The sequence below is a fragment of the Castor canadensis genome, chromosome 8 (assembly GCF_047511655.1).
Source record: "Castor canadensis chromosome 8, mCasCan1.hap1v2, whole genome shotgun sequence".
In the NCBI taxonomy this organism is placed as follows: Eukaryota; Metazoa; Chordata; class Mammalia; order Rodentia; family Castoridae; genus Castor; species Castor canadensis.
This window is the reverse complement of record NC_133393.1, coordinates 77948823-78020911: the sequence shown is the minus strand read 5'-3', so window position 1 is coordinate 78020911 and position 72089 is coordinate 77948823. Positions and strand designations below refer to the sequence as shown.

At 37.1% G+C, this 72089-nt stretch overlaps 1 protein-coding gene and 4 long non-coding RNA genes across 5 annotated transcripts; all 5 read right to left on the bottom strand.

The window, feature by feature from the left end:
• Nucleotides 1–15145: 15145 nt before the first annotated feature.
• LOC109680179 (apomucin-like) lies at nucleotides 15146–29742 on the bottom strand. Its single transcript, XM_074084848.1, has 19 exons — nucleotides 29733–29742; nucleotides 29427–29480; nucleotides 29029–29076; nucleotides 28505–28585; nucleotides 28177–28230; nucleotides 26425–26478; nucleotides 26182–26302; nucleotides 25979–26052; nucleotides 25506–25559; nucleotides 24873–24944; nucleotides 23685–23738; nucleotides 21247–21276; nucleotides 19405–19436; nucleotides 19155–19317; nucleotides 18786–18823; nucleotides 17436–17546; nucleotides 16854–16893; nucleotides 16137–16245; nucleotides 15146–15477 (listed from the first exon to the last, which is right to left on the bottom strand). Exons 1-19 carry the CDS (start codon nucleotides 29740–29742, stop codon nucleotides 15294–15296), a joined length of 1383 nt encoding a protein of 460 aa, XP_073940949.1. The 3' UTR covers nucleotides 15146–15293.
• A 564-nt stretch (nucleotides 29743–30306) lies between these two features.
• On the bottom strand, nucleotides 30307–32163 carry LOC141425495 (uncharacterized). The gene is made up of 4 exons (XR_012450499.1): nucleotides 32122–32163; nucleotides 31363–31416; nucleotides 30826–30873; nucleotides 30307–30569 (listed from the first exon to the last, which is right to left on the bottom strand). It is a non-coding gene; the product is annotated as an uncharacterized lncRNA (long non-coding RNA).
• Nucleotides 32164–34592: 2429 nt separating this feature from the next.
• Nucleotides 34593–36461, bottom strand: LOC141425496 (uncharacterized). The gene is made up of 4 exons (XR_012450500.1): nucleotides 36428–36461; nucleotides 35921–35974; nucleotides 35021–35074; nucleotides 34593–34625 (listed from the first exon to the last, which is right to left on the bottom strand). It is a non-coding gene; the product is annotated as an uncharacterized lncRNA (long non-coding RNA).
• A 1636-nt stretch (nucleotides 36462–38097) lies between these two features.
• Nucleotides 38098–38976, bottom strand: LOC141425497 (uncharacterized). Its single transcript, XR_012450501.1, has 3 exons — nucleotides 38842–38976; nucleotides 38657–38710; nucleotides 38098–38167 (listed from the first exon to the last, which is right to left on the bottom strand). It is a non-coding gene; the product is annotated as an uncharacterized lncRNA (long non-coding RNA).
• Nucleotides 38977–44118: 5142 nt separating this feature from the next.
• LOC141425498 (uncharacterized) lies at nucleotides 44119–47268 on the bottom strand. Its single transcript, XR_012450502.1, has 4 exons — nucleotides 47240–47268; nucleotides 45266–45319; nucleotides 44231–44284; nucleotides 44119–44137 (listed from the first exon to the last, which is right to left on the bottom strand). It is a non-coding gene; the product is annotated as an uncharacterized lncRNA (long non-coding RNA).
• Nucleotides 47269–72089: the final 24821 nt, after the last annotated feature.

Here is a 72089-nt window from a genome sequence, read left to right as displayed (position 1 = left end):
AAATTTTAAATACGAAGTCAACTTGAGATCCAGCAATTCCGCTCCTAGACATATACTGAAGAGAAATAGGCCCACATTTTTTAATAGCAGCATTCCTGATAACAATCAAAATTGGAAATAATCCAGATATAGACAAATCCATAAATAAATAAAATTAAATATATACAAATAGTGAAATTATTATTTAGCTGTAAAAAGAATGAAATGCTGAGACATACTACAGTATAAATGAAGCTAGGAAACATACTAAGTGAAAGAGGTTAGACACAAGAGGAATATTGTACTAAGACATTAATGTAAAATGTCTAGAATTGGCAAAGCCATACAAACAGAATGCGGATTGGTAGTTACCAGGGGACGGAGGAGGGAAGAGAGGAATGACTGATTTGAGCATGGGAGTTTTTGTGGAGTGATGAAAACGAAATCTGTAGAGGTGACAGTAGTACAACCTGTGAACATGCAGAAACCCATTGAACTCTACAACTTAAAGGGGTAAATTGTATGGCAGATGAGTAATGTCTCAACATATATTATATTTTTTAATGTGGCTAAATAATTCATGTAGGATTAGGTAGGGGTGAGTTAGTATTTGAACCAAGGAAGTGTCTCTCCAATAACTATATTTTAAACTTCTCTGTTATTTATCTCTAGTAAGAAAAAAAGCAGCAAGTACTATCAGCTTAAATTTCTTTGATTATTGAAGATACTTTGACACATAAAAACATAAAATTATATATTTATAGAGCACTATAAATATCAAAACATGTAATGTTTTGATACATGTATATCTTGTGTCATATTTATATTAACTTAAGCATATCTAATTCCTCAAACATTTATTTTTTTTTTCTACCTGGCTATTTTGTAAATTTGTTCTAACTAGTATATAAAAACATGAAAAATCCACATATTAATTGTGCACTATGTAATGTTTTGATACATATGTATATTAGGTAATTGTTACCTTTTAAATCTATTTCTTACCTGATACATAAAAACATATTAATGGGCTAAGGTATAGTGCTTTTGATATGTGTATGCATCATATAATATTTATATCAGGTTAAACATATTTCCTCAAATATTCATCATTTCTATAGGGTAAAAACATTCAAAATCCCCTCTTCTACCTTTTGGAAATGTACAGTTCATAATAATTACCTTACTGTACAGTAGTAACAGAACTTCTCACTCCAACCAAATCGTAACCTGGTGCCCCTAGATCATCTTTTCCCCAGCCCCTTATACACAACACGCTCCCTACGCTCTGGCAACCACCACCTTTAATATTCCACATATGAATGCGACCAAAGCAGTTATTTTCTTCTGCGTTGGCTTATTTCCCTTAAAGTAATGACCTCCAATCCCATCCATGTTGCAAATGTCATTTCCTTCTTTTTAATGCTTAATGGTGTACCATTGTGTACGCACACCACGTATTCTTTATCCATTCATCAGTTGAAGGACACTAGGTTGTTTCTATTTCTGGGCTACTATGAATAGTATTTCAATAAACGCAGGAGTGCAACATGTCTCTTTGACATACTGATTTCATTTTCTCTGAATGTATAACCAGTAGTTGGATGGCTGAGTTATATGATGGTTCTATTTTAAATTTTTTTGAGAAAGCTTCATACTGTTTTCCATGTGTCTGCACTAATTTACATGACTATGAACAGGGGACAAGAGTTTCTTTTTCTCCACATCCTTGCCAGGACTCCCATCTTTTTCTTGCGGAGCTGTTCTTACTGGGGGAGGTGATGATTTACTTAAAATTGTGGTTTTGATTGGCAATTTCTGATGATTAGTGACCCAGCACATCTTGTCCTATAGCTGTTGGCCATTTGCTTTTCTTCTTCTGAGAAAGTGTCCACTTTTTTTACTGGGCTATTTGATTTTTGTTGTTGAGTTTTTTGAATTCCTTATATATTCTGCAACTCAACCCCTTGTCAGATGTATGTTTTGCAGATATTTTTCTCTTCCATTCTGTAAGTTGTCTCTTCACTCTGTTGATTTTTTCCTTTGCTGTGAAGTGTTTAGTGGAATCTTTGAGGGTTTTTAGTCTGATATAATCTTATTTGTCTGTTTTTGCTTTTGTTTCCTGTGTTTTGAGGGTCTTGTCCAAAAATTCCTTGTCCATTCCAATACCCTGAATCATTCCCCTATTTTTTTCTAGTAACAGTACAGCTTCAAGTCTTAAATTTAAGTCTTTATTTTGAGTGGATTTTTATAAGCGGTGAGAGAGGTCCAAGTTCAATTTTCTACATATAGGTATCGGATTTTCTCAGCACCATTTATTGAAATGATTATCCTTTCTCCATTGGAAGTTCTTAAGACCTTTGTGGGAAACTAGTTGGTTCTGGATATATAGGTTTACCTCTAGGATCACTGTTCTGTTCCATTGGTTTATATGTGGATTTTTATGTCAATGCCATGCTGTTTCGCTTATTACACCTTCATAGTATATTTTAAAGTAAAGTAGTGAGATGGTTCCTGCTTTATTCGTTTGGCCCCAGAGTTATTTTTAGTTATTGTTGAGTTAAAATAACTCAAGTTATTTTGAGTTATTTTTGTGGATCCAGTAAATTTTAGGATTATTTTACTACTTCTTTGAGGAATCTCACTCATGTTTTGATAGGGATTATATTGAACCTGTTGATTGCTTTATATAATGTGGACTTTTTGGGGAGGGGCAGCACTGGGCTCTGAACTCAGAGCTCACACTTGCTAAGCAGGTGCTCTTACTGCTTGAGCCACTCTACCAGCCCTTCATTGTAACCTAATAGGTTTTTAAATAATTTTTTTTATTCATATGTGCATACAATGTTTGGGTCATTTCTCCCCCTTCCCCTCACCCCCTCTCTTACCACCCACTCTGCTCCCTCCCTCTCCCCCCAACCCCTTCGCTACCCCGCAGAAACTGTTTTGCCCTTATCTCTAATTTTGTTGAAGAGAGAGTATAAGCAATAACAGGAAGGAACAAGGGGTTTTGCTAGTTGAGATAAGGATAGCCATACAGGGAGTTGACACACATTGATTTCCTGTGCATGTGTGTTACCTTCTAGGTTAATTCTTCTTAATCTAACCTTTTCTCTAGTTCCTGGTCCCCTTCTCCTATTGAACTCAGCTGTTTTTAAGGTATCTGCTTTAGTATTTCTGCATTGAGAGCAACAAATGCTATCTAGGTTTTTAGGTATCTTACCTATCCTCATATCTCCCTTGCGTGCTCTTGCTTTTATCTTGTGATCAAAGTCCAATCACCTTGTTGTGTTTGCCCTTGATCTAATGTCAAGGCAATATGAGGGAGAATAATGTCATAATGCATATGAGGGAGAACATATGATTTTTGGTCTTTTAGACCAGGCTAACCTCACTCAGAATGATGTTCTCCAATTCCATCCAGTTACCAGCGAATGATAACATTTCATTCTTCTTCATGGCTGCAAAAAATTCCATTGTGTATAGATACCACATTTTCTTGATCCATTCGTCAGTAGTGGGGCATCTTGGCTGTTTCCATAGCTTGGCTATTGTGAATAGTGCTGCAATAAACATGGGTGTGCAGGTGCCTCTGGAGTAACCTGTGTCACAGCCTTTTGGGTATATCCCCAAGAGTGGTATTGCTGGATCATATGGTAGATCAATGTTTAGCTTTTTAAGTAGCCTCCAAATTTTTTTCCAGAGTGGTTGTACTAGTTTACATTCCCACCAACAGTGTAAGAGGGTTCCTTTTTCCCCACATCCTCGCCAACACCTGTTGTTGGTGGTGTTGCTAATGATGGCTATTCTAACAGGGGTGAGGTGGAATCTTAGTGTGATTTTAATTTGCATTTCCTTAATTGCTAGAGATGGTGAGCATTTTTTTCATGTGTTTTTTTGCCATTTGAATTTCTTATTTTGAGAAAGTTCTGTTTAGTTCACTTGCCCATTTCTTTACTGGTTCATTAATTTTGGGAGAATTTAGTTTTTTAAGTTCCCTGTATAGTCTGGTTGTCAGTCCTTTGATGTCTAGCTGGCAAATATTTTCTCCCACTCTGTGGGTGTTCTGTTCAGTTAGAGACCATTTCTTTTGTTGAGCAGAAGCTTTTTAGTTTTATGAGGTCCCATTTATCTATGCTATCTCTTAATTACTGTGTTGCTGGGGTTCCATTGAGAAAGTTCTTACCTATACCTACTAACTCCAGAGTATTTCCTACTCTTTCCTGTATCAACTTTAGAGTTTGGGGTCTGATATTAAGATCCTTGATCCATTTTGAGTTAATCTTGGTATAGGGTGATATACATGGATCTAGTTTCAGTTTTTTGCAGACTGCTAACCAGTTTTCCCAGCAGTTTTTGTTGAAGAGGCTGTCTTTTCTCCATCATATGTTTTTAGTGCCTTTGTCAAAGACAAGTTGGTTATAGTTGTGTGGTTTCATATCTGGGTCTTCTATTCTGTTCCACTGGTCTTCATGTCTGTTTTTGTGCCAGTACCATGCTATTTTTATTGTTATTGCTTTGTAATATAGTTTGAAGTTGGGTATCGTGATACCTCCAGCATTGTTCTTTTGACTTGAGTATTGCCTTGGTTATTTGTGGCCTCTTGTGTTTCCATATAAATTTAATGGTAGATTTTCAATCTCTTTAATGAATGTCATTGGAATTTTGATGGGAAGTGCATTAAACATGTAGATTACTTTTGGGAGTACAGACATTTTTACTATGTTGATTCTACCAATCCATGAGCATAGGCAATCCCTCAATTTTCTATACTCTTCCTCAATCTCTTTCTTCAGAAGTTTATAGTTTTCCTTGTAGCAGTTGTTCACATCCTTTTTTAGGTTTACACCTAGGTATTTGATTTTTTGGGGGCCATTGTAAATGGAATTGATTTCATATATTTCTCAGTTTGTTCATTATTAGTGTATAGAAATGCTAATGATTTTTCTATGTTGATTTTATATCCTGCTACCTTGCTATAGCTATTGATGGTGTCTAGGAGCTTTTGAGTAGAGTTTTTTAGGTCTTTAAGGTATAGGATCATGTCATCTACAAATAGGGATATTTTGACAGTTTCTTTACCTCTTTGTATTCCTTTTATTCCTTCTTCTTGCCTAGTTGCTCTGGCTAGGAATTCCAGTACTATGTTGAATAGGAGTGGAGATAGTGGGCATCCTTGTGTAGTTCCTGATTTTAAAGGGAATGTTTTCAGTTTTTCTTCATTAAGTATAATGCTGGCTGTAAGTTTGTCATATATGGTTTTTTAATGTTGAGGTACTTTCCTTCTATTCCTAGTTTTCTTAGATCTTTTATCATGAAATAGTGTTGGATCTTATCAAAGGCTTTTTCTGCATCTATTGAGATGATCAAGTGGTTTTTGTCTTTGCTTCTGTTAATGTGGTTTATTACGTTTATTGATTTTCATATGTTGAACCACCCCTATATTTCTGGGATGAAGCCTACTTGGTCGTGGTGAATAATCTTTTTGATGTGTTGTTGAATTCGGTTTGCGATTATTTTGTTGAGGATTTTTGCATCAATGTTCATTAAGGAGATTGGCCTATAGTTCTCCTTTTTCGAGGTGTCTTTGCCTGGTTTGGGGATAAGTATAATACTGGCTTCATAAAATGTGTTAGGCAGTTTTCCTTCCCTTTCTATTTCATGGAACAGTTTAAGGAGGGTTGGTCTCAGTTCTTCTTTAAAAGTCTGATAGAATTCAGCAGAGAATCCATGAGGTCCTGGACTTTTCTTTTTGGGGAGACTCTTGATTGCTGCTTCAATTTCATTTTGTGTTATAGATCTATTCAGGTGATTAATATCCTCTTGGTTCAGTTTTGGATGATCGTATTTATCTAGAAATTTGTCCATTTCTTTAAGAGTTTCAAATTTATTTGAATATAGGTTCTCAAAGTAGTCTCTGATGATTTCCTGAACTTCGATGGTGTTTGTTGTTATCTCCTCTTTTGCATTCCTGATTCTACTAATTTGGGTTTTTTCTCTCCTCATTTTAGTCAGGTTTGTCAGGGGTCTGTTGATCTTTTTTATTTTTTCAAAGAACTAACTTTTTGTTTCATTATTCTTTGTATGGTTTTTTTGGTTTCTATTTCATTGATTTCAGCTCTTATTTTTATTATTTCTCTCCTATTTGTTTTAGGATTTGCTTGTTCTTGTTTTTCTAGGAGTTTGTGATGTATCGTTAGGTCATTATTTGGGATCTTTCAGTCTTTTAAATATATGCACTCATGGCTATAAACTTTCCTCTCAGAACTGCCTTTGCTGTGTCCCATAGGTTCTGGTAGGTTATGTTTTCATTTTCATTGACTTCCAGGAACTTTTTAATTTCCTCTTTTATTTCATCAATGACCCGTTGTTCATTAAGTAATGAGTTATTCAGTTTCCAGCTGTTTGCATGTTTTTTGTCTTTACTTTTGTTGTTAAGTTCTCATTTTATTGCTTTGTGATCAGATAGTATGCATGGTATAATTTCTATTTTCTTATATTTGCTAAGGCTTTCTTTGTGCCCTAGGATATGATCTATTTTGGAGAAGGTTCCATGGGCTGCTGAGAAGAATGTATATTGTGTAGACGTTGGATGAAATGTTCTCTACACATCAACTAGGTCCATTTGATCTATGATATGTTTTAGATCTTGGATTTCTTTATTGATTTTTTGTTTGGATGACCTTATCTATTAATGATAATGGGGTGTTAAAGTCTCCCACAACCACTGTGTTGGAGTTAATATATGCTTTTAGGTCTTTTAGGGTATGTTTGATGAAATTGTGTGCATTGACATTGGGTGCATATAGGTTGATAATTAATATTTCCTTTTGGTCTATTTCCTCTTTTATTAGTATAGAATGTCCAACTTTATCTCATTTGATCAATGTAGGTTTGAAGTCTACTTTGTCAGAGATAAGTATTGCTATTCCTGCCTGTTTTCGGGGGCCATTGGCTTGGTAAATCTTCCTCCAGCCTTTCATCCTAAGCCTATGCTTATTTCTGTCAGTGAGATGGGTCTCCTGTAAGCAACAAATTGTTGGATCTTCCTTTTTATAAATGAATTTTTTATTAGGATATATTTTATAAAGATACATTTTTATTAGGCTATATGGGGGGAGATTCATTGTGACAATTCCAATTAGACTTATATTGTGCATTAGTTACATTGCCTCCATCATTTATCCCCCTAGCCCCTTCCCTGTCCTACTTAAAGCAATTGCAAGAGATTTCTTAGTTCTATTTCATATAGATATATGAAGTCCATCTACCGTATACCATCACCTTAATCTACTCATTCACCCACCCCTTCCCACAAGTATCCCCCTCACACACACATTGTACCTATTTTACAGTCCTGTTTTTTGTTATTAATATTTAAGTTGATGTTCAAAGGGGTTTCCCAATATATACCAACTGTGGGTATACTTTACTTTGGTCCATTCAACTCCTTCCGTGTAATGGGTTTTTTAAGATAGGGTCTTGTAAACTATTTGTCCCAGCCTGGCTTCAAATGGCAATTCTCCTGACTCTGTCTCCTGAGTAGCTAGGATTATAGGAGTAGGCCACTGGTGGCTGGTGCATAATATGGACATTTTGACAATATTGATTCTTCCAACCCATGGGCATGGGATGTCTTTCCATTTTTTGTGTCTTTTTAAATTTCTTTCATGAATGTTTTATAGTTTCCATTAGGGATATCTTTCATCTTGTGGCTAATTTATTTGTAGGATATTGTTGTTATTCTTGTTTTGTTTTGTTTTTGTTTTTCAGTGCTGGGGATTGAACTTGAGCCCATGATCATATATGCTAATCCAGTTCTCAACCACTAAGCTACATCTCTAGCATCCTGTGTATACTTTTTTTGTACCAACCACAATTAGAATTTCTTTCTTGGTTTCTATTTTATCTAACTGGCCCTTGTCATATAGCAGTGCTACTGATTTTTCTATGCTGATTTTATATCCTACAACTTTGCCCAACTTATTAATTATAATAGTGTTTTGAAGGTACCTTTTGGGCTTCCTATATCTAAGGTCATGTCATCTGGAAATTTGGCTCCCACTTTTCCAATGTAAATGCCCTTCATTTCTTTCTCTAGCCTGATCATTCTGGCTAGGACTTCCAGCACTATGTTGAACAGAAGTGGTAAAAGTAGGCATTCTGGTCTTTTTTCACATCTTAGAGAGTTTTTAGCTTTCCAATATTCAGTATAGTGTTAGCTATTGGCTTATTATAACCAATAGCCTTTATCATGTTGCAGTATATTCCTCTAAGTATTTTTATCATGAGGGGATGTTGACTTTTATCAAATGTCCTTTCTGCATCTGTTGGTATGCTCATATTATTCTATTAATATACTGTACCAAGTTCATTCATTTGCTTAGGTTGAATTATCCTTCAATCCCAGGGATAAGTCCCACTGACCATTGTGAATAATCTTTTTAATGTCTGTTATGGTTTGAATATGAAATATCTCTTATAGGGTTATGTCCCCAGCTGGTAGTGAACTCCTATTTCACGAGGTTCTGAAAGCTTCAGAAGGAGGGGCCTAGTTGAAGAAAGTAGTCACTGGGGGTATGCATTGAACATTATACCTAGTCCTAGTCCCCAATCACTTCCTTTCTCTCTGCTTCCTGTCTACCAGGAGGTTAACAGCTTCTTTTGCTATTCTTTCGCCACCATGATGCTCTGCCTCACCATGGGCCCTGAATCAAAGGAATCAAGGACTGTGGCCTAAAATGTGAAACTGTGAACCCAAATATATAATTCTCTCCTTTAAGTTATTCTCCCAGGGAGGTGTGGCTCAAGCCTGCTTTGTAAGTCTTGAGTTTAAACCTTTGTCCCGTAAGTTGTTCGCTCAGGTATCTGGACACAACTACAAAATGCTAACTAATACAGATAGCTGGAACCAGAGTAGTGAAGTTGTTGCTGTTATTAAATCTGACTATGTGGTTCTTAAGCCAGTGGAACTGTTTTGTGGGAAGAACATGGAAGACTTTGGAAGAGGGCTAGAGAAAGCCTAGGATGCTCTAAGCAGAGCTTAATGCATGATTCTGGTGGGAGCTCAGAAGCCCAGAATGCCAATAGGAATGTGATCAGTGAAGCCCTGGCTCATTAGGTTTTAGATGAGATCAAGTATGCCACTGGGAATTGGAGTACAGGACATTCATGTCACATTCTGGCAAAGAATTTGTCTACATTTTCTCTGTGTCATCCTAAGACTTTGAGTGAAGCTGAACTTAAAGGTGGTAGACTAACTAGCTTAGTGGAGGAAAGTTTGTAAATTGGCAGAACATTCAGGCTGTGGCACAGATATTACTGTCTGCTTTTAGCCACATGTACAGTAAGAATTGGTAGCAAAAAATCATAGCAAAGAGATTTGAAAATGTAGTTTGACCAGAAAAGTACTGCATGTAAAGTTGTGGACCAGGAGTGCACCATTGTTAAAGAGATGAGGGCTGTTAAAAAGCAATCTCCACCAAAACAATAGGAAAAATGCCTTGAGGACATCTCAGGAATTAACTGGACTCCACCCATCACGGTATCAAAGACATAAAAGTTTTAACTCATTTGAAAGATTTTGCTTTGAAAAGAGAGCTTCAAGGTGTTCTGTATGTACCTAGGGAAGGTAGTATTTCTCTCTGAGTTCAGCCATCCTGGCACCTAGAAACCACTGCAGCCATGGTCCATGGGGTCATGGAGGCTTCCACCCAGACATTAAAGGAAGGCCTGGGAAGCCAGCGAATTTGTGGTAGAATTGGATTGCCTGCAGGCAATCTCTGAGTGGAGGATGCATGAAACTGTGAGAGGGAAGCCTGAACTGCAGTGGAAAACCCAGGATGCAGGAGATGCCAAGAACATGGAATGTCTGCAGAGGAAAGCTGCAGGCAGTCAGTGGAGTCACCAAAAAGAGAAGCTATGTAGATGGCAAATGGCAATGTCATAGGAGTGGGGCTACCCAAGCCTTATGGAGTTCACATCATGCCACCACAAAACCTGTATGCCAGACATAGAGCTATGGGATTTAGTGTTTGCCATGCTGGTTTTGGTCTTGCTTTGGTCCAGTTCTTTCCTGTTATTCTCCTATTCCTCTCTTTGGGGATGGGAATGCTTACTCTCTACCATTGTATCTTGGAAGTTTATAACTTTCTTTGTGATTTTACAGAGGCTCACGATGAAGAGTTTGCCTTGTGTCTCAGAAGAGACTTTAAATTTGGACTTTGAGTAATGTTGAAACTGTTAAGTCTTTGGAGACTTGAGATGGGCCAAATGCATTTTACTTCATAGATAGACAGAAGCCTTCATGCGCCAGGAACAGAATGCTCTGCTCTGTTTGAAATGAATTGTCCTTCAAAGGCTCATGGTTGACTGTTTGGTCCTCAGCTGGTGGTGCTATTTTGGGAGGTTCTGAAAACTTTATGAGACAGGTCCTCATTGAGGGAAACAGTCACTGTTTCCTGGGTATGCCTCAGGTTATATCTAGTTCTGAGTCCCTTTCTTTCCCTCTGCTTCTTCTCTGTCATGAGGTGAACAACCTCCTCTTCTACATGCTCCCAACACTACGGTGTTTTGTCTCACCATAGGCCCAGAATCAGCAGAGCCAATAACACTGCATTAAAATCTCTGAAACTAAACTGAAATACATCTTTCAGCCCTTAAGTTGTTTCTGTCAGGTAATTGGTCACAGAAATGATAAAGTGAACACAGGTCATTGGATTAGATTTGGTAATATTTTGTTGAAGACTTTCACATCTGTGGGCATTGAGAATATTGGCCTATAACTCTCTTGTTGTTTTTGTTATTGTGCCCTTGCCTGATTTTGGTGTCAGGGTAATAGTCACAGCTTAGAATGAGTTTGAATGAATTCACTCCTCTTGATTATTTTTGAGATAATTTAAGAGGAATTCAAATTAATTCTTCTTTAAATGATGGTTAGAGCTCAGCAATGAAGCCATCTGGTCCAGTACTTCCTTTAATGAAAACTTTTTTTAAAACTGGTTCACAATCTTACTGTTTTTTAGTCTATCCAGGTTTTCTTCTTCTTTATGATTCAGTCATGGTAAGATATCAGTGTTTATGACTTTGACCATTGCTTCAAGATTATCAAATGTATTAGTATATAGTTATTCATGATAATTTCTAAGAATCTTTTGTATATTTCTGTGGTATCACTTCTAATATCTCCCTTTTCATCTCTGATTTTATTTTAGTATTCTCAAACAGTCATATTTGCTCTGAATCACCACCTTTGTGTTCTGTGCATGGAAAAGAAAGAAACTTTTATCTTTTTTGAGTCACTGTATTTAAGATATCCTGTAATTAGTTTAAATCTTAATAATTTGGAGATGATCATTCTGATAATGATTACAGGCATGGTATAATCCAAGCTACTCAGGAAGTGAAAGCAGGAGGATCATGAGTTCTAGGCCAACCTGAGTAAAGTTAACAAGATCAGATCTCAAAACCAAAACAAAATCTTCTTGAGGCATAATTCAAGCGGTAGAGCACTTGTCTAGCAAGTACCAGGTCCTGGGTTCAACCACCCATATACCAAAAAAAAAAAAAACCCAGAGATCATAAGCCATCACCTCCAACATAAAAAACAAGCTGTTGCACTTTGTTCACTTACACTAGGAAATAGACCAATTAGATTAGGGAAATATTAAGAAATATATATGGATATCTTTCATAGGTCCATTTGCTGGAAGACCTAAGTTGTTAATTCTAGAGAGACTTTGAACAAAGCAGCAGCTTTTCAGATTAAAAAATTTCTATAGACGCTCCTTTTACTTTTCCTTTATAATTTGTGCTTATCCAATGGTTCTAGAAGAATCTGCAGCAGAAAATAAAAGTAAATAGAGCCAATGACAAGTTATAATATGATCATAGCAATAGACTTTTTGGAGTTTCAGATCAAGACAATAGCACCTTCTGAAGTAGCTTGTTGTATTTTTAGCAAATACTAGCTTTCTGACAATACTGCAATAACAGATGACCATTTTTTTTTTCATTTTTCTTTTATTATTCATATGTGCATACAAGGCTTGGTTTATTTCTCCCCCCTGCCCCCACCCCCTCCCTTACCACCCACTCCACCCCCTCCCGCTCCCCCCCTCAATACCCAGCAGAAACTATTTTGCCCTTATCTCTAATTTTGTTGTAGAGAGAGTATAAGCAATAATAGGAAGGAACAAGGGGTTTTGCTGGTTGAGATAAGGATAGCTATACAGGGCATTGACTCACATTGATTTCCTGTGCGTGGGTGTTACCTTCTAGGTTAATTCTTTTTAATCTAACCTTTTCTCTAGTTCCTGGTCCCCTTTTCCTATTGGCCTCAGTTGCTTTAAGGTATCTGCTTTAGTTTCTCTGCATTAAGGGCAACAAATGCTAGCTAGTTTTTTAGGTGTCTTACCTATCCTCACCCCTCCCTTGTGTGCTCTCGCTTTTATCATGTGCTCATAGTCCAATCCCCTTGTTGTGTTTGCCCTTGATCTAATGTCCACATATGAGGGAGAACATACGATTTTTGGTCTTTTGAGTCAGGCTAACCTCACTCAGAATGATGTTCTCCAATTCCATCCATTTACCAGCGAATGATAACATTTCGTTCTTCTTCATGGCTGCATAAAATTCCAACAGATGACCATTAACCAAAGCAGCTCATCCTGGAATTAACTTTTTTATTTAGCTACGGAGTTTTACATGTAGAGTAACAGAGTATCACCAATCAGAAGTCATATATTCAGGATGGGACCCATTCAGGTTTCAAAAATACAAGTCAGGTCCATGAGATAGTTTCTTAACCTATGTGGCTTCTACCTTTCTCTGAATTTATGTTTTTTTTTTTTTCTTGGAGGGGGTGCTATGATTTAAATATAACTTTTCCCCACCAAAATTCATGTTAAGGTTTAATTCCTGATTGAAATTGGGTGTTGGAAGTGTTGGAAGGTAGAGTTTAATGGTATTCAGATCACGGGGCTGGAACTTTCATGAATGGATTATTTTTGACACAGGAACTGTGTTAATTACTATCCAAAGTAGATTGTTGGAATGCATCAAGCCCTTTATGGTGAGTCCATCATCTGATGCCATCTACCAAATGAGGATACAACACGAGGCCCTCACCAGACACAGCCTCTGATCTTGAACCTTCCCTATCTCCAGAACTGTAAGCTGAATAAACCTTGTTTCTTTGCCACCAATGTTGGTGAGGATGTGGAGAAAAAGGAACCATTATACACTGCTGGTGGGAATGTAAACTAGTACAACCACTCTGGAAAAAATATTGGAGGCTTCTTAAAAGTCTAAACATAGAACTGCCATTTGATCCAGCAATACCACTCTTGGGGATATACCCAAAGGAATGGGACGCAGATTACTCCAGAGGTACTTGTACACCATGTTTATTGCAGCACTATTCACAATAGCCAAGTTATGGAAGCAGCCAAGATGCCCTGCTAGTGACGAATGGATTAAGAAAATGTGGTATTTCTACACAATGGAATTTTACACAGCCATGAAGAAGGATGAAATCTTATCATTCACAAGCAAATGGATGGAACTGGAGAACATCATCCAGAGCGAGGTTAGCCAGGCCCAGAAGACCAAAAATCGTATGTTCTTCCTCATATGCAAACTTTAGATCAAGGGCAAACACAACAAGGGGATAGGACTTTGATTACATGTTAAGGCAAGTGCACATAAGGGAGGTATGATAGGTAGGTTAACCCCCCCGCTGCCCCCCCCCCAAAAAAGATAGCATTTGATGTCTTCAATGCAAAGGAGTAATGCAGAAATTTTAAAGCAACAGAGGCTAATAGGAGAAGGGGACTAGGAACTAGAGAAAAGGCTAGTAGGAGAAGAATCAATTTAGAAAGTAACACATATGTACATGGAAGCAAAACTAGGAATCTCCCTATACAGCTATCCTTAACTCAACTAGCAAAACCCCCTGGTCCTCCTTATTAATGTTTATACACTCTCTTCAACAAAATTAGAGATAAGGGCAAAACAGTATCTGCTTGGAAGCAAGGGGGTGGGGGCAAGAGAGAGAGGGTGGGGGGGAAAGGGAGGGTGGGGGAATGGGGGAGTAATGACCCAATCATTGTATGCACATATGAATAAAGGAAATTAAAAAAAAACCTTGTTTTTTTATTAATTACCTAATCTCAGGTATTCAATTATAGCAGCAGAAAGTGAACTAAGGTGGGGAATAATTACTTATCTCCATTTGGCATAGGATAAAAAAGACTTAAGGTTAGATTATCTACAGCCCCAGTGTCAGTGAAAAGTGAGGTGTGCAGCATGACAGCCAGTGTCAGAGATGGCCATGAAAAACAACTATTAAGGAAAATTCTTTTTGACTATTATGTAAGACAGAAGGTTGGCCTGAAGTTAGAATTTACATTGATACTGAGAAGTAGCAAATAATTTGCATAAATAGCCAAAGATTAAAAGGAAAAAAAATTGGAGGTGGATGCCAAGAAAGGTTAGGAAAATTGTATGGGTAGTCTATAATAGATCTTGTTCTGATGATTATCAGAGTTTCCCTACCAAGGATTTAGATGGGAGAAGTAGGAAACAAACATGTCACTTAACTGTTTATCACAGTTTGTATAAGAGGTATCATTGTGCCTGGAATTCTGAGAAGAGGTTGGGATTGGTGATAGTTTAGCAATACTCAGTGTATAAAAACATGTACTTGTGCAATGAAATCTGCCAAGGAGCCTGAATAAAATGAGAAGAGGAATAGAATGTAATTTGGAAAATAGAATGTAGGATTGGAAGAAGTAAAGCTGTCCACAAAAACAGAAGTGCTAATTTAAATGTCAGAGGAACAACTAGGAAAAAATGTTTCAAGTAATGTGAAGAAATGGTGTCATACTCTATAGAAAAAACTATAAAGGGGTCATAGCATCTACCAAGAGGGTGCCATGGTAGAGGGAAGGGGGAATGAAACTGGTATTCCAAGTGGAAAAACAGAAGGAAGACTACAGTTTCAATAAGCAGTAAGGGAAGAAATGAAACCACATAGTGGCCTAAGAGGCTGTGAGGCTGAAGTATATTGAAGAGTCTTAGTTTCTTAGGCCTTAGTTTCTGCTTGACTTGCATAATTCTTATTGCCATAAAACAAATACACATGCTAAGTATTTGCAAAGTTGTGTTTATTTTTCAGATCCAGTCAACAAGAGAACAAAATGCCTCATTATGAGTACTCACTTATTGAGAAAGATACAAGTGTTTAGCTGTTCTTACTGTATAATGAGTGCTTTTCTTCACTTATAAATACAACTGGAAAGGTAGCATTGGAATTAATGTGTCACTGAGGTTTGAGACTGTTCACACTGGTCCAAACAGGAGCAGGTCGTGGTGTGCCTGTATTTGTACGAGATCGTGGTGCCATCAGAGCAGTCAAGAGCAATGTCTCTGTACTCATAGTTATCTTCTCGGCAGCAAATACAAGAATTTTCCAACTGGAAGAGTTCATAATTGTACCTAAAAGAAAAATAATCAGTAATAAATATTTTTAGAATGTATTTGGACAGAAGTTTTGCATTGGTGTCGATTTAAAATTGTCTATCAGCCTTCCAAATAATGATTTCTTTAACTAGACCTCGCATTCTTCATTCCCCACTACAAACATCTGATATGGAGCCTTGATAATTACTATGGTAAACCAAAATAAGAAATCCAAAATAAAACTTATAATCTCATAATTAGAAAATTATAGTGCAGAAACATAAAGAGACTTTTAAACATCCTATTTAATACCAAATTATTATTTTCCACAAATTAATCTATATGTAAAACTACACATAAAGGAAAATATATAATATTATTTATTCTAAGTCAACTTTGAAAATAATTTAATAAACAATTTCTTGCTTAAGTACTCTTGCTAGTTATTTCAGGAAGAAGAATGCAATTGCCAAAAATGTGTTAGGCATGTTTACAAAAGTACTTCAGAATGACCCATCATTTTTTAAAATGTGTATTTTAATTCTCAGAGCTTAATATTTTAGAAAAATTTCCCATTGTGTCCTATCATCAAACAGTATTGCTCTCCCATAAAAACTTTTCCATGTAATGTTTTGAAAGCTTTATTTCTTCCACAAGGTTACAAAGTTAATGCACATCACACAAGGAAAACTCACTTGAGAGTCTTTTTGCATTCCCCTATGCATCTTGCCATCTCAATTCTCTTCTTGCAACCATTATACTTAACAGTCACATTCACAGGAGAAGGTCTGCAATCATTTTTACCTAAAACAACATGAAGAACAGAGACCGAAGTGAGATTTAACATTTTAGCAATTGCTCAGCACCCATTTCTTTAACCACAGGGAATAATAATCTTAACTATTTCCCAGTGTTATTAAGGGGATAAAGTATCTCAGCATCTAGTACAAAGATCCTGATTAATAATCAGATAAATAATATTATTGTTATTATCACTATCAGAAAGGAAGAAAGAGGTGGAGGTAAGGGAGTAGGAAGGGGAAGGAAGAGGAAGACAAAGGAAATGGATTATTTTTAACAACCTTTTCTCATTGTTGATCACCCAACTGTAATGCCCTAATATGCCAATTTACAACACAACTTGCTGATGTTAGGAAAGCAAGCTAATATTTTCCATGAAAATATTTTTTCTCTTATAAATGCACCTGGTTTTTATAGGTAAGAATGATGTAACCAACAAGAATAAGTACCAAGTATAATATGTATAAATATCAATTGGTAGTTTATACATATAGGATAGATTATTTTTTTAAAGACACTGGAAACTTTTAATTATTCTTCCATTTGTTTTAAGGAAATGCTAAATTTTTGTTGAGAGCTTACATGTTCCCTATATATGGAGGTTTACTTACATTTATAGCAACAATTTTTGGAATCGTAGATTCTATCTTCCTATAGAAGTAAGAAGAAAAAAATGGAAAACCTCTTCTAAATTTTTCCTATAAGAAGTATAACATTTTGTAATTTATTGAAATCGTATCAGAAAAGGGGAAATGGAATGAATGGATGTGCTCATGTCAGATCCAGAGGTGGGTAAGAACAAGGGAGGTGAGCATGGTAATAAAAATAAGGCTATCAAAAAAATAGATTAAGATTTCCTAACAATAGCTAGAAAGAGAAAACAATAACTTAACTATTTTGAAGACAGCATGCGAATATAAAAACATTTTAAAGGTTTAATGATACCAGACACTATAAGCTTAATAGAGAAAGAGACTTCCTTAATATGGAAAATATACTTAATAAAATGTAGACACTTCTAGAATCATCTGATTCTGTATACAATAACTTTGCTTAAAGATCTATGGAACTGACAAGAAATTTTTGTCTGTTGGCCACAGGCAAACCATTCCAAATGAGAAACAAAGGTGGGCTTGGTTTATGTTTAACATGAGAAGTGTTCTTGCTCTTTATGAGCTCAGAAGGAAGCTTACCTCTGCACACCAGGTCTGCTTCGGGCAGTCTTGCACTACTGCCACCAAGCCAGTGTTGTTGCAGAAGTAGGAGACGCATGGGTTGCTGGGGTCATCAAATGAAGCCCCAATCTGGAAAGTGAAGACAGAGAGAAAAACTATTACTATTTGCCTTGATTTCTTTTCAAAGTTGACATTTAATGCAGTTTTTAAAAAATCATTTGTGTTTAGTGACTGTCCAGAGGCATGTATGACATTAAGTTAATATTTAAGAAAAGATGGATTGAAAGTCTCCTATATCCTGAGAGCACAAAATGTGTCAGGACCTTCATCTTCAAGTTAAAATTCACCAACTGTTACTCTAGTATAGTTTGAACTTTTCAAGAAAGATACTTTATGGTCAGCAACAAGTTCACTGATTTTAGGCTCTCAGTTTGAGGGAAAAAAGGGCATACTCGAGGATGATCAGAAATGACAAGTCTCCCCAAATGTCTTCTATCTTGCTGTGTTCCTGTAAATTCAAACTTTCTTATATTCCACAGTTTGAGAAACTACTGATTCAGAGCCTCAGATTCTAAGACAAACTTTCTAGCAAGATGAAATACTACAATTTCAACTGTATGCAAACTTAACATGTGTATTGATATCATTATTGGAAATTTTTCTTTTGTTCTTTAAACATCATCATACTTTGTGTTGGAACTATCATAGGTTCTTAAGTTCCATAAACTTTGGAAACTAAAACTTGAGAAACCCATCAGAAATCTGATTGCAGCAAACAGTTTATAACAGTAAAACTCTTCTAGCACACCCCATATATTTTATTTTAGATTTTTAAGGCATGTAGTAGCACCAGGTCAAGTGCATTAATAATTTGGCCATCATCTGAGTTATACAGTTTCTTGAAACTTTTCCCAAAATGTGAACTCAATTGTCAAGACTCAGCCATGCATACACTGTGTTGCTAAATCCACATAGTGGGGTTCTAGTCCTTTGAGTTTTCTTATTAAACCTCTGACAGTTTGGCCATCTGATCTTTCTGGTTGCAATTACAGTTATCCCTGTTCATTGATTTGAATGCCATGCCTTCTCCATCTGTAAAGGCCCATGGGAAATTTTGTTCAGAAGCTCCACTGCTGGGCAGATGATGATCGAGTATATTTTCCCTCTTGGAAAAGAGCCTCAGTGAGTGTTATGTTTGACGTTCCTTTGGAAATAAATATGAGGGAAAAAAAGAACCTGTTCCCCTCAGTCATTACCAATGTTTTTTTTTCATATTCAACACTGAAAGATCCTTGGTGTAGCTTTGTACAGCATTTATTTATATAACTATAGAAATAATAGACTACTTCTGACAAGAAAAAATCTTACCTCATAGTCAGTATTATTAAATAAACATGTTCTTGGTTCTGAAAAATAAATACATTATTTTATTATAAAATAAGCAATATCATTCCCTTTTATTTATGAAAAAGAAATTATAGATGAGATTATAATTATCAAGCAGCTACGTTTCTTCTTGTAATACCATAATCTTCCTTCAATCTACTGATTATTTTCATAAATGTTAATTCTGAGTTTCCCATTCTAAAGATGGTAAATTTTAAGAAGAAAATACTAATTCTGTTTAATTTATCACGTCTATTATGTATGCACAGATTAGCTCAAAACATCTCTTGAATATGTTAATAAGTAAGCAATGACTAGGTTCAATTCAAATAATGTATTACAAATACACACCACAGTGTCCAATTTCACAGCAGGAATCATTTGATTTAAATGTTATAAGCTTCTCTTCAGTGTTGCATGTGGATGGAGAAGGGCACTCCTTAGGTTTGCATTCTACAGACTTTGCATCAGTACAGGTGCATTCGTGGCAATTGGATGTCCATATGTCTCCAGGCTACGATACAAACCATGTTTAGATTTCTGTTCACATACAAGAATGAAAGCAAATTTGAATTAAAGGAGAACAAAACCATGTACTTACAGATTTCTCTTCTCCAAGTGGACCATGACAAACTGTTCACATGAAATGATAAGTACTAATTAAATTTGGCAAAATATATCCATCTGTTATTTATAGATAACCAGCAGGTGGCCAATACTGTAATTGGCACTAGGATTTCAGAGTCACAGTATTATGGAGGATTATATGGTGCCTTAAGGTGGATAAATCAAATCTATTTCAATCAAACTATCCCAAAGAAATGTATATGTTTATATATAATATTATTTTTATAATCCCCAGAAAAGGATAAATCTGGGTTTCTCTAGGAAGTGGCGGTCAATAAATTTTAGGGCTAGTCTTTGACTTACTGATTTATAATCTGATTTTTGCTTCTATAATCCTTTAAAAGTCATCAAGACATTATAATTACCTGACCCAAAGACCCTTCTCAGTTTTTAAATTTCCCTGTCATACTTGACATTATTCACTCTCACTTTCAGGAATATGTTGTCCTTTCTTTTAATGTAACATGGGGGAGATCCTATCTTTACTAGAAGCTCTTTTTACTCTCTCCTTTTGACTCTATTCTTCCTCTAGGATTTTGTCTCCATAATGTCCACTGTAACATCAAGCGAAGGCCCTCAAACTTCTCTATCCAGGTCAGACCTATCTCCTGAGCTCTCCACCTGATAGACAGCATCCCAACAGATCGGAAGAATATCATACTCAAAGTGCAGAAAACAGACTGTGTCATCTTGTTCCTAAAGCCAGTTTTCTCTTCTAGAGAGGCCTTTTCTTATTAAGGACCAAATTATACTTTCATTTACTCAAACTTAAAACTTTGGGGCCGGTTTGATTCCTTAGTTTCTGTCACTTGTCAACCGTGTCTCTGCCAAATGCTGATCCTTGACACTCATTTTAATCCCTTCCTTTCCTTATTCTATTTGCTACAGCACTACTCCGTGACCTTAGTATTTTGACTTAGAAACTCAACTGGTTAAACTCTCTTCCTGATCCAATCAATTTTACTGACCATAATAAAGCAATTTTCTTAATGCCTAATTCTTAATATTTCTTTGATTAAAGACTTTTGAAGGGCCCCTTTAGTCTTGTAAAATAAATGCCTTTTTCTAGGTTCCAAGATCTCTCATGTTGTGACTCAAAGCTACCTTCTTAACTAGGCTTCACTTCTGTCATTTATAAGCTCTAGACTAATCTACATCTTGCTCTCAAATTCTAGTCCTATAATAAATTACCTGTGAATCCCTCAAAAATCACTATATATGACACACAGTGTGTATACACAATAGAATATGTATTTTGCTTTTTTACTGTGAATTTTCCTTTCTTTATGTGAAAATTACCTGTTATTCTTTGAAAATCCCCTTTTCTACTAAGCACCAAGGTCAGAGAATTTTTTTAGTGTTTTTTCCTACTGGCTGCAAAACACATCACATTATCTTGAGAATAGTGGGAACTCGGAAAATTCCCTTAAAATTATTGCACTTTCACAAACCTGGATTGTTCTTCCATGGTTCAATCCTAAAAGACCTTGGGATTATCTTGTTTGTTAAATGGGGATCACTATCAACTGAGCAGTGTCAACATTTTGATAAAAATACATTATTACATGAAAGAACTAGCAGGTAATCCTTTTTTTAAAAAAGAATCTAAGTAACGAGGTGTGTTTTCTTTGACTGCATCTGTTTGTGAGCAAGAAAGTAGCCTATTATGTATTTGGTGAATAAAAGGTAAATTCACGCACTTTAAGTATGTTGTTAACATTTTCATGGATAATGACTTTGAAAGGTATGACTCCTGATATTTCATTACAAGAAGAATCATTACTACAGAATGATTCTGCAATGGAGGTTATCTTACCTGGAGCTGGTGGAAGTGTTGCTGGACACCCTGTGTAAAAATAGAAAACTCATTGGTCTCTGATGTTACTGGTATAGTGTTGGGGAAAGTACAGTGGCCTAATTCATTATTGTATTGCTGACAACTCTTGCTACATAGCCAGACTGCAGACATGTTCCCATTAATCTCTGGTTTCTGCTCCTTATGGTGCTTGAGATCCCACCATTACAAAGGGTTTTCTTGAGACTCAAGTTTTAATAGAGAGAAATATGCTTCACTTTAAAATTTTTCCCAGAAAACAATTTTGATAATTAGGTTTACAAAATGCAGCTACCCTCATCCTACTCTCTATCTTCTCAAAATATTTCCATTTTGTTCTATCTCAACTCACACCAAATGCTTTAAACTGGTCATATGTATATATCATTTTGAGCATTTGCACATTACAGATTTTGATCAGCCCAATTTGTGTATAGGCTTATGCCTATAATCCCAGCTTCTCAGGACCGCAATTAGAGGACTGCCTGGGCAAAAAGTTAGCAAGATTCCATCTCAACAATGAGGTGGACATGATGGTACACATCTATAATCACAGGCTGGCCTAGGCAAAAACATGAAATTGATCAGAAAAATAACATGAAAAAGGGCTGAGGGTGTGGCTTAAGTGGTAGAGCACCTGACTAGCAAGCTTGAGGTCCTGAGCTCAAACCCCAGTACCACTAAAACAAATATTTCAAAACTGCTAAATATCAAATTAATATTTGTATTCTGTTTACCAAAAGAAAAGAAAGAATGGCTGACCTAAGCACAATGGAATGCTTGAAAATGACTTGGAATTCTTACAGGATTAGATAATGTGACTCCAACAATTAAAATTACCAAAAACAGTCCATAAGAAATGAGTTAAAGAGGTGAGAGTCTGGGGAATCAAATGGCTCCAAATCTTCACCAATGTAGGCTAGAATGGCTCTTAATTGTGAATTATTAGCAGCAACCAGCAATAGAAAAGAGACATGACCAATGAGGCATAAATACACCAGGAAATCTTCCCTGCAAGAGTCTACCGACAATGTCTGTACAAGGAGCCATACGAGCAATCCCCTCCTCTCCACAGTGTTATCAGAGGAATGGCTAAACCATGTAATCATTCCATTAAAAAAATCCTGAAAGCGATCTCTTTGCTAGTTCAAAACTAAAATCCTCCTTAAAATTTCCTCTGCTTTCTAATCTCATTATTTCCTCTTAAACCTGAAAAGTCATTGCCAACATCTGATTGGTTCCATGTGGTTTTATGTCTATTTCCATTGGCTGTTTGGTAAGAATTCCTTCCCCACCCCAACCAATATTAAACTCAATCATCTTCTTTCCCATGGTTTCGCTCAAAACTACCAACAAACAGGAATAAACACCCTGACTGCACTCTCTAGAGTCATAATTTTTATACATATTTTTGGGTTATCACTTAATATACTATAATGATAATGTCTGTACCCATAATAACCTTTCTCTCCTACACAAAAGATCATAAGTGGCAAGTGCTAGATCTTCTTGATGGTTTTGCTTTTAATGTGTGTCATAGTCTAGTACATATTAAGTACTAAAGAAATGTCAAGCTGAATTAGTAATGAAGTAATTAGGGTTATTTCCATATTGACCAGTTTTACTTTCAGCTTCTTGACTCTGTTGCTACTACAGTGCTTTCTAAAGGGGAAAAAGAAGGATGGCATTATGATATTTACTTTTATGTTTTTAGCAAGGGTTTATTTTAGTATAATAGGATAAAGTATAGACAGGGAACAAAGTCTCTGGCATTGTGATATTTAAATTGAAATAACAAGAACACAGATCTAGTCTACGTGTGTTCAGAAAAATGACACAAATTCATGTACAAGCAATACCTATGTGGAATAGATAACTCATTTGAGTCTTTTCATGTAACCTTGCTGGGATACTCATGGGCCTGTTGAGACTCTAACTGAAACTGAAGTGGAACATGCAACAGGAAATACATATGGAGGATTTCAGGACTAGCACCCTTCTTGATCCCCATCTTAGAAATCTCAAGTTGCATGAATAAATATTCAGGAGAGGAGCCCTGGCAAAAGGCTAAATCAAAAATCCCTGAGTGAATAGACAGTCCTACTTGAACTTAAAATTGTATTTCAAAGAATGTTTCACCTCAACTTCCTGGTCTCCACCCCCTCTCCTGCTTCTTTCCTATCATCCCTCTCCCCAAAACTCAGCTCCATATGTATAAGCAAGGCCACACTGATCACCAAAGAGGTTGTGTTGGCAGCCTTTACTTGTTTGTGCTTCAGTTCCTGAGGTTCCTTCCACTCCTGTGGGATCAGTGACTGCTAACAGAGGAACAAAAGTGGTGAGTGCAGGAAAAATGAGTAACTTGAGGTAAGTTCTGAGATGCCACCAAGAAAATTTCCTTTACTTTCTATCTGACTTACCTGTGATGGTAATTCCAGGGGCAGTGGTTGTTTCAGATGCTTCCTTAGAGGTACCTAAAACAAGGAAAGGAAGAACACTGCACCTTTTCTGGTCTCTGAAGACTATGTCTATAAGAGACCTCCACATAGAATTAGCGCCACTGCTAGCGCCTTTACACTGAATCATTAAGAGGCCCCAGTTTTAGGAATCCCTGCTCACAGAGGTGAATTATATTTCTATGACCCTGATAAAACTTTCACCTCTAGGTCCTCTTCCCCTAAGTGAAAAGAAGGTTCTCACAGTTAATACTTTTATTTCATTTAATTTGGTACTGTGGTCTTCTCATATTAGTTTTGGGAGGAGAGCAATTACAAGAGAGAGAAAATGAGAAAACATTTGTGTTGAGCTAGATGGTTAAATATTGCCTTAGTTCCACCTAACTTTAGATAAGTTGTTTCTTCCTAACAACTTAGTTTGGGCCCCATCCTCTCTTTTCATAGATCATTTACTTCAGAACACTTGCAATTGTAAATTCTCTATCTTTTTGAGATGTAAATCTTCTCCCAGTCTACTGCCAGTCTTATAATTCAGGAGTATCTTTCTCAAGGACCTAGGAGCACCCCCTTGAAATGGAATTTTCAAGAAAGATAGCCAGGTGTAGTACTATATATCCATGATCCCAGCACTGGGGAGGCCAAAACAGGAGGACTTGTACAAGATCAAGGCTAACCTGGGTTACAGGAAAGAGAATATGTCTCAAAAAAAAAAAAAAAAAAAATCTCTTTGGTAGTCTCTTACTGTGGTAGGGTAGTGGTCTATCTTTAACCATGTTAAGTGCTAATTAGTAAACACCAATGGCTCAGGCAAGAGCCTATGTCTCATAGCCTGAGACATAGGTCAGCCTCCTCCAAAGAGCCTGTAGCACTTTTCTGCTTACTCACCCCAACACCTGAAACTTACCTGCCTTTTTTTTTTCAGCAGAGTTGAGTTCAGTCTCCCTCAACTACTATAATGGTTTTGACCCTGATTGGAATAGCCTTGAATAAAGCCATCTTTGCCTATTTAGCTCTGCCTGGTAAAATTTTTCTCTTAAAGTTGAAGTCAGATACTCATTCCTAGAAATACATATTGGGTATCTGAAACACTGATATTTACATGAGAAGAATGCTAAGGCTGTAAACTTCCTTTGTGTCAGTCTTTCCTATTACCTGGGTTGGAACTTCCTGAGATTCCTGAGATTCCTAAGATTCCAGTGGTTCTGCTTGGTGCCACTGTGGTGCCTGCGAAGACAAATAAGGGTCATTTCATATCAGCCACAGCTCTGATGTTTATCCACAGAGAGCAACATCAGAAAGAGAAATGAAACAGATGTAATTCTGGACCAGGGCTTCAGCAAGTCCATACAGAAGCTTTGTGAATTACCAAAGACATACTCTTCTGGGAAGATGAGGCCTCATGGGTTTTTGTCTCATTGGGGAATGATGGCTGGACGGCAGCCCCCTTATTCTGTTCTGTAAGCCTTCACCTGGAAACTCTGGTCTGAGCTCCAGAAACCCAGAAAAAGAAGACCACCTTAAATGGCTAAAAGAGTTAATTCCCTAATGAGACTCTACCCTAGTTACTGGGCCTTTATCTTTACCTCTCAACATCCTTCTGTGTTGAAACAGAGGCTTAAATTCATTCATGTGAATCCAATAGATTTAAAATATTGACACTTAACCAAAAAAAGGCAAAGAAGTATGAGATAGGGACTGCTGTGCTAATGCTACAACAGTCAACTCCAGAAAATGGGTTTATTTTTCTAGTCTTAGATTCTTAGAGACACTCATACATTTAGTTACCTGGACTGGAACTTCCAGGAATAATTGTTGTGCCAGAGGCTACCCCAGTGGTGCCTGTAACAAGAGGGCATAGTCAGCCTTATAGAGCCTTTCTCATCCTAAAAAGGGTAAGGAGCATCAGTTTTTCCCATTTCTCTGAGGCACTAGAAATGAATTTACCAAACTTCCTTGTTCTAGATATTAAGCCTGACATGTTTTCCAATTTCCTCTCCCATAAATTCAGGTTCAGAGGAAATACAGGGCAGAAGGTCACAAAGGCCTCATAGGACTCATTTCTCTAGAACTAGAATATTCTACACTCTTATTACTAGATGAGAGACTTAAATATGCATGACATTCCTAGAGACAATTTTGCTTCTCCAGTGGGTGGGGCAGGGAGAAAAAAATGCATCTACACTTATGAGTAAGGGTTAGGCATCTTAATGCCTTAATTTGCAAATCTACTTGCTTCTATTCTAGTGGTCTTTACTTACCTTCCTGGCTACTGGTGACTTCCACTGATCCTGGGGTATTGTCTGACAAAACAAAGGAAGTAAAAAAGATGCATCTAGAAAATTATCCTTATAATGTGTCCTCTGAGAAATTAATCAATTAGCCAATGAGCTAATACTCTATATTGACCTCATGATCTGTTACAAAAAAAGGGGTGACCACTCTCAGCCACATTTATTTTCACTGGAAATCTTTATGTAGTAAACTCAAATGAAAAAATGATTGATAATCCAAAATCTGGCAAAATATACCTGATGAAATTCCTGTGCTGGTAGTTTCAACAACTTTCTTAAAAGTTGTGGCTTCTATAAAAATAAAGGAAGAAAAATTGAAAAGATGGAGAAGTTGAACACATAGAAATGATAGAGCAGCATATGGTATTGTCTAGAGTCATTTAGAGGAAAATTCAGTTTAGTACTTGATTTACCTTTTTGGAGACCTCCAGGTGAGACTGTAGCCCCAGAGTCTGTTTCAGTGGAACCTAGGATGGAAAAGAAAAGAGGGGGTGAGATGAACAATGTCATTCTTTTTGGATAGAGATTGTGGTTTATGGGATAGAGATTGTGGTTTAGGACAAATCCATGTGTTTTTGTGAGACAACACATTCCTTCTCCAGGAGTCTTTGTCCCAAGAGGTGAATTAACATGTTCCCCTATATTCTATTCCTTATGGTAAACTGCAGCCCCTGCAATTCTTTCTTTCCACAGGTAGTATCATGGAGATAGGGCCTTCCCTACCCTCTCTTTTTTCAATTCCTCTGGTCACTTGTTTTACTTTTAATATCTTGGCTCCCTGCAATCATGTTGGTAACTTGTGACTTGTGTAGGATAAATAATGGAAAAGACTGCGTATTTTGCTATTTTGAGTCTTTAAAAACAGTTTCCCCCTTCTACCTTCAAAGTCTCATTGCTATGAGGCTATATCCTCTAAAAAAAAAAAAAAAATGGATCTTACACAAAGAAAAAATGTCTTGCCAGCAAATTCTGGTTGATCCTGTTTGATTTGAGACTTTGAATCTCCAAACTCGAGGAATATGGTCTTCTGGTACAGTATGATATATCCCAGTAGTCTGTGTTAGGCTAAGGCAAACACATTGCCAACTGTTAAACTAAAATTCCTTTCCTTTTCAGGCTCTTTTGCCTTTGGCCATCCTTTAGATTCTGGTGACCCCAAGGAACTGTTTTCTCTGTTACTATTAAAAATAAACTCATTAACACCAATAGTTTCAAATATCATTTATAAGCAAAAAACTGACAAATCTCTATCTGTAGGAACCCAGTTCTGTTGGGTATCATTATCTGGAAGCCCAGAGCATTTCAAATTCAACCTATCAAACTATCAAATTCAAACTCCACTGAATCATCTCTCAATTTTCTTTTGTTAAAAACTCTTCCAGGATATTCCCAAACTCAGTGGATGGCACCAACCATCTATGCAAGCACCAAAACCATGAATTAGGACTTATTGATACTTCTTTCTCGCCTCCATTCTCTCAACCACACCAGTTGATTTTAAATTGTTAACACATTGCTTACTCCTGTCCTCCCCCAACATTCCACATGACTGCCTCCTTACTTCATGCTAATCATGGCTCCCTTCTAAGAGACTTTAAGTAGATGATATGACTACCTGACTCCCTTCATATCAATCCAAGTAGTGACCAAATAGTCACCAAAAAAACCTCTCCAATCTGGGCATTGTAATCAACCTACCTAAAATTTTCCAACTGCCCCCTATTGCTTATGGAATCAAGTTTTTAATTTTGGAAATGCTGGGGTTTTAACTCAGAGCTTTGAGCTACCAGTTGAGCCACACCCCCAGCAAGCTTTAAATGTTTATATGATGACAGAGCCCAATATTATATTCATTATAGAATACAGAGTTGATGGGTGGTATCTCTTGCCCCCTTCATTTCAGGATATTTCTATCATTTTGCCATCTAGAAGCTCCAAAAACTTCCAAACATCCTCCTTTGTGATGCTATCTCAATATCTGGATTATATTACATAATCATGCTGAATTATTATAATTTCTTGAAATATGCAGGCTATTTTATTTCCCCATCCTTTATAATTAAATACAAAAAATATTTCTTTCCTTGAAAATTTTCACTGGGTAAATAAGTCTTAATATAAGACTCTCCAAATACCCTAAGTTTATTTCAGTTATCTTTATTTACCTGGGTTAGAAACTTCTTGGTTAATGGTGACTTTACTTGATATGACAGTAGTACCTGAAAAGACAGTATAGAAATATTTTACCTAAAAAGAGTTCCATCCCTAAAATATTTTACCTAAAAGATTTCTGTCCCTATTGAGATATTTACATTTGGGAGCTATGGTCTAACAAAGATGCAACTAAAGAATCTGTCATCTAAGAAATTCCAGAAATGCCAACCTCAATTCACTCAAATAAGTCTTCTGAGATAAAGATTTATCACCTCCTGTCAGGGACAAACTCCCACTAGCAATCAATGAAATCCCCAAAATATGCAAAGTAGTGACAACCTGTTTGTATTCCACTGCTTAGCATTGAAGTTGTAGCTTTTTCAAAGAAAAAATTAAGGTGATTTGAAGCAATTGTGAAATCTGGAAAATAGATTGCAACATACAGTCAAAGACATATTCTTAAACAATATGTCATATCCATCTTGCCTGAAATATAATGAAGAGCTTTCCCTAATAACTTTGACTAACCTAGGTTGGAATTCCCAGCAACAGGTATAATAAAAGAAATTACTCCAGGGGAATTTGAGATAGAAATGAAAATGAGATGGAGAGACAAGTAGTGAAAAGAAGAGAGAGAAAAAGACAAAGAGTCAGACATCAATAAATCATAGCACTAACATTTTGCCCTAAGAATAGCATGAATTTGAACAAATTTCATGTTTCTTATAAGCAGTAAGGGGGTTATTTATCAAAAGAGAAGCAAACACTATATTTCCTTATAAACCAATATTTGGCAAAACTCTCATTTGGAACCCACTGCTAGGGCTTAATATCCTGGAAAGAAGTACTTTTCCATTGCTCACCTGCTTTACTTGCTGTGTCTTGGTTCCCTGGGGCTTCTGTGGGGACTCCTTGGGTGAGTGGGAATGAATAATAAAATTTAAAATTTTTTGGACCTTATTCATGAGAATAAACTCATGACAGTGGGTTTTATACTCAAGGGACTTACTTATCTCAACCAGCAAAAACCCTTGTCCCTTCCTGTTATTGCTTATACTCTCTCTACAACAAAATTAGAGATAAGGGCAAAATAGTTTCTGCTGGGTATTGAGGGGGTGGGGGTGAGAGGGAGGGGGTGGAGTGGGTGGTAAGGGAGGGGGTGGGGGCAGGGGGGAGAAATGAACCAAGCCTTGTATGCACATATGAATAATAAAAGAAAAAGGAAAAAAAACAAATGGGTGAATTAAAAATCTCTACTCACCAGAACTAGAACTTTTTAGTTTCCTGGAAACTCCAGTGGAACCTGAAGTAGTACCTGGAAAGAGCAAGATGGATAAAGGATTGAAAGTAAAATGTTATTCTTAGTGTCATAAAATCATATTCAAAAGGTTGGTGTATGGAGAAAACCAGTTTGAAGAGCAAACGTCGAAGACTGATTTACTTGACATTTTATCTCTTCAAATGAAATACAAAAACCTGTTTCAGCACACCTCTCACTCATTCATCATCTACCACAAACTCATGGAATTACTGAGAACCCAAAAGGCTGAAAGAGCAACTCACTTACCAGTTGTCATTTCAACTCTAGTGGTAGCTTTAACTTCTGTAGAAGTTGTAGCCTCTGAAAAGTAAATGGAAAAAGTGGTACAAAATGTAGACATTTGGAAAATTGTGTAAAAATGTTACTTTGTATAATATGCCTATGGGAGACATCAGGTCCTCTGAAGGTCACAGAGAAAAATTTCTCCAACTGTTTCATCATTCACCTGTGTTTGAACTCCCAGGAGCAATGGTTAACCCAGTGGTAACTAAAATCACAAAAGAAGAAAATGAACTTATAAATTCTATTTTACTCAAAACTAGGATTTGGCTTAGAATAAATTTATGAGTTTCATGAGTGAATTAAAAGGAACTTTCTTGACTTCAATGATGCATTACAGTTTCTATTATGCTTATTGTATTATAAATATAGAAAGAAAAATTCATATGGAGTGATGTGTTAGCATCTGGGCAATTTGTACTCAAAGAGAAATTGAGTAAAATTTCCACTAAACTTATTATAACTAATATAATTTACTTTAAAATGAGGAGAAAAATAATTTTGTGACTGCTAGTTAGTGCTCATCTATTTTAACTTCAGCCTCTGTGGTTCTATCACCTCTTAGAAAAGTTGTGGCTTCTAAGTGACAGGAGAGAAGGAAGAAAGAAGTAAGTTCAGAAGAGTTATGTAACTGAGCAAAATGTGGTGGCATCTCCAGGTAGAAATGTACATATTTGAGTGGATGGTGAAGTAGGAGGGGATGTCTCATCACTGAAGCTCCTTCTGTTCCCTGTTAAGTCACTGAGTTACCTGTGTTGGAGCTCTCAGATGCAATAGTTGTGCCAGAGACTGCACTGGTGGTGCCTACAATAGAAGAGAGGGAGGGAGAGAGAAAATCAAAATAGAGATGCAGGGCTAACACTGTCCGTGACTCAAAAGCAGCAGAAGGCATTTTGCTGGGTATCCTGTATTGTTAAAGTGCAGCAGAAGGCATTTTGCTGGGTGTCCTGTATTGTTAAAGTGCTTTCTCCATTTTAATTCAAACTTACAAAAAACACATGAGCAAATGGAGCAGCCTTGGCTTAGATGCCAGAGGTCTTGGGGCCTTTCTCATGCTTACCTGTTTCTCTCTCAGAGCTTGGCCTCTCAGCTGTGCCAGCAGTGGCTCCTAGTGACAAGAAGCAGATACACTATTTATGGCAATGCATCCAACTGTATTCAATTAATAAATTGATAACATCTGAAATCCAACATGTGATAGGCCTAAACCTTCAGAGCTGCTTCCATCATCTCTACCCCTCTAAATAGAACTAAATATGTGATATTTATCACCTCTATCATTGGGGTAATAACTTGAATGTCAAAAGGGAAAATCTTTCTGGGCTCTGAGCCTCTTCAGAATTGCAGTGTAAGGTTTTCTCTCAAAAGAAATGATATAATTCACATATGTCTATGAAAGGACAAAGACCAAATATAAATTAGCGGGAACTCAAAAGTTGCTAATTCATTTTCATTGGTTGTTTCCTTCAATGGAAGTTGTAGCTTCACAGAGTGAATGAGAAGAAAGAAGTGAGGGCTAATGGAAACTCATAAAAAGGTGCTGTTCCAGAACCAGCCCCATAGAAGATATCATGGTACCTGTTCCTCATTGACTAACCTGTGTTGACATTTCCAGAAGAGATGCTGCTTCCAGAGACAAGTTGAGTGGTATCTAAAAGCAAAATGGAAGGGTATAATTATGTGAACTTCATTCCTATTATAAGAAGAACATATCCTAGAACAAAAGAGGGGAACTGCAGAAGTGAGTGAGAAGACCATTTTCAGGAATAGCTTGATCCAGAGATGTCCTATGTGTTTGTGTAATTCTTCATTATCAACATACACTTGCTGGAGGAGAGAACAGTATTTGTTGGTGGTGATCTCAATGACAACACCCCTTTTTCTGAGCTCAATCTCAGAGAAACAAACAGATCTTCCTTTACTCAACTGGTTGAATGCCAGTGACTTGGCTACCAGATACCCACCAAGAAGAAGCAAAGCAGGCTTGATTACCTATTGAATTTTCATTTGCTGTTACAGAAATATTAGTGCTCTGGAAAAGTTTAGACATGTGGCCAAGGAATCTAGTAGTAGAGTTTCAGCATCATGGTGAGGAGGACAGACTCTGGATCCAGACTTCCAGAGTTGAAATTTCTTTTTATTTTGTGGTGTGACCTTGGGCAATTAACATCCCTTGGCCATAGGTTTTCTCATTTGTAACACTTGTGAAAACATTAGTACTTACCTCACAGTTAGGAGTAAATAAAAGAATAAGAAGGATGTAGAGTAGTGCCTGGCACATTAGTTTGTTAGAGAGTGTTAATTAGTGTGCATCACTATTGTAAGTGAAAAGTGGAGAGGTTACTTGTATACTCACTTCCCATGGTTCTGCTTCCTCCAGAGGATGTTGTAGCTTCTAAGAGAGAAGAAAGGTGACAAGGATTTAACATTCTGAAGAATGTTAAGGTCATACTTTTCTTGAGAGCTGTACCACAAGAGATACTTCACTACTAGAGGTCCTCCTGTGGGGAACTCTCACTAGCTGGTTGACTCACCTGTGTTTGAACTCCCAGGTTCAAGTGTAGTACCAGAAACTACTCTAGTGGTACCTGTAACCAAAGGGAAGTGGTAGGTTTTCCTCCCATTGGGGAGAGATTAAGTTGGGAAGGAACTGACTTGTCTTTCATGCTTTTACTTCTAATGGTAAATTACTAATGCTTTCTCACGCATAGTTTTATTCCTAAATCAAAGATGCAATTCTTTAAGATAGAGCCTTTCTTTCTTGAAATTCAAAGTAAGACAAGCAGCCCCCTTTTCCATCATATTTACCTACTGTGCTTCCTGTTCCTTGGTTTACTGACGATCCAGAGGTAGTTCCTAAAAAGGTAAGTGTAGAAAAACTTTTGAGTATGAAGGGAGACTCAGTTGGGCTAACTACTGCACATTTCCAACACTTTTGTATGCAAGGAAGAATCTACTATATCAAGGTAAATTTTCTGTGTTCATTTTGGCCTTCTGTTTACCTGAAATAGTACCTTCTGAGCCTGTATTTTCTTCACTTGAAATTGTGGTGATACCTAAATGACAAATGGAAAAATGAAACTTTCCAGATAATGATCACTTCCACTATCATTGTCAGTGCTGGGTCATTTCTTAAAAGACTTCAAAAATCTGCCTAAACTGACTCAAAATCAAGTAACAAAAGAAAACATTACTGACCATATATGAGAGTTCCTCCCCATGAAACTATCCTAAGAAGCTAATATAATTGTAATTTTTCATTGCCCAAGTTGCACACACACACACACACACACACACACACACACACATGTTCACGTACTCATTCATACATCATCAATTCTCACCTATTTTCCCTCTTAATGCAGTGGTTCTACTGGCTCCTGTGGAAGTCCTGGCTTCTGAGGGAGGGAGAGATGGGAGGGAAGGAAAGAGAGAGAGAGAGAGAGAGAGAGAGAGAGAAGTACAGGATGAGGGAAAATATATTATGATGTCCATACATAAGAAGGGCAATATGAAAAACATTTTTATGACCTTATATCCAGAAAGCACACTTTCTTCCCAGCTTGTTAGCCTACCTGTACTGGAACTTCCGGGTGCAACAGTAGTGCTTGCAGCCACACCAGTGGTACCTGAAAAAAGGTCACAGAATCAACATGAAGAGTCATTTGCATTGAGGCAATCTAGATATAAAATCAATGTGTGTTTCCTGGGCCACATCATTCAGCAGTTGTGGTCTGGACAGCACACATAGACAATTGATTTCATCATAGTAAAGAGCTAAGCAAGTTATGGCTTCTAAGGAGGAAATGAAGAAAGTCAAAAGCACATTTGGAATGCATATTCCTCCAAGAGGTTAAATAAGGGCGATTGCCTTTGAAAATATTCATTTACCTGTAATGAAACTTCCAGGTATAGCAGTTATGCCAGAGATTCTTCCACTAGTACCTGCAATCACAAGGAGGAAGGGATTGATACTTTACATTAAAAGAAGGGCTAAACAGAAAAACATTATACACCTCTTTTAAGTCACAGGAGACCTATCCTAGGGATCCTATTTTACTTTTCCACAAATGCATTTGTTTCCAAAGTAGAAGAAAATGCAAAGGCTAAGTTCTCAGAATAGATGTCTACTTATTCTGAATTTTGGTAAATAACAGAGACATATAGATACTTTTTCATGCTTACCTGTTTGACTGCTAGACACCTGGCTTCCTTGTACAGTGGTCTTGGCTTCTGAAGGAAAGGAAGAATATTCTGTTATATATAACTGGAAAGATATGGGATCTCAGACAAAGATTTCCAGTGGCAGAAATTACTCTGAATTAATTTCAACCAATCAAAATTTTAGGAGGAATTCATTGGCTGAACATTTTTCCCTGGGACTGTTACTGCTTTTCTGATTCCAGAGACAGCTGTGGCCTCTGAAAAGAAGTGGAGGTGAGGGCCAAGATTCAAAGAATTTGAGAAAAGTATCACATGGAGAGACAGTTTATTGTGGAGCCTTCTCCAAACAGTAGTCCCTCCCAGCTTGTTAATTTACCTGCACCGGGGCTCCCATGTGCAATTGTAACAGAGGGGACACCCCCTGTGTCTGCACATAGGGAAAAGAAAGAGCACATGGTGATACTTTTGCAATCCTTAGAAAAACAGAGCTAACAACATGTCTATGTGTGATTTCAAAACAGCAAAAGACCTGCTCCTATAACTGAGAGAAGGTGAGACATGTTCCATCTGTACTGTGTGCTTTTGCAAGGCCAAGGGCAATGACTCCCTGATTTTCTTTTTTCCAAGGTTAAAGGTCATATCAAAGGCATTTCCCATGTTCACCTGTCTGACTTCTTGATGCCTCAGTGGTGGTCCCTAATGAAAATAAAATGAAAAATAAAAAGTATAGGTATTTTATCTTAAAAATATGATATCATAATGATTTCTACGCTGAATGGAAGTCAGTAATGTTATACAGACAAAGCTTTTCTCAAAGGGGAAACATTTCTGAGCTAGGACAATTATAAAACTCCAGGGATCCAGCGTCCTAGATCCCTGAGATAATTCCCCAAAAGTAAAGCCTTTTGGAAATCCAGGCCCAAGTGGTTCCAAATTCAAAAGTAAACCCTGGGTCCTCTGAAATATTTTAACCTTGAAAGCAATTTTCAACAATTTAAAGCTATTCTGATATAAAATTAATTTTAAAAAATCAAATCTATTGAACTGGTATTAAACCACATTAATAAATAATGAAAACTCCAAATTTTCACCTGATTTTATTTCTGCTGCAGTGGTGCCACTTTCTCCAAGGAAAGGTGTGGTCTCTAAACAAAGGAAAGGGAACCAAAATGAGTTAAGTATTGAGAACAGGGAATGAGCTAAGGGTTCCCACTGCAATAGATAAGCACAATCTCAAACTTATTGTTAGCTAATAAAAGTCAGAAAAGAAGTTCTTCTGACTGTGAAAGTAATGTAAATACTCAATACTGAAGTTTAGTTGTCTAAAAATTAAGTCTAAATATTTTTTTAACTCATATGGCTCTTAACTGAGCTTTAGATAGTCTTTGATTAGAATAATTTATGCAAACTTCTTAATAAAAATACATATAGTTGGAATTTATAAATGACAAATATATTATTGTTATCATCCTTATTTATTGCTTTAAGTATTAGAAATTTGGCAGTCCCTATAATATTTGAACTTGAAATTAGAGAATGATAAGGATCAGTATGTCAGTTTTTTACCCATAACGAGAAGAAAATGGACTCACACAGGGGTTAAGGAACTCTGTGTTTTCTCAATGTGCCAACAAGCTCTTTCAGTAGTCAGAACTAGGAGTTAATATGTTTCCCATATACCATTTCTATCTAACAAAAAATTACAGAAGTTTCAGCAATTGAATTACTTCCTTTAGATATCAATGAGCAAAACAAAGGCATTTCTCTTCCAATAACCTAACAAATTTTTAGTGCCTTAGCTCTGTGATAAAGTTTTCTTGAAGCAGAAGAACAGAGAAAAGAGCTTGAGTGCTTGATCTTTAGTTATTAGAATAAGTCCTGGCTGTCCAGTAATTTTTGTTCCAAAAATTCTCTTCACAGAAGTATAAATACTAAATATAATTCAGCAACTTTGTCTACTGAGACGCAGGAGGTGGGCTGTCAGCATTTACCTGTAGGGGTTCCAACTCCAGCTGTTCCACTCACTACAGGGGAAGACATGGCTGCTAACAAAGAAAAGACATAAAAGATTCATGGAGAAAAGAATAAAAATTTGGTGTACATGCATAGACATACCAAAAGGAAAGACATACTCAGAAAAGTCTTTTCCAAACTGTGAACTCACATGTGTTAGAACTTCCAGGGGCAACTGTTGTGTCAGGGGATACTTCAGAGGTCCCTGACACACAGAGGAACTGAGTTTGTCACATGTCTAAGTCACAAGAGGACCTAAATCTAAAAGGGATAGTCCTTATGCATGTAAGCATATGTGCATGTGTGCATTCATTTCATTCATTTATTTCCCACAACAGAAATCTGGTGGTCAGAGCACATGGTAAATTAGATGTATTTTCCTGCTTTCAACAAATCATAATATAGGAAGACAATGTTCCCAATGTGAGGTACTTTGGCACTTCTGATGGAATTTAAGAAGAGGAAATCTTTTCCCCAATGCTTACCTGCTTGGCTCACTGTTGCTGCAGTAATCTCTGTTGTGAGACAGGAAGCAGGGATAATAGGTTTAAATGTAATGAAAACTTTGAATATTGAAACAAATTTATAGACATATATGTATGCACACATATACATGAATGTATTCTGGTTCCATGGTGCTTTTCTATTTCCCTTTTTCTCTTCATCTGTTTGTGTGTGTGCATGTGTGTGTGTGTGTGTGTGTGTATGTGTGAGAGAGAGAGAGAGAGAGAGAGAGAGAGAGAGAGAGAGAGAGAGGCAACAGATACAAAGAGAGAACTTTGTAGATTCTAGCTGAAATGCTGGTGATACCATAGAGAAATACAATCCCATTCTAAGACATGGAGCAGCTGGGCTGGATTCTAGAATTAGTAGATTTTCAAAGTTATTTCTAACTACAAACCTAGTTTGGCTCATTTGTACCAACCCTAAATATAATGCAAAGTCTCCCAAGGGAAGTTCAGAGAATTCTAATCTTGATGATCCCAAATCATGGGCAACTGTATTCTCACCAGTCTTGAATTCAGTTCCAACAGGACCAGTTACTTCTGTGGAAGTTGTAGCCTCTGAACAAAGCAATAGGAAAATAATAAAGTCTGGGAATTTGGAGTACTAGAAGGAGATACTGGTGTGAAATTTTATCATACCAGCCCTAAAAGCTATCATGATGTCTGAGATTAAATAAAAGGCATTTCCTTCTTAACCAACCTGTGTTAGAACTTCCAGATATAATGGTTGTTCTGGATAATTCTCCAGTGGTAACTAGAATGCAAAAACAAGGAAAAATAAAGCATTACTTCCTCCAATTAATCTTGGCAGCACAGATGTAGCACTGAAACACTGGAAGCCCTTCCTGAGGACTTTTTAATCTCTGAAAGAATGGACAAATAACTCCACTCACTGCATTTCCCAGGTCAACCTGAGAGGGATGTATTGCTATTGCTACTGTGCTTCCTGTGTCCACTATGTAGTAAGGAAAGAACAGGGCTTCAAATTACTGTTTCACATCCAGGGACAAATTCTCTGGTGTACAGGGGGAAAAAATAAAGCATGGTTTTAGTCAGTGGACTCTTTTATGAAGCTTGGGGCACTTTAATAATTATTTGCTTTTATGAAGCTCTCCAGTAAGGGGAAACAAAAACACTAAATATCAGATATGAGCACACGGGAGAAATGACAGAAAATAGAGTAAGGAGAATTAGAATTCCTGGGGTGCTCGAATACATGCCACATCTTCCTAAGCTTCTTTTGTTGTTTTTTTTCAGGGAAAAAAGTCTCTGTAAGCCAGAACTCTGAGAACAGCCTAGCTGATACATAGGAAACCCCCAAGCTGAATAATTGTCTCCTTTGATATGATACAATATGACCCCAGAGAAAATGCTGGGCCCTCCTTCATACTCCATATTAGTTGTTCACTGCAGTAATAAAAAACAGAAGTGAAGGGAGCCACAGGCCTCAGACTGAAAAGCTCACCTCCCGTCAGTCCCACCCTAATGGTCTCACGGCCTCTTGGGAAAGTTGTGGCCTCTGAAAGAGAAATATTTAAGATACAGACTGGATAGGACCTTAGGTCTCCCATAGAGTACATTGCCCTACATTGTCATGTTCAGACGCGACTGAGTGCATTCCAGGTGGTGTGGTTGTAGACTGGGGTCGTGTTTAGAACTCCTGACCTGTGCTGACACGTCCAGATTCCAGAGTTTTGCCAGAAATGCCCTCAGTAGTGCCTGAAACAAGAAGATTGTGGTTGTTGGTCAGCTCATTGTCCTTTATGGAATGGGAATAAACTCTTACAGGAAAAAAAATCACTTGTTTCTTTAATATAGAAATAATTTTTTATCTCTGGACTTTCTAGTTTTAAGAGATAATTGATATATTTCCATGGAACATATTTTCCTTTGGCGAGTTTACAGGCAAAGTCCTCTACCACCAGGCCTTATTGGTAGGGCTTAGTTGCTTGCAGATGGATTTGGACCCAAATCACCTTTGTGACTGATCAGAGAATGGGCCCCAGGATGCCCTGATGAGGGGTCCACAAAGCACAACACAAAAGGAAAGAACTTTAATGTCTGAACTGTATGTGTTGATATATAGAACATCTGGTAATTTCTTTCCCAGTATAACAAATTTGTTAAATTTAAAGACTTTTAATAGTTTCTAGGCAAGACTGTTGGAAAATTATTAGAAAGTATAGTTAGTTTCTTAACGGAGGTCACCTGTGATTATTTTGATGCTTGGTGTCCCACTTTTTCTTACAAAAGTTGTGGCCTCTGAGAAGGGAGACAGTAAGAAAGAGATTATTGGAAAAGATACGATAGTTTTCTTACATGGGATATCAGTGGATAAGAAATCTCATCATAGGTGGACTTGAGGAAGACTCTCTGGTACCTCATTAACTCACCTGTGTTGGAACTGCCTGGAGCAACTGTTGTGCCAGGGGTAACCCCAGAGGTGGCTGAAACATCAAAGGTATGAAATCATCCCAGTGAGTGGTCTTTGTCTCCTATAGACCTGCCTTTAAAAGAATCTGGGCATATCTTTTCCAAAGGGTCTTTCACTGCTTCCCAAAGAGATGAGAATCATATGCACTCACCATATCATTAACAAAGAAATCATACTAGTAATGTTACCAAGCCGAGGTCACCTCCCCTGAAATTCCATCTACCCTGGGACAGGGGGACAAGGTAGCTTTCTTTCAGGTTCACCTGTCACAATACCAGATGCTCCACCTCCTGATGCCACAGTGGTACCTACCATGGGATGAAAGCCAGAAAAGTATTTGAATGTACTAAGAACAGAGGACAATACTTATCATCTTTATTTTTTTCTCAAGTCAGAAAACCTTTAAGTGAGATAGACTGCTTCCAGAATTCACATTTTCTTCTTTCTAGAAATAGGCTATTCCTTTAGTCCTCCGACACCTTTATGACGTGTATGACATCATAGGCAGCACCCTCCTCTAATATAGCTTACAGTTTAGCAGCCAGAAACTAGCAGCTAACAATAAACTTAATAAATAAGTCAATGCGTTAGATGCTTAGGAAAAAAGGCAAATTGGATTAAAGGACTGGGGTCTTAATAGGCAGATGGCAGCCAGCCAGTTGTCCTTGTCCCTGTGTGTAGCTCTGTGGGCCTTAGTCCCTGTAAATCAAGATGGATAAGATACCCAAGGCCATGGGATTTCTAGCAATACAGGGTCTGTGACTCTGGCATGTTGTGTTGCCAAAGGAAATGCAGACCTTTTTCCTCTGCCCACCTTCACACTCATGTTTTCACTACAGCTACCCAAACAGGGACTTGAAATAAACCCCAAAGCCCCAGCCTAAAAAAGCTGACTTCCTAAAAGTTCTGCTTGAGTAGTCCTGCTTCCTCTTGTGGAAGTTGTGGCCACTGAGAGAGGAAACAAAGGAAGGTGTAAAGACTAGGATGTGGAAGGATACACCATGCTGCTGTCAGAGTACGTCACCCAAGCCACCAATGCTCAAATTTTGCATGTATTTCAGACTTACCTGTGTGGTAACTTCCAGGTTGCAGAGATGTTCCAGAGATGACACCAGTGGTACCTAAAATAAGAAAGGGATGGTCATCACTGGTTCAACTGCTTGTCTGGCAAAGATTTAAAGAGGAAAGACAAAGGAGGGAGTGAATGTGCTCAGAGTACACTGTGTACATGGACAGAATTATCACAATGAAATCTCCTTGTATTATTGATGTATGCTCATTCAAAAATAAAATTAAATAAATAGGAATCATGATTCTTCATGTAGCAATAAACTATTACTCTGAGACTTACAGTCTTAGAAATAATTCATATTTGTCCTACATAACATTTCCTTCCACAGAAGTTTCACTAAGACAGTTCTCAACTATCATGGTCTTTTACAAGAATGAATACAGGATTTTTAAAACTCCCAAAATCACCATAAGGGGTTTCTCAGAGGGCTTGCCTGGATACCCAAACCCATGTGCCTTGATACACACCAATGCCTGACAGCTGTAGCAAAGTGCTTGCCTTCTTTGTCAAAGGTCCGTGGTAAGATTGGTTTCCTTTTCTTTGTTCACAAGTTTGTTTTAAAATTGAAATTAGCTATTTTCTTCTGCTGGGAAGTATTAAATAGAGCATGTTGAGTTAATCTGCTAGACTGTAGTACTAATGGTAATGGTTTAGTGTCTTCCTGATAATATTACTTGTACTTATTTAAACAATAATAGAAAAATAGAGATGAACCAATTCAGGCTATAATACATATATACATGAAAATGTCACAAAGAAACTCCCTGTGTAGCTATCTTAAACAAAAAAAGTCATCTGTTTTTTCATTTACAAAATTGGAGAACAGGAGGGAAGAATGGGTTCTGCCTGGGGGGATTGGTAGCAGTGGAAGAAGGGAGGAGATGAGGAAAGGGTATGGGAGGTGAATATGGCACAAATACTGTGTATACCTGTATGTAAATGGAAAACTGAGACCTCTGGAAACTATTTCAGGAATGGGGAGAGGAGAGATAAAGGAGAATGATGGAGGAGGTGAATTCAACTATGATATATGGTGAGAACTTTTATAAATGTCACAATGTACCCCCAGTACAACAATAATATAATAAAAATATTAAAAGAAACTATCATGCCATTTTCTTTGAAGGGAAGATAGGACATTTCTCTTCTTATCACTTATTTATCTGTCATTGGTTTGTTTTCATTATGGTCTATGAAGGCCCTTGTAAGCTCAGGAATAGTCACAGGTGAGTACTACTAGGCTAACACCCTCATTTCCAAGTCACTCCATCAAATAGTGTTCTGGAAATATAGCTGTACTATTTACAAATGCTATATTAAAAAAATTAAGGAAAAAAGACAATACAGTTATTACATTGCCTTCTTATTCCCTGAGTTTACAAGTTTTTTTCTCCTTTTTACCTGAGTCCCCTTCTTATGGCAATATCAACGACTGCAGCACTCTAAAACCTCACACTAACAAACATCCTTCTTGACAATCCTGACTGGATGGTTCTGCCCTGTCATGTGGAACTCTGACAGCAAAGCAAAGCATGGGTGAAGTCTGGAATATGGGAAGTGCCTAGTTATGTTACCCTAGGAGCTCATCTCCTGATTGGCCATTGTGTAGAATCCCCTGTGTGCTTTTTGACTCACCTGTGTTGTAATTCCCAGGTTCCAGAGTCTTTCTATTGACTATACTAGTGTTAGCTATTAGAAAAGGGTAGTCACAAATCAATTCCTTCATCATGAAGTGGGCATAGGGTAATATGCAAATAAGTTGAAAAGAATTTTATATTTGTTCAATATTTTAGTATACTGGATTTTAAATGATCAAAGGTAACTTCCCAATGTAAATCTCCCAAAGGAAATACTAATTATCAGGTCCAATAATAGAAAGACAGGAGCTCTCTCTAGATCATCTATGTAACCGTCAGCTAAATGGCTGCAGGGTTGCCTTGGGGAATGGCAGGAGACAGTGCTCAAGCATCACAAATAAGAATGAAATTTTTAGCTTCTGAACACTAGTCAATCCACAGTGCTAACATTTTATCAAAAAATGCTCAATATGGGAGAGATAAGTGGCACAGAAACACGTTAAACCGCAAGCTTTCTTGAGACTTATTAGAGGTTAAGGCAATAGTCTAACAACCCTTACCTGTAGCACCTCCCCCTCTTGTTGTTTCATGTCCTCCAAGGGAAGTTGTGGCCTCTGAGAGAAAAAACAGGAAAGTCACTCAAAGTAGGTATGAAAAATATGGTATGACTCCTATAAAGAATAACAACCAGAGGAGACACCTAATTACAGGAGTGCCACTGAAAGGTTTCCTGTCAACCTGCAGACTCACCTGTATTGGAACTGCCAGAGGCAACAGTGTTGCCAGGAGCCACCGTGGTAGTTGCTGAAACACAAAGAAGACTGTGATCACCATGGTGTTCCATATTTTGTTCCTAAAGTCCTGCCTATAGGAAGAGCTAAGCCTATCCTCATGCCTGACTCTTCTCTTGGCTCTTCCCTGACAATAATCCTCTATGTAATTTCTCATTAACCATTTTATTACCAAAACAGAGTGACAATGCCCTCAGCTGGAGAGAAACATCCAAGTGTTCTACGTCAGAAAGCAAGGCGTTTTTCACCTGCTTTGATCCTAGTGATCTGGCTCTTTGATGCTACCTTGTGGACACAGAGAAAGGTATGAGTGTGCTGAGAACTCCAGACATTGAAAATATTTGGCTCTTCATTTACAAAAATAAAATATTTGTATAGTGCAAGGCAGATTTCTTGGTTCTTTCTCTCTACAACAAAATTAGAGATAAGGGCAAAATAGTTTCTGCTGCGTATTGAGGGGGTAGGGGGGAGAGGGAGGGGGCGGAGTGGGTGATAAGGGAGGGGGTGGGGGCAGGGGGGAGAAATGACCCAAGCCTTGTATGCACATATGAATAAAAAAAAAGCTCCCATTTCTTAGGAATAGGAAGTTTATTACTCTTCCCCATTCAACAGCACGAAATGTTTACAATTTCAGAGCATGAAGTACTCAGAACAATTAGTGTAACCATTCTGCCTACAGGGATTACAGCTGCAGTTCTGTATTCTACTTTTGGCAGCTTTTCAGGAAATCTTTTAAAACTGAAAAAGAATTAGTTGGCCTCAAACTATAGTATTAGTAAATACAAATTTCTTTCCAGAAACTCTTTCTGTAGGCCACCCTAGTAGTTCATAACGAGTGGTAACAATGAAGACCTGAGTTTCGGCCTCTCACCTGTTTTGTATCCAGTGGTGCCAAAAATTTCTGTGGAAGTTGTAGCCTCTGAGGGACAAAATAGAACAAAACTAAGTTCTGAGGGGTAGGAATACTAGGAAGGGTTAGTTTGTGTCATTTTATCAGACTAACTCTACAAAAATACCACTTGTTGTTAAAATCCCTTTTTAAACAGATGTTCCAGAACCTACTGCAGAAACAACTAAGACAAGGGAAAGTATATTTAGTAGTATGTATTAACCTATCATGGAAACAGCTAATGGCCTGTACCAATGTAAAACACTTCCCAAGAACTTAGTGTTCCAAATAATAAATCATTAGTATTCTTCTCTCATGTCATCTCCTTGGTTTAATTATTCATAGCAGCCTTGCAAATAAACATTTCTACACTCTAGAATTCATGTATGTTTTACTTAGTGTTTTATGTCTCCCTGCAGAGCCAGGAGTGACTACAGAGGGCAGAAAAATGGAAGATAAAGTTTTTTTCTAAATACTTCCTGTGATTCTTTCCTGGTTGTTTTTCATGACAACCCTGAAAGCATGTACAGACATATAACTCTTATGAGACAAAAATTCAACTTGTGTTTCATTTATGTATTACCTGTGTTGGAAGTTTCTGAACTGCTATTGACTTCAGGAGAAATAATTGTGGTACCTGTGAAAAGAAATTTTGTAAGCTTCAAACAGTGACATACTCATTCTTGGCTTTCAGGAGCCAGGGCAGCAGAAACTTGGTGGAGGACCCTTCCATGTAGGCACATCTAGAGTGAATAACAATTTGGCTTGGTCTTATGTATTGTGGTCCCTGAGGAAATGTGTCTTTGGTCTTCATATTCTGTTTGCTGTAATCCCCTAAAACGAACCTATAAAACCCCAAGTCTTAGAACAAGAAGGCTTACCTCTTGGCAGTCCTATTCTGGTGGTCCCTATTGCTGTTGTGGCCTCTGAAAAAGTAAGGAAAGGTGTTAAGTAAATGGTGGAGCTTTTGAAATACTTAAATGGCCCCTTTCTTGGTTCCCTAGTATGTGGTGAGTTACCTGTGATATGACTTCCAGGTTCCAGGGTTTTGCCTGAGACACTACCAGAAGTTCCTAAAATAAGAGAAAGGTTGTGATAAGAGAATTTCTAATTTAAAACTCTGTGCTTCTTGCCATATTAGGAAACTCTTTCTTTGAGCTTTCTAATACAAAGAATTAATTCATGTTTCTGACACAGCATGTCTTTCCCACAGCAAATTTCCTGACAAAATTCTAGACTTTTAAGTGTCATTCTTTGAGGTTCATTGCCAGGAAACAGAACTTATCTCAGTATTGTTAAACAATATTTTGTACAGGAGTTTTTCTTGAGCACCCACTCTGGGTCAACAGACTAAACCAACATAGCTTGATCACAGTAAAGGAACTTGGCTAGTTGCAGAAGGCTTTTTAGCCAGTTAACTCATTAGGCTGCAAACAATAAACCAGTCAGGCTGTAAACAACTGCTGGTTAATTAGGCTGTAGCCAATAAAGTTGTTTTGTACTTCTCACTTCCAATGTCTGATGACATTGTTGGTTGAGTTTATAGAACCTGGGAGCTGCCCAATTCACAAATCACATTTTTGACTTGTTTGCTTTGCTCAAATAAATTTCAAGTTTAATTGTCTAAGTAATTTTCATTTGAATAGTACTTATGTGTCTGACTGCTACTGACTTCACTCTTTGGTGCGGTATATGGGTTCCTTGTGGTAGAACAAAGTTCCAAGGTCCTAAATCTTGCCAATTGTTATCTAGTAGCTGATTTTCATTCATAAAATGTGTAAAATGGGGGAATAAAACAGTGTGGTATGTTTGAGCAACACTGTCTACTGGGCAATGATCAGAAATGACTCAGCAGGGGCTCTTCTACCTTTAATGATTTCATTTCTTTCTAAGGAAGTTATGGCATCTGAGATGGAGGAGGAAAAAAGGCATGATTGGAAAACCATCAAAGATAATGGATTTGTATAGGAACAACCTTGTCTAGAATTAAAACCTAAAGAAATATATCCTTTAGAGAAGTCCCCATGAGAAAATTCTACCCTGCTTGTTCTCACCTGTGTTGGAACTACTGGGAACTAGAGTTGTGCCAGTGGTTACTCCAGTGGTACCTGAAACATAAAAAGTCCAGGGGTCACTTTAGTGACTTATTCTGCCATGAGAAATCATCCATTGTGAAGTCTTATGTATGTTCTTTACAATAACAAGTAACTTTGCACGGGGAACACTTGGCAGAACCATAATTCTTTAAAAAGGAGTTTCTCCTCTTGGATGGTTCTATGAGGTGTACTTTCCTGTTGCTGTCTGACAAAGGTTAAATAAAGGTGAGTCTCTCATGTTCACCTGGTTTACTCTCAGTGCCTTAGCTCTCTAATGAAAAGACAATTTACACATGTTGAGTACTAGAGACAATGGGAAACTGTTGAGCATTACTCCTGGTTAGTAGGATCAAGCACAGCTTTCTGAAAGAGACAGCAGTTGAACTGGACTTTACCATTGGGTAAGATTTGTCTAGTTGAAATCCAGGAAGGGGCACATCAGGCAGAAACACAGGGAGAACCCAAGTTTTGGAAAACATATATTGCATAAACATAGACTGAGTTTAAAAACTGTAAATTTAGCTCTAATTATATGTGAAAATAACTTTGTAGTGACTAGTTTGTAAAATAAATTCTTATAAAGGGACTTTATAACAGTGCCGACAAGTAATTCAGGAAGGCTAAAAGTTGGTATGATGGGGGTTAATGAGAAGTTTGGAAAGTAGATTAGGACTCAAACCTTACACTAAAGAATTTAGAATTTATGTGAAGTTGAGTGGGTGGCTGCTAAAGTATATTGATAACATAAATGACATGAATGGAGATCAACCACTGACCACTACTTTGAACAGAATGCATCTGAAAATAGAGAAAACTGAAAGGGAAGAAATTTGCCTCCAATTGTCCAGACTAAAGATTAGGGTGTGCATATAGTAACATCTTCAACTGAGGAATCAGCAGAAGATGATTCCTGAGAAAAGATGAAACCTGAGAAAGAGCTCAGGTTTTGGAATCAAGCAGATTTGACTATTTGCAAACAAGTGAAAATTTCTGAACTTGTTTCCTCACAAACAAGGTAGGGAAAATAATGCCTACATTATTCAAATGGAGTACTGAATAAAAACCAAATTAAATTCAAATGTAATGAGTATTTGCTATATGCAAATCTCTTACAAGTGATTCATTAATGATGCATGAGGCCTGATCCCCTTCCAACAACATGCAGAAATGAATAGATCACATGGACAGATATTAAGGTCAAATACTTCATCATATAAGGACTATAGCAATAAACAAAATGAGATAAAAATGCCTTTTTTTCAGGGAGCTTATATCCTAATTTAAATGCTAAAAGACAAGGGTAAGAAAAGTTAAGAAAAAGTGAGATGTTCTGAAGAATGAGCTTCTATTGCTTATCTTTTAAAACTGCTAAGATTAAAAAAAGACAGCACAATACAGTAAAAGCTAAATAATTTTCACAGAATGGCATGACCAGCAATTCTAATATGCTAAGAACTATGGTACTAACTTTTTTTTTAATAAGGGAGGTATTTTGGAAGTTACTTTTGTTTGCGTTTGTATAAGTGTAGAATTTAATGACTGAAGAGGGCATAAGAATAGAGAAAACAAAAACTCTGAGTTAGCCCAGGCATGCTGAAACATGCCTGTAATCCCTGTAATCCTAGCAACTTGAAAGAAGAAGGCGGAGGATTGCAGTCCACGGCCAGCCCAGGCAAAAGTATTAGACTCTATCCAAACAAACAGACAAAAAGCAAAAGGACTGGGGGCATGGCTTAAAAGATTCAGAGTGTAAGCACAGGCCCCAAATTCAAACCTCAGTACCACCAAAAAAAAAAGGCCCTATGTTACCAAAGTCAAATTGAAGTTCATGTTTTATTAATATGGTAAAGACATCTGTTACTATTTCCTATTCTAGCTAATATAACACCATTTTATTCAAATGCACATTTATAATTTTAAATCTTCTCATACCTTCAACTTCAGGCTGTTTCGATGGCACTAGAATTTAAAAACAAAAATGTTTTTATAAATATATATTCTTAATTTAATTCAATTCAAAAGGATTACTTTATGTATTAGATTACAATCAGGGAAGAATGTCACATTCCCTTAGTTCTTTCCAGTGTTCAAATGGAAAAGATGGGAATGCTAGAACAAGCCACATTGTACAGAAACATATATTTCTATTAATTTAATTTCAACCTACATTCAATGAGTATATCTGTAAATGGGCTACTAAAGAAATGATTCATGTGTTAATGAAAGAATATACTTGAATTTCATTTTAAAAATTCCCTTCTGTACTTAAATGCCATAATATAAAAAATAAAAAAACAAAAATATTTTATTTCCATAGAAGATTATTTTAGTCACTAAAGCCTACAGTTTTGTTAAATAAAATGCTCCAAAACTTATTTCAGAATAACAAATGCCACAACTTGTCATTAAAAAATTTAATCCTGTTTTTATTATCTGCTCCTGAGGTTCTAGTACCTAGAAATGAGAAACATTTGAGCTTTAATATTTTAAAAGCAAGTTTTATTGACAGGCAATTAAACATCATTGTGTATTTTGCTTAAAAAGAGTGGAATAACGCTGAAAATCACACTCCTTGAAATCAGTGCAGAATTGGTTCCACCATTTGACTTGCTCCAGAGCCTACACCAAGTTAGGTAATATCTTTCACTAAGCTCTTCCTGAGCAAAATGAGATAATAATACTTATTCAAATAATTCTCTTAGATGATATCTTTAAGAACATAATTATTTTAGTATTTTTCATTAGCCAGTGAGTATGAAAAGAACAGTGGTATTTCCTGATGCAACTGTAGAGCCAGGGACATTTTCTGTGGAACCTGGGATAAAGGTGGGAAAGTCATAAGCAGTGTTCTTATTTTACTGGAACACCATCCAGATATTCAGACATCACGACTGCTCCCATGTGTTGTGGTTCCCGTACCTGATACGAAAGCTGTGCTTGTGCCTCTTACTCCTGAGGAAGTTGTAGCAGGCACTCCAGTTGTAACTGAAAGTAAAACAGATGACAAAGAACTTAATTACCACGGATCATTTTCATTTGGAGTTCTCCTTGCGGTCTCAAATTCCACTCATTCAAACCTGAAACTGGGATTTTCCTACCGTAAGCGGCAGCATTTTTACATTCATTATTGCAGTAAGTGATACCATCATCCTAAAAACTGACCATGTCAGCTTGAAAATGACTGCCAAATCCCCATCCAAACCATTTCCAAATCCTCTTGATAGTTCCCCAAAAATGTGTTTGAGACTTTTCATTTGCCACCAGAGTTGCCTCTTACCTTGACCCAAATGTATACTGATAGCAAGTCTCTTTGCTTCCATTCTTACCTTATGAAATCCTTCTTCACATTGCAGTCTTGTTAATTTTTTTTTAAGTGAACCTGATTGAGTTACTCTTCTGTCTCACACCACTTAGTAGCTGTGCTTAGCTCTTAGGATCAAGTTAAAATCCTTAATCTGTGCTGCAAGGCTCTGTATGATCCAGTTCCTCCTTCACTAGGCTTGATTTCTAAGACCATTCTGCTTCTCACCTTGGCACCATGCAGCACTGGGTACCCTGGCCTCCTACCTTAAACTTTTTAAATTTTTAAATTTTTTTGGAAGTTATAAAAATCTTGCTTTCATCACAGGAAGCACACAGACTATACAATACATACCAGCAGACATAAGTAAATAAAAAATTCTTAATGACCTGACTTCCACCTGAGGTTCTCTTACCATTTCCCTCTCTGCCTTACCTCTTTATCTTATGAGTGCCTCTTTATAATTTTAATTATATTATTGAGGTACTTCTTTTCTTACTAGCTAAGTCCCCTATGGACAGGACACCTTAAGAGCAGGGACCTTGTCAAACTTGTTCACCTCTGTACCCATATACCTGTCATTGTACCTGGCACACAGTTGGCAAATAATAAAAATAATTAACTAAACAAAATATAATAAAATGCTAAAATGTGAAACCTGCTATTACTATAGAATATTTCAATCTTTGTCCTAATATATAGTTCTGGCATGTTGTCCCTTTACTCTCAACCTTCTTTGAGACATTGAATTTGGTGTATCTGAAGCTCCACTAGGGTATCCCTTCAGGGAAAATATTTCCTATCTGTCCTAGTTCACATCTATCACCATAGGGGGAAAAATGGTACAATAGGTAAGGAAAAGCTTCTGTTGCCAGACCATTTAACCTTAACTTCTTCCTTATATGTGCTAACTAAACTTCTGTACTTCCTCATTTGAAATGCTGACAAAAGCAGCACCTATCTCACTGGTTGCTGTGAGAATTACAGTTGCCTCACTTAGAATAGTGCCTTGCCATCCAATAACACTCAATATTGTTTCTCTTGCTTTGCTTTGCGCTGTCTCTCCTAGTGGAATCAACACAGGGAAGACATTTTCCTATCCTTCCATTATAGTCCTATGCCAGCTAACAAGATATAAAGCCCAAATACTTAATGATTTCAATGTGATCTTCTGATTTCCTTACTTACAAAACACTCATTAGCATTATTAAATTTATCAGACAACCTTATGCTGAGCTATAGTCTGAGCCAATATCCTCCCTGCCCGCTTGCTTGATTTTCCAGGTGTGACTAATTTGCTCATGCTTTCACCTGCTCCAGTGGTGGATCCATATGGTTCTTCAGCTGTGCCTGGGTAAAGACGAATCATTATTTTGGCATGACTCATCCCAGTGAAAATAATAAACTTTCTGTTACTTAGATAAATTTAAAATTCAGATGTCAGTAAATCTAGATCATCTTTTAATCATTTCACCAAAAATTTGGGTCCTTATTATAATCTTATTATAATAATTTGAGTCTCAGTCATGCTTGCATCAGATCACCACCAACACCCATTCTGTTCCCAGCAGCAGTGACCCACAACCTGGTGCTCCAACTGTGCTTCCCCTGCCTGCATCTATGGTAACCCCTGTCGCCCACCCCATCCTCTGGTTATAACAGGTTTTTGGCTTTGAGTTTGTTTTAAGGATTAAAAATAACTTCTCAAGAAGTCTGAAAAATCAATTTAAAATAATAATGTTCTGGAAAGTTCTTTTCATTATTCACCAATTTGAGTTAATACTCTATTTGTGATAAATCTGTACAGATTCAAATAATGGGAATCTGGCCAAACATTCAATCACCCACATTAAATCCTCTCTCTTTTTCAAATTAGACTTACTTTCAGGTGTGGTAACCTCACTTCCTGTTTCTCTGGTAGTACTTCTTTCTCCATTGGTTGTGCCAACTGGTGGTCCAGTTGTCCCTGGCACCCCAGCTGATAGTCTTGTTGTACCAGTCAGGCCAGATGATAGTGTAGTTGTTCCCAGTGGTCCAGTTGTTCCTGAAACTATGACAGGTGGTCCAGTTGTCACTAATCTTTCAACTGATGAAGGAGTTATTCCTGTCACTTGAACAGATGATCCTGTTGTCATAGGCTTTGTAGACAATGATGAAGTTTTCTCAGATTGTCCAGCTGATGAGCTACTTATAACTGATCCTCCAGCTGAGGTTCGTGTTGTCCCAGATCCTCTAGATCGTGATCCAGTTGTTCCTGATCCTTCAGCTGATGGTACAGTTGTCCCAGATCCTGTAGCTATGACTCCAACTGACAGCTTAGTTGCTCCAGTCACTTTTAGTGATTGTCTAGATGTCACTGTCATTCTAGCTGAGGTGGCAGTTGTGCCCGATACTGCAACAGGTAATACAGTTGTCTCTAACGCTTCTGTTGATGGTCCAGATGTCCTTGATCCTTCAGCTGATGGTCCAGTGATTTTTGTAACTCCAACTGATGGGCTAGTTCTCTCTGTTCCTCCATCTGACAGTCTGGTTGTTTCTGAACTTCCAGATGATGATCCAGTTGTTCCCAGTCCTACACTAGTTGGTCCTGTTGTTACTAATCCTTCAGTAAATGGTCCAGTACTTCCAGTCACTCCTGGTGGTTGTGGAGAAAGAACTGTCACTTCAGCTGGTTGTCCAGATGTCTCTGGCAATTCAGAAACTATTCCTGTAGATCTTGATACTGAAGCTGATGGTCCAGTTGCACCAGTCACTCTAGGTGATTGTCCAGAGGCCACTGTAATTCCAGTTGATGGTCCAGCTGATGTCCCTGCTTCTCCAACTGATAATCCAGTTGTCTCTGAAACTACAATTGGTAATCTAGTTGCCCCTGTTGCTACAACTGATGATCTAGTTGTTTCTGATCTTATAGCAGGTGGTCCAGTTGTCCCAGTCACAGCAGCTGATAGTCTAGATGTCTCAGTCACTGAAGCTGATTGTCCAGATGTTTCTGTCACTCTAGATGACAGCCTGGTTGTTCCTGATTCTTCTGCTGATGACCCAGTTGTCACTGATTCTCTAGATGATAGTGAAGTTGTACCTGATCTTTCAGTTGATAACCCCACTGTTCCTGTCACTCTGGATAATTTTCCAGATGTCCTTATATCTCCAACTGATGAACTGGTTGTACCTAATCCCTCAACTGATGTACCTAAAACTCCAGCTGATGTTCTAGTTGTACCTATCTCTCCAGTTGATGGACCAGTTGTCTCTGATCCTACAACAGATTGCCCAGTTGTTCCTGTTTCTCCAATTGATAGTACAGTTATCCCTGTCACTCCTAATGATTGTCTAGAATCTCTTGTTACTGTAACTGATGATCCAGTTGTTCCTGATCCTCTATCTAGTGGTCCTGCTGTTACTAAAACTTTGGTTGATAATCCAATTGTTCCTGTCACTCCAGATGATTGTCCAGAAGTCTCTGTTACTTTAGCTGATGGTCTAGTTGTCCCTGTCAACAAGTAGGCAAAATAAAATGATTAAACAGCTGGCTTGGTCTTTGGTTAATCTGCAGGAATAATGCTGCTTTCTTTCTCCATTATTTCTTTCATCCATCATCTCCATAGCCACCACCTTATTTCATATTTTTCTCTTGCTACAGCATAAATCCCTTCTATTTATTACTTTAACAATCATTACTACCAATTTTATGTCAAAGCTGTTCCCAGCAACTTAGAAGTATTACTTCATTTTATCATTAGAACAATCCTATGTGGCATGTAATATTACTTTGCCATTTATAAAGTAGAAACTATAGCAAAGAGAGATTAACTAGCTTGTCTAAGGTGATATAGCTGGAGATTTCTCTACCCTAGAAAATTCTAAATGGAGGAGATAGAAAGGCAGATATAACAATGAAGTAGCTAGCCAGCCAACCAATCAAATTCACAAAAGATTCAGAGCACTAATATAAAGTGAAGTGATAGTATTGTCTGGGATATCCTATTTATTATTTATTTCTTTTGGCGTTGGGGATGGAATGGAGGGTCTTGCACATGCTAAGCATGTGCTCTATCATTGAGCCATACCTGCAGCCTGGTTTGCTAACCACCAGCTGTAGACCCAGTTTACTAACTACCAGTGTTAACTGGTGGTTAACAAATGGTCTGCTTTCACAGAAATCTACCATGTTGGTGGCCTGTCCAGTAATAAAGAATGAGTGGGTGAAGAATCAAAAGTATGTTCTCTTTTTTTTGTGTCAGAGGACACAACACACTAGTCCTCTGACTTAGAGGTAAATATTTATTTTTCATACATAAAATGTGAATCACTACTAATATAATTAAAATTTCACAGGATAGCTCTAAGATTTGAGTACATGTATATATGCTTTTCCATTTTATACTTTGTATGTTTTTATGACTATCATTTTTATTTTTTGCTAAAGCAAGTTATGATGACTGACAAATGGTATTTTGCAATGGTTAATGACTGCTTCATAACTTATTCTATCATTTAAGTTGCATTCAATATATCTAGTAAAAATGTTAAAGAATGTTATTTTACCACTTTTCAAACAAGTTTTTTCCCATTCCTTGATAAATATTTACCAACCTATTTATTTTTAATCTATATCTTCAGTCCTTGAAGAAAGTTAAGTATTGTAAGAAATAAGCATTGCTTAGTAAGGAGTAGCAACACCCAGTGCGCACTTTATATATTTCATTACAGAAACATCCAGTTTTTTCTATATCAAAATATATTTTTTAACATGCTTTGTTTGGCATATATTATTCTATATTTCATTGGATCCTGATCACAATCCCACTAAGTCAGTAATACTGCTCACATTTTACAGGTGAGAAATGAGAAGTTCCAGAGGTTATGTGACTTGCTTAGTCCTCCATGCTGATGCAGCACTCCATACTGCCCCCTGGCAAGCACTCCATTGTACTTACCCAGTTTGCTTCCAGAAGTTGTCATTGCCACAGCTGAGGCTATATTGGTGTTTTCACTCACGGAGCTGATAGTGGTTGTAAAAGCAGGTACTTCTGGAGTTCCTGGTTATCAATGACAATGGCTCAATCTCATTGCTGCAAATACACTTGGCACTACTCTGCCCTGACTGCAAAGAATGGAGATTTCTGAAGTACAGGGCATTAAAGGCAACTTCCCTACGTTTTGCTTGGAAATCTAATATCAGTTGCCTCTTGGATACTAGTTCATATCACGCCCTGCTAAGGGAAGAATGGCTGAGATCTGCAAAAGTCATGTCAACATTACCTGGATCTCCAAGACCTGTGGTTCCAAAGCCTGATTCCTCAGTGGTGCTACCACTTCCCCCTCCCAGAGTTGTTCCAGGTGATACTGCAGATGTGCCTGAGACTTTCAGAGAGACAGAAAAACAAGTTAAAGGAAATGATTTTTTTAAAGCACTGTATCTTGAAACAAGTTTGGAAATCTCTCCCAGAACACAGGTATGCCCAGCAGCATTTGCTCAGTTCGGTAACTAAACCCCTGCTCAAGTGAGGCATGCAGATTAATCCAGTAATGCACTGACACAATGTCATGATCTTGACTTTAAACACAGAACCCACGTATATCCCTAACAATGAATGTCATTCTTCCTAGAATTACCTAGAAGCAGCCATTCAAGATTAAATTCTTCTCTAATCTGTACGATTTTCCCATCTGACTTTGTGGTATTTTATTTACTTTTTGCATTTTCCGTGTGTTTAAGTACGTCTTTAAAAATTCTTAGGTTTATAAGTACAGTACCACCTTTCGGTACCTCTGGCACCTAATACAATACCAAGTTCTCAATAAACACTGTTTTGCCAAAATATTATCAAATAATTGTTTTATTAATTTATTTACTGTAACTGAATTCTTCTAAAACTTGTCATTAAATCAAATTTTGGTCCAAGAGCTCAAATTTCCACTAATTAGACAAGGTTTTAAATATGAATGATGCTCCAAATGCAACTTCATTGAAACTAAAGTAGTTGCTAGCTCTGGTCTTCTAGTTCTATCCAATTTGAAAAATAATGAGGTACTACCTCTACTGTCACTCTGCAAACGATCTTTGTAAGAGTTTATTATTAAATTCATTTTATTATTGCTCAATCATTTCTTTTGTTATTTGGGTCATTTAAAAAAAACAACTTGATTAGACTTCTTATAAATATCTGGGACCGTTGTGGTTGGACCATTGGTCTGAGGCAAAATGTGCTTTGTCATACCTGCTGGCTTTTCTAGGCTGGTGGTCTCAGTTCCTGATACTCTTGCTGTGCTTCCACTACTTGATCCAGTGGTAGGTCCCATGGACCCTCCCATTGTACCTAGATAACATACAAAGTAGCTGGGATTATATTGATTTCTAAAATTTCCAGAAAGTCAAGGCAAATACTTTAACATTCCCACCATGCATCCCCTTTTCAAACTATTTCAATGGCTTTGGTTGTGATCAATACAATTGCTATGAATGAAAGACTAGGCATCTGTCATTGTTTGGTCATTTACTGTATTCTGAATCCCAATGCAAACTCACTGCCTGGCACTCCAGTTGTTTCTGCTGGTGTAGTAGATTCAACTGATATTCTAGTTGTCCCTGGAAGGAGGGGGCAGAGAGAGAGAAAAAGAGAGAGGTAATATGATAATGTTTATTTACAATAAACTTGAAGACTGATGATGTTTCTATGACCACTTTTACCACCTAAGTCACATCTTCCTCTTACCTGAAATACTGTAATTATTTCCTAACTTCACCCAACTACCAGGTCAGTATTCTTCATCAAACTTTGGTTATATTCTCTGCTCAAGAAGTTGTATGGTAGTAATTCTTAAATTTTAATGTGTTTAAGAATCACTGTGACCCTATTAAAATGCAAAGCTCCCAGTTTCCTAGTAGAAATTCTATTTTAAAATATTGAAGAGATTGGGCTCCTTGTGCTGCAATTAAGCTCTTACATGCAGTTGCTGGCTTGTAGGACAACCAGAGGATAAAAGAATATGTTAACTGACATCATAAACAACTAATCAGCTAACTTAGAAAGGCAGACAAAAGCTTGATTATATTCAGGTTAATCATTTTCAGAAGGAATACTTGTGAACTTTTTAACCTCATGATTTCAGTATTTATTTATGTTTCTTGCCTTTTTCACCCAGGCTGAAGAACAGTAAATATTTTTTAATTGCACCTTTCTTTTATGATTTATTAATTGACATTTTTCTTTGTAAAAAAAAGTTTTCTCTTATCAACTAGAACCACTTAGATACCTTGATTTACAGTTTCTAATGAAAATGCTGGGTAATTATTTTTCCCTTTAATTACCAATTTTCAGCCTAAGGAATTGGCATAATAGTCACCTCCAATGTACCAAATGAGTTGTTGTTGTTGCTGTTATTTCTCTTTATTATCACTGGAGGTACATATAGTTTAACAGTTTTAATGTTATCAGCTCATAAATCAATTGCAATAATTATTCTGTTGTTGCTCAAAATATGACCCAAATTAGTCAATGGGAGCATCTTCAGTTTAGCACTTTTGTCATCTTGCCAGCACATCCTTACTCCTCAACTGCTTTCTTGATTTCTAACTCAAGTCCTAAGCTCACCTTGTACTCTCCCTGCCCCAGACCTGGAATTAGCTACTGCTCACTGCTTCTCAAAGCACCAGTAAAGACAGGAATTTAGGATGCCAGAGTGAGAATATATACATTATCATATATACGATGAGTTCATATTTATATTTTCAATTCGGATGAGCATCACAGGAGTTTATTCTTTGATTTCATTTTGTATCTTTTCTCTTATATTTAAAACCCTGGATTCTAATAATATTCATATGGTTACTTATCACTTTATCTTATAATGTATAAAAACCATTTCAAAATATGAACACTGATGCAGCCACTAGTAACAAAACTACTGAACAAAATGCAAGAATTCCTTGCAATTCTGTTGTCCTTAAAATCTGTAATAGTAGCTGGATGTGGTGATACATCCCTGTAATCAAGAGGCAGAGACAGGAAGACCAGGAGGAGGTCAAGGACAGCCTGGACAACATAGTGAAATCCTACCTCAAAACACCAGAAAAAAATATACTAACACTAAGCAAATAAAATATGATTGCTTTACATTCGTGTGAAATACTATTTTCTTCATGTGATAATCTGATATTTACTTAGGCTCACTCATTTCCATGGGTTTTTATTGGAGTGTTTGCTCTTTAATTTTGATTTTAAAAATACATAATTTTTATTTTTGAAAAGCCAGAACTGCATTTAAAAGAATACTTGGAGAATTCAAGGTCCCCCTGTTCTGTTTATCCTGTTCTGTTTAACTTATTTTTGTAAGTTTCTAGTTTATCTTCTATGACTTTTGAATATGCATTTATGCATGTTTGGATATAATTTGTACTCTTCTAAATCATATGTGCATGTATGTACACACACCTATCTTTTTTCATAAGGCTACAAATTATATGCATGACTCTTTTGCTTGCTTTTTTACCTCATCAATTCTAGAAATAGGTCATTACATAGAGCTCTTTCTCACTCTTTTACTAGGCTGACTTAGTGCAACATTACAACATATTTTACTTCTTGTGTCTTTAATTAGAAGGGTGAGTCGATCCTACCTTTTTCTATTAAACACAATGCCAGTATGGATAACTTGTACATATGTCATTAGCTTTATAAGCTCACAGTAGAGCACTGACAGTGGGATTTCTGGGTCAAATGGTAAACAAATGTGTAAATCTGTAAGAGTTTGCCAGGCTAGCCTCCATGGGATTGTAACATCATGTGTTCCCTCCTGCAAGGTACAGAGCACCACCTGTTTCTTTCTAAATCTGTCAACAGGGCTATTGTCAAACTTTTGGATTTCTGCCAATCTAAAAAGTGATAAATGTTATCTTGGTGTAGTTTAATTGCATTTTTCTTGGATGTGAATTTGATCATCTATTTCAGATTCCATGCTTCCAATTCCTACCTACTCCAGTTTATTAATAACTCTAAAAAATGTTGCAAAGCTTTATGTTAGCATCTGTTCTCACTGTGACCCAACCATTTGCGGGATGGGCATAGTAATTCCTCAGTATGCTCCTGAATTTGTGGCTGAAATGTATTTACCATTCAGGGATGTATCCATTCATTCCTACTATTTAGAATGTTTTTCCCATGAGAAATAATTAATGTTTATCCAATGCCTTTTTAGCCTCTATGGAGATATCTAGTCAGATTTATTTTTCTTAGATGTATTAATATTATAAATTACATTAACAAATTTCCTAATTTTGAGAAAACTTTCACTAAATTAATAGAAATGATTAAACATTATTTTCATGCTCATTTTTCCTTTTGAACAAATTCAGGTTTCTCTTATTTTGTTCATGAGCATTAAATAATTCATTTAACTGCTTACTGCCTGTTATCTATAAGTAAATCAATAAGTTTATCTTATTTTCTCTTTGTTCTTTCTATCTCTCTACCTATCATCTATTGATGTGTTTTTTCTTTAACTTGGTCAAAGTGCCCAACACTTACATATCATTCTCTCACCTTTCCTCAAGTTTTGTTCTAGTTTTAAACCCACAATTAAAAATACTCATTGCTGGACTAGGGGTGTGGCTTGAATGGTAGAGCACCTGCCTACCAAGTGTGAGGCCCTGAGTTCAAACACCAATACCACCCCCCAAAATATAGTCAGTAGTCTTTTGGTTGAAATTTTTAAAGCATCTCTTTGTTGTTTACCTAATATCCACTCTCTAATGAAGTTATTATGAAGGGCTCATGGGTATACAATTCCCCAAATTCTTTCATAGATTTGATGCTTCAATTATGTTTAAGTGGATATAAAATTCTTGGTCTAAATATTCTTTCCTTCAATGTCTTATAGATGCTGTTTTCATTTTGACAAATCTGATGTTAACCTGATATTTCTTTTTTTTTAATGATTTGACCCTTTTGCCTTAAGGCCCAGAGGATTTATTTCTTTATCTTTCAAGTACAAATGTTTTCTAAAATAAGTGCAGAAATGACTTCAAGATGAATTCTTCTAGGCATAGGAGCAATCCTTTCAATAGTACATTTAGAGATCTTTTTTTACTTCATGTCTTTCTTAATTTACAAGTAAATATTAGCTCTGCTTCATTGGTTTTTCTCCTCCAGAAATTGTACTAATACCTATGTCAGATATTTTTGTCTCTTTCCTATAACTATTTCTTTCTCAAAACTATATTATCTGTTTAAAGTATCTATGATATTTGGGGATGGGAGCCTCCTCTCAATTCCTTCTGAACTTCATATTCTCTGTTGAACATCTTGGTTTTCACTTTTACTTTTTAGATAATTTTTCTTTTACTTCAATTTCTCTCCTGAGTTTTCATCAATTGCCATTTGACATCATATCTATTTTTACTGAGTTTTTAAAATTTCTATTTTTGCTATCTCTTTATAGCTTTATTTCTTTAGCTGTTTTAAATTTATGTTAATTTTGTATTTTCATATTCTTGTACTTCAAGACTATATTTTTTATAGCTTGATTGTTACTGCTGAAATTTACATAAAGGAAAAGTTATACAAAGATTATACACAAGTATTGAAGTTTTCTTTTTTCTTTTTCCTTGATTGGGTTTCTCTGGTCCTATAATAGCAGGACATCTATGCAGTGGGAGCAGAGAGGCTTTGGTGTGGCTCCCCAGATTTTTCAAATCAAGGGCTCCTTCTTATATCCTTATACTAAATGGAAACTTGTTTTATAAGGGACCCCTTTTCTTTGTCTCTCTATTATGTTAAAACTCTTGCCTTTACATATTTCATCTTTTCTCTTGGAAACCCAAGCTCTAAGGGTTCTTCTGCCTCCTGAAACATCTCCCTGTTCTCTAGATGTGGTCAGTGCTTTCTCAAGACTTCTGGTTACTCTTACACTTATGCATAAGTGATCTGACATGCCAGGTCTCCAGTCTTTTCTCCAATATTTTCTATTCAGAGAAGCATCCTTTCTTTCTGGTGCTGCTTCATACTAGATTGATCTGTTTGCTGCCACTATTAAGACCTGTCCTTCTCTGTTTCTGAGATGCCCTTGCCTGAATCTCACCTCCACTGTGAGGAATTTCCATGTGATGTTCCATAGCCTTCTCAGAGTCATCCTTTCTAGCTAGAGTCTTAGTTTTCTCTGTCCCCTCTAAACCTTCCAGGAGAGGGCACTGGGTCCATTTTTATAACTTCTAGAAACAGGTATTTTTAGACTCTAATTTATGCAGTCACCATTGTCCTGCCTTTATTTAAAAAAAAAAAAAAGCTTTCCATTGGTGCCTTGACCTTAAATGCTACTCAATTCTATGAGCATAGGTTTAAATTAAGAATCAGGCTGATGCCTTAACTAAATTACATTATGCTTTGGATGAAAGCATTTTGGGTGAATCAAAATATTTAACCAGGTCATCAGGTGTTTACAACAGAGGCACATTTAAGGGATTGGATAAGAAAAGTTCTCCACAAATTCACCTGCATATCACCAATCTGCAGCATTTCCAGAAGTGAATTTAGGAGACCTACATCCTCTTTCTTGAGGACTTTAATTATTTGTACTTGACTATATAAAAAAATAGGATTCTCTGCTTCAGCAAACTGTCTGTGATATGGGCCTCATTGCTTATCAAATAATAAGCCCATATTTATTCTGTACAACCCTTGTGGAGAGAGTTTCTGGGTTTGAAGAATATTTTATTTTCAATCTTTCTGCACCAATAACAGAAATATGACTGTCCTCTGAAATTGAATGTATCCCTAAAATTTCACTGTGATTTGCTGTGTTTTGAGATTTTTGTTTAAGTTATAGGTTTGGCTTATAAGGCACTAGTAACAACATATATTTTTCAAAACAGAATAATTCTACTATTTTAAAAACCAAATAATCAGGTCCCTTACTAGAATTGAGCTCAAGTTCCTACTCTGGCCTTGTCATTGAACAATTCCTTGATTTCAAGTATCTTCTGCCTTGCATGGATTTTCTCTTTTGTGTATTATAAATATGAATTCCTCCTGCTCAGAAATAAAGCTCTATGAGAACAGGGACCCAAGTCTATTCCTCTCCTATGTGAATTGTAGGACCCAGAATGACATTACATACATGACAAACATCTCTTCATTTATTTCTGATCTTTGGAGTTTTGACGTTGCGCAAATAATGACAACTACATTCCCTCAGGAGAAGAGTTCTGGCAAAACATTAAGAACTCACATTTCTTCTGACCAGATTAATCCCAGTATTGTTCTTTCTCTACCTGATACTCCAAAAGTATTGTCACCAACAACTTCAGCAGGGACTGCATTTTTCCCTTTCATTGAAGTTCTACATGGAGTTTCCAGAATTAGAGAATGAAAATACAGGCAACCTAGTTAAGTGTGAATCCCAAATAAACAACAAATGGTCACGTTCCCTATACTGCATGGAACATACTTATACTGAAAAAGAATTCCTTATTTAGGTGAAAGTTGAATTTAACTGGAATCCTTTTGCTATTGTTTTGTTTTGCTGTTGTGGTGGTGGTGGTGGTGGAACTAGGGATCAAACCCAGGGCTATTAAACACATGCTTTACGACTGAGCTACAGCCATCCCGGTATTTTTTTTTCTGACCACCTTAAGTCCAAATAGACAGTTATTATAAAACTTCTCTTTGAAAAGTTTTAGGGATATTTGTTAATGTTTTTATTTTTATTTTGCCTTAAGAGGGACTTCAGGATTTGAAGTACTTATCTGTAACCATTTGTCCTGGCGTCATAGCCATGGCTACCTTCACTGAGACATAGGAGACTTTGAGACTCCAGCTCATCTCGTGACAGACTAGAGTCAAAGTGACAGGTGAGCTTGTGCCCAGCCTGCTGAATTCTGAGATGGGCTGGAACCAGGAAGAGCTGCATAGTGGTGATGCTGCTGAAGGTTCCAGTTGCTATGCTTTTGGTACTGTCGTACCATTCAACACAGTGCTGGGAAGACACACATGTTATCAGGACCCTTCAGGACTTGGAGAGAGATTTGGAGAAACCAAAAAAATAATTGATAATGTTAGTCACTTGTGTACCGTCTTTGATTCTCATCCAATGATTAAATATCAAGTGAAGTTTCTGATGAAATACTGTCTTTTGCTACAAAAGCCATGGCCTCTGACTGAATGACATCCACTACTCAGTTCACTGAGTTGTCTGCAGTTGGTGTCTCCTCATTGTTTGAGGCTTTGGTTTTTCATCGACTGATTGCCCAGTGGTTCCTTTCACAATGAAAAATAAATATGCACCATGCTGTTTGATTAAGGGCAATATATATTGCTCTGCTCTGCTTTCAAAATATCTTTTATATGTTTGTTTAAACTTCTTCATTTTAGATTCAGTATAAAAACTGATGATAAGAATTTTATATGATCCTTAGACTCTCTCAGTGTACTTGCTTTTTTGGGGGGAGGGAGCAGTACTGTGGTTTGAATTCAGGGTCTCACCCTTGCAAGACAGGTGCTCTACCACTTGAGCCACTCCCCCAGTCCTGTTTTGTATTGGGTGTTTTCAAGATAGAGTCTCATGAGCATATTGCTTAGGTTAACTTCAAACCACAAACTTCTTGATCTCTGCCTCCTGAGTAGCTAGAATTATAGGCATAAGCCTCCAGTGCCTGGCTACTAATTTACTTTTGATTATAAATAGATTAGTTATTATCTACTTGTTTAATACTCAGATAGTTGAAACCCGTGATTCTCTACCCAAGATGTGTGCAGGATGCAATGGTGAAATTTTAAAACATACTGCTGCCTGGGACCTTCCTCAAGATTGTAGATTAGTTGAGTCTGTTAAGAACCCCTTGGTAGGTATTTAGAAAATTCTCTAACTTCTTCTTTGCAGCCAGAATCATAAACAATGACCTCATACCAGACCCTGAGCCTCAGAAGTTCAACAGCAGGTGTCCTGGAATCATTGTGTCTACAAGCACACTCTGGGGAACTAATAATTATACATGATTTTTTTGAGATGCCATCTAACCAGATGTCCTACTGCTACTTACACTGCTGTTGGTCAGGAATTGGGTCCCTGAATTCCAATCAGTTACTGTTCACACATTTCTTCACCACATTCCAAGTAAAGGGAGCATTTTTCCCCTTCCATGCATAGATTTCTACCTTTAACTTACCTGATCTGCTGCTACCAGAGGTTGTGAACAGGCTGGCTGATGCTCTAGGAACAGATGTAATGGATCCTGCAGATACTCCTGTGGTCCCTAAAAACAGTAGTAAGTGGGAGGGTTAGAATGGACTTACCTGTTACTCCTCCCATTACTTTGACCATTTTAAAGTTTACAGAAAAAGAAACTGAAAGATACTATTCCTCCAACTTTCCTTAGGCCATAATTTAATTCCATTTGGAGCATCACTCTACAGACAAGAATGTTCTGTGAGGGGACATGACTGGGAGCTGCTGAAATATCGTGTCCAGCCTGCTGGATCTTACCAATGTAGCTCCAGTACCTGCCTTTCCAGGGTTACTGACAACTGCAGCTCCAGGTGTTATACCAGATGATGCCCCAGGTGTGCCTGATATTGATCAGGAAAAAAATACATAGAGCCAGATCCTCTTTTCAAAGTGGCCTTATGAATGTTTGCCATTTTCCTTTAAGCAAGTAGATGTTTTTATCCCACAAACTTCACTCATGTGTAAAATTTGTGTTCATGATAAATCAGTTAAGTCAGGTAATCCTGATAACGTACCCATTCCACATCTTAACAAAATATAGTAATCATATTGATGACTCAAAATTCAACATTGAATGATCTTGTATCTTCTAAGTACTGTTTTATAATGTTCACACATTTTACCCACTGTATTTCTGAATTGATTATTGTTTGTCTGTTAAATCTGCTTAAATATTAATTTCTCATTCCAAAGTGAAGCTAGGTGAGAAAATGTGTATTTCCCTATTACTATCCTATACTCTACAAGCAGTAAAGGCAATATAAGCCTTTATATATATACATTTCTGATGTTTTCGATACTTGGCATCATATAAATAATAATGGTCAGATCCTTCAGGAAACTGAGTCTCTGAAAAATTTTGAGCACAGAACTCATGTCTGCTGCCTGTATTCCACACTGGTTATGCTCCCTCCTACCTGTTCTTCCAGATGTGCTGTCCTCATCAGCTCCAGCGGTGGCTGTCACTACTCCTCCATTTGTACCTAATGGGAAGGAGAATGGGGCTTAAAGTGTACAAATACCTGTGAAGAAAACACTTTCGGGACATTTCATAGTTTTATTTATGTCATTAACTCCTTTAATGTCCCTGGTTACCTTTCTTCAAACTCATTAACACATTACGGAGTCTTGGCAGAGCTTGAGTTAGACCCCACCACCACCCCTAATGAGGCTCTGTCTTGCCTGCTGGGTTTGCAGTGCTGGTGGCTTTAGTGACTGATGGTCCAGGTGTGCTCCTCCTGCCTGCTCCTGAGGTCGCTCTAGTGGAGTGTCCTGTTGAACCTGATAACCATAGTAGTAGTGATTGTAACATATGCTAATTCTTCTTAGGGGGAAACATTAAGACTTTCAAGACAAAATTTCAAATTTCTTATACTTTTCCATCATGTACCCAATGTTTGTGACTCACCTGAATTTCTTGGGGTTGTAGCTCCAGTGCTTTGTTCCCAGGGTGTGCTGCCCTTTGCACCACTAGGTGTAGGTGCAGTAGGACCTCCTGTTCCTACTGATAAAAAACAAACAAACAAACAAAAAAACTTGATGTTAAAAATGTCCCAGAGATAATCAATTCATTTAACCTTGTCATAATCCTCTAAAGCAGATAATACTATTCTTTCCATTTATTAAACATGGTTTAGTGAATTGTTCCAAGTCTATGAGTTAGCTGACAGCAATGTAGGAACAAAACTCAAGCTATCTTACCCTAGAATCTGCACTGTAACCTCTATTTCTCAAATAATCTGTTGCAAAAGACCAATTTATAAAATTTTTGATCTGTCCCTAGAAGAAATATTTGAAAAATACCATAAAATAAATCCAGATATAAAACGTTTAAAATAAGACCACGTCAGCATACATATGGTTGTGTCAAATTGCTTTCTTTAGAATTGCTTCTTCTCTGTTTCACTTACTACATCATGGGAAAGTAACACAGTTCTGGGAGCCACAGACAGAGTGGACCAAACTTTAAATGGCCCTCTTCCAAACCAGTGTTCATTCTTCCTGATAACAAAAAGACAGTTCATTGACTTAACACCCCAGTAATTCTGAATCAGATTTTAGTGAATATACATGAAATTGTTGTCATGCTAAAATTTCAATCAGCAAACTGATCTGCTTAAAATTAATCACTTTCTTAATTTTCCTGCATTATGTCAATGAGAGCATTCCATGTAGCAATTTTAATGAAAATGCAAAAGTGTAAGCCTCAAACATTAAATCAAGAAAATTGTTGGAACTGAAAGTATAGCTCAGTGGAAGAGTATGTGCTTGAGTTCAATTCCCAAATCTCCAGCACAGGAAGAAAGGAAGGAAGAGAGAAAGGAAGGAGAAAGAGGAGAGAAGGAGGGAGGGAGGGAGGCAGAGGGAAAAAAGAAAGGAAATTGCTAAGTAAAAAATAAGTGTAGGAAGTCAAGCATGGATTAGTCAATAAATACATGAAAAGAAGTTCCAAGTGTACACTAAAGAAATGGCTTTAGGGCTGGTGGAGTGACTCAAGCAGTAAGAGTGCCTGCCTACTAAACATGAGGCCTTGAATTCAAATCCCAGTGCTGGCAAAACAAGAGAGAAATGGTTTTAATGGTATATAAAGGAATTTCTATTTATATTAACCAATCAAAATAATTGAAGAATTTCAAGTGGCATACAGCTGTGATGAAATTTTGGGTTTTTTGCATGATATTAACTAGAGCATAATGGAGGGAGGCTGGAAAAGATGAGGGATGGTAAAGAAGTAGATCTCTCTTTGATGAGCACAATTGACTAAAAATCTTGTTAACACACTGTCTACTGGACTCTAATCCAAAAACTTCTGATTCTAGGCAGGGGACCCAGAAATGTACAATTCTAACAAGTTCCCCAGAAATGCTGGATCAGTAAATCCAGAAAGCACACTTTTAGCACCACTATGTCCTTGGAAGGTGAGCTAGGTAGACGACTACAGAGACTGGGTGAATAATGTTTAACACCTGTCCTACATGGGACACATAGGGACAATTCAGAGGACTTTAAAATTATTATTTGATTCCATAAGTGGTAGAATTAAGCTCACATCTTAATATAGTAATCATATAGATAATTCAAGATTCAAAATAGAAGGATCTTGTTTCCTTTAACTAGTGTTATTCTATGATGCTTTGCACACATTTTCCTCACTTTATGTCTGGCTTGATTATCGTTTGTCTGTTAAATTTGTTAAAATATTCATTTCTCTTTCCAAACAAAGGTGAGTGAGGAAGTATATACTTCCCTGTTCTTTTCAATACTCGACAGAGCAGTAAAGATAACATAAGGTATACATGAATATTTACTGCAATATTTCTAATGTTTTGGACACTTGAAATCACATAAATAACAATGACTGAACTTCTCAGGAAACATAGTTTCTGACTGATTTTGAGCACTAAAAAGATCTACTGCTGGATTCCACACTGGTTATGCTCCTTCCTACCCGTTCTTCCTGATGTGCTATCACCAGCAGCTCCAGTGGTGGCTGCATCTACTCCTCCACTTGTTCCTAAGGAAAAGAAGAATAGGGATGAATGTGTACAGATAGCTATGAGGAAAACATTTTAAGGACGTTTCATAGTTTTATTTGTGTCATTAACTCCTTTAATGTTCCTGATTACCTTTTCTCATACTCATTACATTAGGAACTCTTGGCAGAACTTGGGTTGGACCCCACCACCACCCCTAATGAGGCTTTATCTTGCCTGCTGGGTTTGCAGAGCTGGTGGCTCCAGTGCCTGATGGTCCAGGTGTGCTCCCCCTGCCTGCTCCTGAGGTCACTCCCACAGACTTCCCTGTTGTACCTGATGAACACAGTAGCAGTGATAGCAATATATGCTAATTCTTCTGAGGGGGAAGCATTAAGAGTTTCAAGACAAAATTTCAATCTTCTTATATCTTTCCATCATTTATCCAACATGTTATGACTCACCTGAATTTCCTGGGTTTGTAGCCCTCGTGCTCTGTTCTCTAGGTGTACTGACTTCCTTACTAGTCTGTGTGGGTACAGTATGGCTTCCTGTTCCTAGTAATTAAAAAAAAACCTGACATTAAAACTAGATTGCAGGCATAATCAGTAAGACTGTATTGATTCTTGGCACACACAGATGTCTGTCCAAGCAATCACTCAGGAAAAACATAACAATAAGGAATATGCCTCTTTAATCCCTAACTCAAGGAAAACTTCCAAATAGGAAAATATGATAATAAGGTACATTATGAGATAGTCTTCTAGATGTGACCTCTAGTGCATGCACTTGGGGATAGATTTTTGGTTGCGATTTAGATAACATCGTCACTGGAAATAATACAGAAAAGAGGGAAGGTGCAGAAGATTTCAGTAAAACTGTGAATTTTATTTTGCAATAAAGACTGTAATCTCTCATGTTTTAGAAAAAATGTTCCTAGACATAGTCAATTAATTTAATTTTACAGAAATTCTCTAAAGTAGATAATATTACTCCTTCCATTTATCAAACATGATTTAGTGAATTGTTCCAAGTCTATGAGTTAGCTGATAGCAATGTAGGAACTAAACACAAGCAATCTTGTCACAGAATCTACACTGTAACCTGTATTTCTCAAATGATCTGTTGCAAAAAACCAATCAGTAAAGTTTTCAATCTGTCCCTAAATGGATGCTTTGAAAAAATACCATAAAATAAATTCAGATATAAAAGTGTTAAAATAAGAGCATATGATCATATGTCAATAAATATATGATCATTGCATCAAATTGCAATGTTTAGAAATGTTTGTTCTCTGTTTCACTTATGACCTCATTAGAAAGTAACAAACAGTTCCAGAAGCAACTGATAGGTATATGTATCTTTGGATGGCACTGTTCCAAACCAGTGTACTTCCTTATTGATAACCAAAAGACAGTTGATTGACTTGTCACGCAAGTACTTCTGATTCAGATTTTAGTGAATATTCACTAAATTGTTATCATGCTAAAATTTCAATCAGTGTACAGATAAAATTAAAATTCATCAGCTTCTTAATTTTGCTAAACTGTGTAGATGATATCTTTCCAACTAGAACTTTTTAAGTAAACAAAAACTTATCCCCAAAATGTGTAAGCTAGAAATGCTAAATGAAGAAAATCACTGGAAATGCAAGTATATCTCGGTGGGGTAGAATGTATGCTTAGCACAAGAGAAGCCTTGGGTTTAATTCCCAAATCAACAGAAAAAAAAAGAAAGGGAAGGAGGGAGGAGATCAGGGAGGGAAGGAAGGAAGATGTCATGCTAGTTGAGTTTTTTTATTCTTGCATGGCATTAACAGAGGAAGGCTGAGACAGACTTAGGATGATGAAGCAGTAGCTCTCTCTTCAATGAGCACAGCTGACTAAAACTTAACACACTCTAAAACTTCCACTCCAAAGCTTCTAATTCTATGCATGTGTGTCCAGAAATGTGCAATTGTAACAAGTTCCTGGAAATGCTGATGCAAATTGGTACACACTATGAGGATCATTATATCGTTGGAAGGTGAGTTAGGCAGAGGACTATAGAGATCGAGTAAAGAATGTTTATCACCTGAACCAAAGCAGAAACAAATGAGACCTTAGGAGAAGACAACTCAGAGGTCCTTAAAATTATTAACAGATAGCAAAAGTGGTAGGTCTGAACTCAGGCTTGTTTTTAATCAAGTTACCTGTGTTTAAAGAATGTCAGGAATATTATTTTCATGAAACTGCTAATGTTTAAATTTTACTGGATGTGAGCTATTACACATTGATCACAGAACTAGGCAGCCAGCTATTGCCCATGAGGCTTAGGAAACTAAGTTCTACTTTTGCCAATATGGACAAAAATAATTTTTGCACCTCATAGGAATAATGACATATAGCCAGCAAGGTGTTAATATTGACTAAATTACAGAGTATATATTTAAGCATTTTCAGAATGTTAGTGTGCAATATAAATACACCAGTGATAATACATGAGTATTAACAATTGAATTTTTTTCTAAAATCATACATTTGACTTACATGAATTGATGCTTGACCCCTCTATCTAAGACTATAGTCAGTCATGGTGAAGTTATTGCTGAGATAAAGGGAAGGATTTCTTATGGAAATATCTCAGAAGAAACCACATTTGACTCATATTTTGATCTCACCTCTTATGGATGTATCAGTTGGATTTCTAATGTCAGCTTCTGTAGTTACGCCTACAGAAGACACCCCCGTTGTTTCTGATAAAGGTAAAATAAGAAAACAAATACTTGAAATTTGTGGAAATAATAACATACTACATTTTAATTACATATAAGGAATAATCACAGAAGTCTGATACTTTATTTAGAAAAATAAATGCTATCCTTAACAGTATTGCCTGATTAACCAAAGCCATTATAATTTGTTCTGAATTTACTTTACCTATGTGTCCAGAAGTGGTAAAGCTGGGGCTGAGGATTGCTGCTGTGCCTGCACTTCCAGATGTGGAAGTGATGGAAACTGAAGATCGAGTAGAACCTGAGCAAAACACCAAGGAACTTCTCATCTAAAGTCTAGGTGGAATTTATTACTTATGAGTCATCTAATTCTCCAAAAATTTCTACTACGGAAAATTGAAAAAAAAAAAAAGAATTCAATGACCTTCTGCCCAGAGTTTCCTAAACTTTTGTGTGATGTTATTTTCTTAAAAACTTCAGTTTAGATATTACATATGTGTTTGTTTATAAAGAAATGTTTGTGTCACTTGAATTTAGTCAATTAGATCTGGAAACATTTGTCTCAACAACTTTGTTTTAAAATAGGAAGGGTCCTGGTAACTGTGACAAAAGCTATAGTATCTAAATGACATCCTTTACTTACCTGAGGTTCCTTCAGGTATTGTCGATTCACTGCTTGGGGCTCTGGTTGTTTTACTAGTGGACGGTCCAGTGGTCCCTTTCAAAGTAAAACACAAATATATGGAATGAACTAGGATTAAGAGATCAGCTGACTTCTGCTTTAAAAATGTCTCCCATTGATTCATATACATTTCTTCACTTCTAGATCACTTAAAAATTAATCATGAGAAGAATGTGTATTTATTAGACTCCCAAGGCGTTTACTGACTTCTTGTTTGTGAATAAGGTTGTTTATTATCTACTTCTTTAGTGGTCACACATTTTAGAATGGTATTTCTCAACCCACACTACACATTGACAGTCACTGTGAGGCTTAAGCATTACTTCTTTCAGGTGTGCAGATTTCGTAGCTCATCTCCAAGTCATGGAGTTATGTAAGATTCTTTGGCATGTATTGTCAAAAGTATGTGCAGTTAATTCTATTTCATTGCCAGGATTGCAACCCCACCCCCACTCCATACTTGCATCCTCGGAGGCTCCAGGATAGGAGTTTTGAAATGATTATGACCATAAGCATACATAGTGATTCTAAGAGTTAGTAGAAATAACATCTAACCCAGCCCTCTCAGGGCTGGCAGGGTGGCTTGAATGGTAGAGCACTTGTCTAACTAGTGTGAGGCTCTGAGTTCAAACCACAGTACTGCCAAAAAAAAAAAGTTCTTTACCAGCCCTCTCATTGCTACCTATAGCAGCAGTGTTTAGGAGTGTGTTCCTATCCCTAGTCTCTAAATAGTCCTTTCCATTCTTTTCACCACAGGCCAGACAAAAAGAATGGAGCCATTCCCACACACACCATTTGACCACTGCAGACTAATGGCTCTTCCTTTTAATTACCTGATTTGCTAATGGCAGAGATTGAGGATGTTCTACCTGAGACTCCAGGACTAGCCATGGTAGAGCCTGAAGACACTGCTATAAAGAAGAGTATGTAGAGTGGGGTGGATGATATATGTTAGCCTGCCATAACTGTGAGAATAGGCGGTTTCCAAAAAAGAATACGAAAGAAAATATCCCTCTTACTTTCTATGGCACCACATTCTATCCCATTGAGAACCTCATTTTACAACCTAGCACCTACTAGGGGGTGGCATGTGTGGGAGGTGAGAAGGCATCTAGTTTAACTTGGTGGACCTTACCAAATCCGTGACTCCAGTGCCTGCTGCTGCAGGGGTACTGATTCCCTGAACCTCCAGGGGTCGCACTAGGTGATACACCAAATGTGCCTGATATTGGTCACGAGAAAACCTGCATAAAGCTAGATCCTCTTGTGAAAATGACCTGATGAATTCTTGGCATGATCTTCTAAATTTTTCCCTTTATTGTTGTGCTTGGTGGGGGTACATTGTGACATCTACACAGGTTCTTACAAGTTATCAACTATATCTACTTGAATTCACCCCCTCCACCACTCCCCTTTACCCCCCTCCCCCGATTCATGAACAGTTTCAACAGATATCATTTTTGCATGTACATGCACGTGTGCACATATTTTGTACCGATTCCCTTTCCTATCCCCTTTCCCTGCCACCTCCCTCCTTCCGCTGGTGCCAGCCCTCCCCACCTGGGCAGGACTAGTCCACCCTCCTGTTCTCTGATTTTGTAGAAGAGAAAAGATAAAAAAGAGAAACATGACAGTTTTGCTAGTTTGAGATAAAGATATCTACACAGGGAGTTTCCGTGTGATTTTTCCATGCATATATGTGTTATACCTCCAATTGGTTTATCTCCTCTAAGTTTCTTCCTTCTACCTTAGTCCCTTTCTTATGGTGGTTTCAGCCAGTTTAAGATTTCTATATTCATTCTTGTATAGAGAGTATATCACCCATATCATAATCTTTTAAAGAAGTAGATGTTTTTATTGCATAAGCTCACTCATGTGTTATCTTCTTAGTCAGGGAAATCAGTTAAATCAGGTAACCCTGGTAATGTACTGATCCCATTTCTTAATAACATGTAGGAATCATATAGATAGTTCAACAGAATGATCTTGTCTCTTTTCACTTATAATGCAGTTCATCTATTTTCCCTTCTTTATTCCTGGCTTGATTATTGTTTATCCAATAAATCTATTTAAATATTAATTTCTCTCTTTCCATAGTGAAGTTGAGAGAAGAAATATATATTTGCTTCTTCTTTTCCTATACTCTACAGAGTAGTAAAGATAACATGTTACCTACAAATATTTACTATTGGGCTGGAGGCATGGTTCAAATGGTAGAGCATCTGCCTCCACAGTACAAAGCCCTGAGTTCTAACCCCAGTACTACCAAAAAAAATTACTGGTATATCTCTGATGTTTTGTACACTTGGTGCCATATAAATGACAGGAAACTCTCTGACTAAATTTCAGCACAAAACTCACAGGTCTACTTCCTGGATTCCATTCTGGTTATG

What these genes read in the sequence shown, in the direction of transcription:
- LOC109680179 (XM_074084848.1), bottom strand. An exon ending in AAGCAGTGGAATACAAACAG is followed by an intron (nt 28,231 to 28,504) that starts GTTGTCACTACT and finishes CTGTCTTTTCAG; the next exon opens with GTACTACTGTCATATCAAGT. An exon ending in CCAAGAAGTTTCTAACCCAG is followed by an intron (nt 26,479 to 28,176) that starts GTAAATAAAGAT and finishes TTTCCATCCTAG; the next exon opens with GTTCCACTGAAACAGACTCT.